This window comes from Schistocerca nitens, chromosome 7 (genome assembly GCF_023898315.1).
Source record: "Schistocerca nitens isolate TAMUIC-IGC-003100 chromosome 7, iqSchNite1.1, whole genome shotgun sequence".
Taxonomy (NCBI): Eukaryota; Metazoa; Arthropoda; class Insecta; order Orthoptera; family Acrididae; genus Schistocerca; species Schistocerca nitens.
In genome coordinates, this window is record NC_064620.1 from 121,449,370 (window position 1) to 121,521,458 (window position 72,089).

The window sequence follows — 72,089 nt, forward strand, 5'->3', positions numbered from 1 at the left end:
ATGCTTCCATTCTCTTCTGTTGCAGTCTTCCCACAGCCCATGTTTCACCAACGTATAATGTCGTGCTCCAGACGTACATTCTCAGAAATTTCTTCCTCAAATTAAGGCCTATGTTTGATAATAGTAGACTTGTCTTGGCGAGGAATGTCCTTTTTTCCAGTGCTAGTCTACTTTTTATGTCCTCCCAGATCCATCCGTCACGGTTATTTTGCTGCCTAGGTAGCAGAATTCCTTAACTTCATCTACTTCGTGATCACCAATCCTGATGTTAAGTTTCTCGTTGTTTCCACTTCTGCTACTTCTCATTGCTTTCGTCTTTGTTCGATTTACTCTCAGGCCACATTCTCTACTCATTAGACAGTTCATTCTATTCAGAAAATCATGTAATTCTTCTTCACTTTCACTGAGAATAGCAGTGTCATCAGCTAACTTTATCACTGATATTCTTTCACCTTCTATTTTAATTACAATCTTCATTCTTTTATTTCCGTCATTGCTTCTTCGATGAATAGATTGAACAGCAAGGGCAAAAGACTATATGTCTGTCTTGCTCTGTTTTTAATCCGTACACTTCGTTCTTGGTCGTCCATTCTTATTACTCCCTCTTGCTTCTTGTACATATTGTATATTACCTGCAGTTTCCTAAAGCTTACCCAATTTTTCTCAGAATTTCGAACATCTCGCACCATTTGACATTGTGAAACGCTTTTTCCAGGCCGTCAAATCCTATGGACGTGTCTTCATTTTTCTTGTCACGCTTCCATTATCAACTGCAACGTCATAATTACCTCTCGCCGGCTGCTGTGGCCGAGCGGTTCTAGGCGCTTACGTCCGGAACCGCGCTGCTGCTACGGTGTGATGTCCTTAGGTTAGTTAGGTTTAATTAGTTCTAAGTCTAGCGGACTGATGACCTCAGATGTTAATTCCCATAGTGCTTAGAGACATTTTAACCATTTGAATTTGAATTACCTCTCTGGTGCCTTTCACTTTCCTAAAGCCTAACTTATCGTCATCTAACACACCCTCAATTTTCTTTTTAATTCTTCTGTATTTCATCCTCGTCAGCAACTTGGATGCGTGAGCTGTTAAACTGATTGTGAGATAATTCTCGCACTTGTCGCCTTTTACAATCTTCAAAATAGTGTGGATGATGTTTTTCCGAAAGTCAGATGGTATATCGCCAGACACTACAGTAATTCGCCCATAAATTCTTTATGGAGCGGGATTGTGACGTGTTGGTTGAGGCGTTAACCGTATCCCCAAGATGCTACAAAAAAATGGTGCAAATTGCTCTAAGCACTATGGGACTTAACATCTGAGGTCATCAGTCCCCTAAACTTATAGCTACTTAAACCTAACTAACCTAAGGACATCACACACATCCATAGCCGAGGCAGGATTCGAACCTGCGACCGTAGCTGCAGCTCGGTTCCTGACTGAAGCGCCCAGAACCGCTCGGCCACAGCGTAAGATGCTACAACTCCAATCCCCGGTGACCTGCAGGGAAGAAAAGCTCCTCACAAGATCATGCAAACTTAAGATACACTCCTGGAAATGGAAAAAAGAACACACTGACACCGGTGTGTCAGACCCACCATACTTGCTCCGGACACTGCGAGAGGGCTGTACAAGCAATGATCACACGCACGGCACAGCGGACATACCAGGAACCGCGGTGTTGGCCGTCGAATGGCGCTAGCTGCGCAGCATTTGTGCACCGCCGCCGTCAGTGTCAGCCAGTTTGCCGTGGCATACGGAGCTCCATCGCAGTCTTTAACACTGGTAGCATGCCGCGACAGCGTGGACGTGAACCGTATGTGCAGTTGACGGACTTTGAGCGAGGGCGTATAGTGGGCATGCGGGAGGCCGGGTGGACGTACCGCCGAATTGCTCAACACGTGGGGCGTGAGGTCTCCACAGTACATCGATGTTGTCGCCAGTGGTCGGCGGAAGGTGCACGTGCCCGTCGACCTGGGACCGGACCGCAGCGACGCACGGATGCACGCCAAGACCGTAGGATCCTACGCAGTGCCGTAGGGGACCGCACCGCCACTTCCCAGCAAATTAGGGACACCGTTGCTCCTGGGGTATCGGCGAGGACCATTCGCAACCGTCTCCATGAAGCTGGGCTACGGTCCCGCACACCGTTAGGCCGTCTTCCGCTCACGCCCCAACATCGTGCAGCCCGCCTCCAGTGGTGTCGCGACAGGCGTGAATGGAGGGACGAATGGAGACGTGTCGTCTTCAGCGATGAGAGTCGCTTCTGCCTTGGTGCCAATGATGGTCGTATGCGTGTTTGGCGCCGTGCAGGTGAGCGCCACAATCAGGACTGCATACGACCGAGGCACACAGGGCCAACACCCGGCATCATGGTGTGGGGAGCGATCTCCTACAGTGGCCGTACACCACTGGTGATCGTCGAGGGGACACTGAATAGTGCACGGTACATCCAAACCGTCATCGAACCCATCGTTCTACCATTCCTAGACCGGCAAGGGAACTTGCTGTTCCAACAGGACAATGCACGTCCGCATGTATCCCGTGCCACCCAACGTGCTCTAGAAGGTGTAAGTCAACTACCCTGGCCAGCAAGAGCTCCGGATCTGTCCCCCATTGAGCATGTTTGGGACTGGATGAAGCGTCGTCTCACGCGGTCTGCACGTCCAGCACGAACGCTGGTCCAACTGAGGCGCCAGGTGGAAATGGCATGGCAAGCCGTTCCACAGGACTACATCCAGCATCTCTACGATCGTCTCCATGGGAGAATAGCAGCCTGCATTGCTGCGAAAGGTGGATATACACTGTACTAGTGCCGACATTGTGCATGCTCTGTTGCCTGTGTCTATGTGCCTGTGGTTCTGTCAGTGTGATCATGTGATGTATCTGACCCCAGGAATGTGTCAATAAAGTTTCCCCTTCCTGGGACAATGAATTCACGGTGTTCTTATTTCAATATCCAGGAGTGTATAAAGCTTACTAGTGTGGCCCATTTAAGCACCTCACACATATACATTATTGAAGGGATCCATCAAATTTCAAAAGGAAAGTAGTGGTCTCTATAACAGCTTAGTTAAATGCCGTGAGATAAAATAAGTTACTCGCTGAATCAAGCATACAAACACTTAAAAGTGGACAAAAGAGTGGAGATAATAGCTATATCCTTGGCATAGGCGCGTAGATACATGGAGGCACAGTGTGAAAGTATATCGTGGATACAGCCAATTACTGCAAAAAAAGGTTAGTGATTTAGGGAAAGATCCTTAGAAAAGCATGAATGAACACAAATACATTTGCCAAAGAGCATGCGAGGTGCAACTAGCTGGCTGTGAATATTAGATCTGCACAATGCAACTGTGACGCAAGCTGACCAATTTCACGTCCCCCTCGTATTGATGACTTCATCGGCGGTGTATACTTGCCCTCCTTAAGTAGTGCAAGTGTGGAAGCGGCTGCAGTAGTGGCTGGAAATTCTGAGTCCAGATGGGCTTCTGTACTTCGCTCTAAGTCGGTTGCCTAGAGCGACCTAGAGCAAGTGTCTTTCTCGATCTCTCTACCACAAGTGCGTTCTCACGTTACGAAAGAAGCTGGTTCTCTCAGCGTTGGAATCTTGCCAGCCAGTTGCAGCAGATCTTACAAGTTCTGGCCAATACTAATTTTATAAAAAATTTTAACAATTTCCCGCTCTCATTTTGTCGTGGTTAACCAATGTTGTATAACGCGGACAAGAAGGTAGAAAATCTCTCCCACTACATAACAGATTTCCAGCCATGGCCAACTAAAAGCCTTTTATGAGTGGGAACTCGCCCCTTCTTCCGAAATTATTACTGTGAGCCAATCGCGGAACGCCTTACTAGGATTTGAACAAACGTTCTCACGCGACATGACAGCAGTCAACGGCTGATACCATGCTCTGAAGCTCTGTTTTCACACGGCCTTCAGACATCACCTAGCATAGAAGGGTTCCTTTTAGCTTCTCATACAATGCAGGTTTACAGTACGCAACTTCACCTCTCTTACGCTCCTGCTGTGTAACATGGCAGACGACCGTGTGAATATTGGTAGCAGTTTTCAAGCAGCGTTAAAGTGATTATTCTACATCTACATCTACACTCCGCAAGCGACCCAACGGTGTGTGGTGGAGGGCACTTTACGTGCCACTGTCATTACCTCCCTTTCCTGTTCCAGTCGCGTATGGTTCGCGGGAAGAACGACTGCCGGAAAACCTAATTTGACATTCGTGATCTCCTCGGGAGGTATAAGTAGGGGAAAGCAATATATTCGATACCTCATCCAGAAACGCACCCTCTCGAAACCTGGACAGCAAGCTACACCGCGATGCAGAGCGCCTCTCTTGCACAGTCTGCCACTTGAGTTTGCTAAACATCTCCGTAACGCTATCACGCTTACCAAATAACCCTGCGACGCAACGCGCCGCTCTTCTTTGGATCTTCTCTATCTCCTCTGTCAACCCGACCTGGTACGGATCCCACACTGATGAGCAAAACTCAAGTATAGGTCGAACGAGTGTTTTGTAAGCCACCTCCTTTGTTGATGGACTACATTTTCTAAGGACTCTCCCAATGAATCTCAACCTGGTACCCGCCTTACCAACAATTAATTTTATATGATCATTCCAATTCAAATCGTTCCGCACGCATACTCCCAGATATTCTGCAGAAGTAACTGCTACCAGTGTTTGTTCCGCTATCATATAATCATACAATAAAGGATCCTTCTTTCTATGTATTCGCAATAAATTACATTTGTCTATGTTAAGGGTCAGTTGCCACTCCCTGCACCAAGTGCCTATCCGCTGCAGATCTTCCTGCATTTCGCTACAATTTTCTAATGCGGCAACTTCTCTGTATACTACAGCATCATCCGCGAAAAGCCGCATGGAACTTCGACACTATCTACTATTCTATCGGCATCTGCACATTACATTATAAAATTAGTTTCAGTGATAGTCTGGGCATAACTGCCAGGTAGCAGAGTGTTTAATTCTAAACAAATAGGCGATGTTTGGAAGTAATGGAACTCTTATAAATGAAACTGCTAAGGAAAATTTAGGGATCATTTAGAAATCAAAATCAATACAGAAAACGTCATAATAGTGGACTTTACATACGTACTGAAAAATTTACAGGCATGATTAGGAAAAAGAAGAACAGTTTTCAATGGTCATATCGAAAAGATGAGGCTTACCAGATTGGCAAAAGACTGTTCACTTATTTCAGTAAATTGAAAATGGGTAACATCCGGTACAAATAAATTTCAAGGGACATGGACGAACGCCAAATCACTCCACAAGATGCCTACTGCCGCTCAGAGAGAAACTAGTAAGTCCTCAAACCCTGATTCTATAATGGATCGAACTCCCACGTATAAAACGTCATACCTTACGAACCACGTGTCGTACGTTGACATAACTACGCAGGTACATCGAATGTTATATGTGTATACTGTCTACAAAACGTGTTGGGAATCAAGTTAGTAGTAAAGAAGTAATAAATTAAAACGTCATTTCTGCTGCTGCACTCTTTTTTACAGCATGAAAAGTGAAAATGTAGTCATCGTTTTGTTGGAGCGGTCAGCGAAAAAATGTTTTGTGAAGATTTCAGATTATGTTGAAAGTTAGTTGGAAGTTGCTAAGAGCTCTAATTCTTAAGTACTGGAGGAATATAGAATGAGATTTTCACTCTGCAGCGGAGTGTGCGATGATATGAAACTTCCTGGCAGATTAAAACTGTCTGCCGGACTGAGACTCGAACTCGGGACGAATATAGTCTGGGTACACTGCCCATCGCCGGCCGCGGTGGTCTCGCGGTTCTAGGCGCGCAGTCCGGAACCGTGCGACTGCTACGGTCGCAGGTTCGAATCCTGCCTCGGGCATGGATGTGTGTGATGTCCTTAGGTTAGTTAGGTTTAAGTAGTTCTAAGTTCTAGGGGACTTATGACCACAGCAGTTGAGTCCCATAGTGCTCAGAGCCATTTGAACCATTTGAACAATGCCCATCGTGTATTACATTGCCTCAAGACATATACACCGTTTCTAACTGTAATACTAGGCTTATTGTGTTAAACATTGCGTATACAATTATAACTCTTAATTAGTAGATCATGACAGCCTTTCAAATTTTTAAATTCGATCAATAACTGCATAAGATATTGAAAATCAAACATTTGTTGCCTCTGGAGGACAGATAACCAGCAACTGAAACAATGCCTAAGGTTAGCTGCCAGTAATACAAATTGCAAGATTCGGAACGTTTGCACGAAAAACCCAAGAAGAATACTGGAGCCACTTGGACACAAGAAGGAAGAGAGAAGCATCAAGAAAGTATGAGAGAAAGGAAAGCAGTTGAAATAAAGAGTGGATAGTGGCTCATACGAAGAGAAAGAGAAGAAATAAGACGACATGTTGATGACAATTTCGAGTTTTAGGAATGTGGAACTTATTGGCCATTAGAGCAACGAGAAAATTTCTCGGGTTTTGTATAGAGAGCAGTGGTGTCAAGGACAATCTTCTGAGCATGATACGTTTGGTCGAGCTGCTTTCACTGAGTATGGAAGATTATTTCATTCATGTACATTGACAATGTAAATTTTGCTGGATACAGATATTGTCTGACACCATGTCAAGACCGACAGTTTAGAAATAAGCTACATGTGGAAGCAAAAAGAAAACAACGTACACCCATACCAGCTTTTATGAACTTCTCTGTGGTCGTGGAGAGATTGACTGTGCTAATTTATGACGAGTTGTTAAGACACAGCAGCTCGTGTTAATGATCCGGTAAGTGACTAAATACGTAGTTTCGAGATTTCATGAAAAGTGGCTCTTACTACTTCTCAGTAAAATGTACATATTCCTGCTTTCTTCATACCGATTGACCTGTGTTGGGTGGTACAGAATGTGGATCCCATCTGTAACAGTCGTTCCTGGTTGCTCTTAAACATCTAATCGAGCGTCAAGTATAATAAACCATACTAGCAGTCAGGCGAAGTTTTGTCACTATTTTCACTTAGATCTCGTACGTAGTTATAGGCTATGTGCAGATCTAAATGATGAATGGCATAAAAACTATTAATTCTGTAATATATTTGGTTTGAAAAGTTCATTTATATTAGTGTTTGTTCTGTACACTGTTCATGGTGTCTGCACTTGCTATAATGTGTGCCCAAATGGAAAGGAGACTACAGTTATATATAAAGAAATTGTGATAACAATCCTATAATTAGAGCTCATGTGGAAAATACAACAATGCAGAACTGCAATTGACATTGATACACCGATCCCACACTGTAGGAAGGGAGTCAATGGCTTCAGTGTAGAAACTCCTGGGTCGCATATGGATCCCGTTTTCCGCAGTGTCCCGCACTTGCTTGTCGCAGGCGAACTTCTAATCTTTCAAAGGTGGTTTAAAGAGGCCCAATATATGAGGGTCACATGAGGAGATATTGGGGCAGCACAGTGGATGTTCCAGACCTCCCATCAAAATTTTTGAAGGAGCTGGAGTGTGTTCATGGTCATACGTGGCCTAGCGTTGTCCTTGAGAAGCACTATAACATCCGAAACACTTGTACCTTACGCTGGTTCGTGATGCCCTCAGAAACGCGTTGAAATACCGATCAGAGTTAACTGTTGCGTTTCGTAGATGAGTAGAGGCCTTGGCATCCATCACTTTTCCGACTTTTAGCGCAGAGTGGGCCTTTTTTGGACGAGGTGAGCCGGGATGCCGCCACTCCACGCCCATCCATTTGGCGGCAGAGTCAATGTTTCATACCATGCCACTAAATGAGGCAGTAAAGTCCATTGCCTGCACCGAATATCTCACCCGTTGGGTCAGGGAAACATCCATTCTCGGCGTCTCCTTATTCCCTGAAAGATGCTTGGAGACCCACTGTACACAAATGTTGCCATAAAGATGCTTCTCATGGCTAATGTGATGCACGGTTCCTTTGCCTATCATCAGTTCAACAGCAACGTCACGTGTGGTGATCCGACTAATCGTCTATACGAGCTCCCCCAAAGACGACATCATGGCACCGACGGCGTGTTATGCCCTCGATGTCTACGCATCCCGCCACTTAGCGCTGACACCACCAGACTATTGTGCACCATGCGAGCCACTGCTATCTGTATATCTCTTTCAACATGCGATAAATCTGTGAAGCATTCTCCCCTCCTGCAACAAGAAATTGAATAACCTCTCTTCGTGCTGATCAGGAGGCACCCATCATGCAACGAACTGCAGAAACAACTCTCCAGAAAATTGCTGCGAAGTCGTTAAACCCACTTGTGTAACTGGGATTACCACCAAGTCATCCCTCAGCCAACACATTCATCCGCTGCGATCACAGAAAACGCCGGTACAGCGGAAGTCTCCTGTTCAGTTGTGGTTTCCTTGCAGTTTGGCCACCACGAGGCCGCCAATGTTTTGGTCGTCCCCCGTACCCCACCCCAAGGTTTCCTGCGTATCGGCGAGTCGGGCCAGAGTTTTGTGGCTCTGCAGAAAGTTTCAACTGAGGCATAAAAGAGATAACATTGATTCTGAATAACTTCATAAACTGTTAATTGTACAAATGATTAACAATTTCCGGTGCGTTCAGGGCCACTTGAACTACGTCAGAGGTAGGAGAGTGAGTTAGTTTGCGTCACGGATGCTGCTACAGCGGCAGCTACCCAGTAGATCCTGGGGCCGGCTCACTGTGTAAGTGGGCCGTCACTCGGCAAACACTGTGACGCCGGCAGTCAGCCGCTGGCCTCTGTCGTGTGCAGTTTGGCCGTTGTGTTCGGGACGGCTGTTTGCTGACCCCTCGTGCTTCAGATTCAGATAAAAAACTCCCCCAATCCACGGGTTATCATGGAACTCTTTCCCTCTCCCACTCTGTCTTCTCTCAGCGATCACAAGCCCTGTAGACCACGCGCAGCATCAACAATCAGCTTTCACCGCCTTCTATCTCTCGTAGCCTCTCTCCACTCTGTGGAAGTTCTTAATGCTGCGATGTCCTTCTCTTTGTCATCTTTCCATCTTGTACAGGGTCGGGCCAATGGTCTAGTTGCCTGGAGAGTTCCTTCAAATGCTTTCTTGGTGATTCTGTTGGTTTCCATTCTAGCCACATGTCCAGCCCATTGCAGTCTCCTACTTTTTAATATATGGAAGATAGTGGGTTGCTTCATTAACTGATAAATTTCATTGTTCTTTCGAATTCTCCATACACCATTCTCGAACTCAGGTTCCCAGATTTTTTCAAGGCTTTTCTTTCGAAAACATTCAGGTGTTCTCTTTCATTCTTTGTAAGCGTCCGGTTTTCTGAACCGTACAGTACTATAGGGAAGATGATACTGTTGTATATCTTCATCTTTGTGGTGATTGACAAAGCTTTACTTTTGAGTGGATTGCTTAGTGAGTACAGACAACTTGACTCTGAGGCTATTCTTTCATTTATATCCATTTTTATGATATTTTTACTGTTGAAACGTGATCCAAGGTATTTACACTGGAGAACTTTTCTGAATTTAGAGTGCTGGTCAATTTCAAAGTAAGGATATGGGTTTATGACTCGACCTATTTCCCTATTTTCTTTCAATTCTTCTTCAGTTTCACTCAGCAACACTACATCATCTGCATAAGCCAGAAGTTTTACTTCACTGTGTTCGAATCAGAGACCATTGTATAGATGTAAATTACTCTACCGAACCAATTTCTCTAATGCAAGGTTGAAGAGGACACATGAAAGAGCGTCTCCCTGTCGTAAGCCTGTCTTAATTGGAAAGGTGGGGGATATGGATCCTCTGAATTTCACTGCTGCCTGGGAGCCATCCATGCACAGGTGTATCATCCTAATGATTTTACTGGGTATACTAAATTATCGTAATGTGTTGTAGAGGCTACTTCTGTGGATGCTGTCTTAGGCTCGCTGGAAGTCAATGAGGAGACAGTGGATGGTTTTGTTAAATTCCTAGTATCATGGAACTAACATCTCATTTTCCTTCTCCAAGTGAACAATTCGTTTTCCCTTCCATTTTTCACGTGGGACTACGACCTCGATTAGAATCGTCACGATTGGCCGACTTCGTGATATATGTCATTCTAACAAGAGCGGCCCTCCACATCTTTTCTCCTTCCCATTTTCAATTTTTGCCTCAGTTTTCGTTGCCAAAGTGCCATGGAAGCGTCCCACCTGCCGTGTACTTTAGAACTAACATTCCATTCCAGGGTCTCCAGTCGTCGGCATAACGAATTTTGCAGCCACCACTACATAGCTCTCCTCATGTCGCACAAACCTGTTCGGCTGAAAGTACAAGCGAAATCATTAAGGCGTGACCAGGTGTTAGTCCGCTTCCTTCCCAAGATATGTCACTCTGTGCGCGTCAGCTGCCAGTGTAATGAACTGAATGTGGTAACATTTCTGAAAATTCCGACTTTGCGAGCAGGGACCAAGCAAATTCTGGTCCATATAAAGTGCTCTTACGAACGATGAATAATAAACAATAACATAAACATTTTTCTAACAAACATTCACAAAACGCCAAGAATCATTGTGTGTCGAAAATTTAATATGTATTTTATTCATTAAAAATTATTTTCGTTATTAATGTAGTAATTAAAATATACCGATATGTTAGAAACGATGTATCTGAGAGTTGCATTATAAGAATACCTGAGGTCATCTTAATTTTTCGTCACTAAAAGAGCGCCATAGATTGCGCTCTCTCTTCTGTTTGCTTTCGATGTTAATGGTCGAACTGTATCTGTTTGAGTAATCAGTGTGTGTGTGTGTGTGTGTGTATCTGTGTGTGTGCAAAAACGTTAAATATTTAATTTGTTGGAATTATTTAAGTGCTGTACATACCCTTACATGTCAAATTCAGTAAGATTAAGCATTTAGCATTTCTAGCTGTTCGAGCATTATCGCTGACGAACTACGGCCGCTGCCATTACGCGGCAAATATGAATTTAAACTGACAGTGGAAAGCGCGACTTGCAACGATTTAAATTAAGTTGCTTCATTTTCAGAGCAGCAGAGAAGCTGAGCAGTACAAATTCTAAACATATTCTTACTAAATTTTGACTTAAAGCCCAAATTGCTACTTGCCTGGATTAGCGCAGACACAATATTTTTGTTAACAGCGAAAAGTTTTGCTGTATAAAGTCAATGAAAGCATTAACAGGGTATTCATTATCTTTTTGTGAATAATGAAGGGTGTAGTTATCTTCAATCAACGGAATTGTCAGTCACTGTAATAGTGATGAAGAGATTTGTTATCTAATGTTAACAGAAGCATTAATTAATAGAATAATGAATTACTTCTCTCGCAGTCAGTGTTACTACGGATGGTAAATAACTTCTACGCAGACCAATACTCTACTACAAGGCTGAATGATTTCAGATTTCATTTTGTAAAGAAAATAACATTTGAACTAAAAGACAGCATATTCTCTTCTGAAGGCTGCGTCCCGGCGCACACTGTCGTGGCCCGATATGGGCCGCAACACAATTACTTTGAATGTTATAATCACTAGAATGTTATAATCACATTGGATGTGGCGTCGGATTTGAGGTCAATCGTCTGTGACACATATGCGGCTATGTGCATCGGTGAAATGGCAACGGGGGTCAAGCTGAGATTTTTTTTTACATCTCTGTACAACAAGGCTGAATGATTTCAGATTTCATTTTGTAAAGAAAATAACATTTGAACTAAAAGACAGCATATTCTCTTCTGAAGGCTGCGTCCCGGCGCACACTGTCGTGGCCCGATATGGGCCGCAACACAATTACTTTGAATGTTATAATCACTAGAATGTTATAATCACATTGGATGTGGCGTCGGATTTGAGGTCAATCGTCTGTGACACATATGCGGCTATGTGCATCGGTGAAATGGCAACGGGGGTCAAGCTGAGATTTTTTTTTACATCTCTGTGGTTGGAGACGTATAAAATCACTTGAATACCAGGCTAGGGAGGTAGATATGGTGTCAATAAGGAACTGAGACCCTTGGTTCACTTTTGGTCTGCTTTTAATGCTTCATCACGAGTTCACATGAACATGCCTAGGAGAACAGACAGTTTTGTGGGCCGCAACACAATTACTTTGAATGTTATAATCACTAGAATGTTATAATCACATTGGATGTGGCGTCGGATTTGAGGTCAATCGTCTGTGACACATATGCTGCTATGTGCATCGGTGAAATGGCAACGGGGGTCAAGCTGAGATTTTTTTTACATCTCTGTGGTTGGAGACGTATAAAATCACTCGAATGCCAGGCTAGGGAGGTAGATATGGTGTCAATAAGGAACTGAGACCCTTGGTTCACTTTTGGTCTGCTTTTAATGCTTCATCACGAGTTCACATAAACATGCCTAGGAGAACAGACAGTTGTTGTTCAGTTAAGTCGAAACCCTTTTAACGAAGTGTAAAACATAGAAAAGACTTGCAACCTTACTCTATTATTAGACGCTTCAACTAACTACTAGAGTAAACGGCCATAGCGGCCTAACACTCTGTTAGCAATAGGTTTCACACAGTAACGTCTAACGAGGACATTTCAGGTCACGAATGATGAAGGAGACAGTTACTAGAGCTCTTACTAAATAATTAGCTTCAGTTACACGTCACAACAGGAGTTACAACCAGGTATAGGTACATATAGGCAAATGTACCAAGGAAACTACTAACCGCATTCAGAGATACAAGATAGATCACTCGCATACACTGAACAGTCAAAGAAACTGCTACACCTGCCTAATATCGTGTAGGGGCCTTCCGCGAGCACGCAGAAGAGCCGCAACGCGATGTGGCATGGATTCGACTAATGTCTGAAGTAGTAATGGAGGGAACTGACACCATGAATCCTGCAGGGTTGTCCGTAAACCCGTAAGAGTGTGAGGAAGTGGAGATCTCTTCTGGACAGCACGTCGCAAGACATCCCAGATATGCTCAATAATGTTCATGTCTGGGGAGTTTGCTGGCCAGCGGAAGTGTTTAAACTGAGAACTGTGCTCCTGGAGCCACTCTGTAGCAATTGTGAACGTGTAGGGTGTCGCATTGTCCTGCTGGAATTGTCCAAGTCGGTCGGAATGCACAATGGACATTAATGGATACAGGTTATCAGACAGGATGCTTACGTACGTGACACCTGTCAGAGTCGTATCTAGCCGTATCAGGGGTCCCATATCACTCAAACTGCACACGTCCCACACCATTACAGAGACTCCACCAGTTTAAACAGTATCCTGATGGCATGCAGAGTCCATGGATTCATGAGGTTGTCTCCATACCGAACACGTCCATCCGCTCGATACAATTTGAAACGAGACTCGTCCGACCAGGCAACATGTTTCCAAAACATGTCCCGGATTCGAGTCTCGGTCTGGCACACAGATTTAATCTGCCAGGAAGTTTCATATCAGCGCACACTCCGCTGTAGAGTGAAAATTTCATTCTAGAAACATGTTTCGAGTCATCAACAATCGATTGTCAGTGTTGATGGGCCCAATCGAGGCGTAGAGCTTTGTGTCGTGCAGTCATCAAGGGTACACTAGTGGGCCTTCGGCTCCGAAAGCCCATATCGATGATGTTTCGTTGAATGGTTCGCATGCTGACACTTATTGATGGTCCAGCACTGAAATCTGTAGAAATATGCGGAACGGTTGCACTTTTGTCATGTTGAACGAGTGTGAGTCGTCGTTGGTCCCGTTCTTGCACGATCTTTCTCAGGCCGCAGCGATGTCAGAGATCTGATGTTTTACCGGATTCCTGATATTCAAGGTACACTCGTGAAACAGCCGCACGGGAAAATCCCCATTTCATCTCTACCTCAGAGATACTGTGTCCCATCGCTGGTGCGTCGACTATAAAACCACGTTCAAACCCACTTAAATCTTGATAACCTGCCATTGCAGCAGCAGTAACCGATCTAACAATTTGCGCCAGACACTTGTTGTTCTATATGGGCGTTGCTAAACGCAGCGCCGTATTTTGCCTGTTTACATATATCTGTATTACTAGTTTCACTATATATATAAATGACCTAGTAGTTTCGGAAGTTCCATGCGGCTTTTCGCGGATGATGCTGTAGTATACAGAGAAGTTGCAGCATTAGAAAGTTGCAGCGAAATGCAGGAAGATCTGCAGCGGATAGGCACTTGGTGCACGGAGTGGCAACTGACCCTTAACATAGACAAATGTAATTTATTGCGAATACATAGAAAGAAGCATCCTTTATTGTATGATTATATGATAGCGGAACAAACACTGGTAGCAGTTACTTCTGCAAAATATCTGGGAGTATGCGTGCGGAACGATTTGAATTGGAATGATCATATAAAATTAATTGTTGGTAAGGCGGGTACCAGGTTGAGATTCATTGGGAGAATCCTTAGAAAATGTAGTCCATCAACAAAGGGGGTGGCTTACAAAACACTCGTTCGACCTATACTTGAGTTTTGCTCATCAGTGTGGGATCCGTACCAGGTCGGGTTGACGGAGGAGATAGAGAAGATCCAAAGAAGAGCGGCGCGTTTCGTCACAGGGTTATTTGGTAAGCGTGATAGCGTTACGGAGATGTTTAGCAAACTCAAGTGGCAGACTCTGCAAGAGAGGCGCTCTGCATCGCGGTGTAGCTTGCTGTCCAGGTTTCGAGAGGGTGCGTTTCTGGAAGAGGTATCAAATGTATTGCTTCCCCCTACTTATACCTCCTGAGGAGATCACGAATGTAAAATTAGAGAGATTCGAGCGCGCACCTTGGCTTCCCGGCAGTCGGTCTTCCCGCGAACCATACGCGACTGGAATAGGGAAGGGAGGTAATGACAGTGGCACGTAAAGTGCCCTCCGCCACACACCGTTGGGTGTATTTGAATATGCATTCCTTTACCAATTACTTTGGCGCTTCGGTGTATATGGTCATCTACAGTCACCCTTAAAAGATGACGTGTTGCGAAAACTGTCAACATTGCTAGACACTGGCACTGACCGGTCTTGGAAGTTTCCAAATTACGCTTCTCACACATTTGCATACTGAGTTTGGTTCGCTGCCAGAGGCTGCGAGAACGTAAGGTATGTGGTCGTGGCTGCAGCGCTGACGCTAGCTGGCTAGCTAGGTGCTCAGCTTCCCGCCTGCAGCGAGACACAACGTGACCGGAAGACGGGGCGCCGGCCGGGCTCCGGTATTGGCATCTGCCAGTCCTGAGAGTACTCCATCCCCACCCCCGCACCCAACCACACGGCCAGGCCTTCTATTTCAGTACAGAAGGCCGCGCCGGTGGTCGGCGGTTGCGGACGATTTCCGGGCTGGGATCTGAGGCGAAAGAATAAGAGTGTCCGAACGACGGGGCGCAACACACACACACGCACATGTATCGAGCCAGGGAGGAGGAAATAGCGGACAAAGAGTGGACCAACCAGCCGGCTGTAACAACAACTTGAAATCCATCTGTGGCGTCCATCAATAAAGGGTATCTTTACTGTCTCCACACAAAACGGTATGATTTTTTATCCTTTTCCAATTCTAAAATGTCTATTAAGATATTCATACAGTGGTGGGCCTTGCGAAAGATATTCATCTTCCTGATGCATGTTTTCGGGGTTTAAATTTCTGCTTTGTGCAGAATTCGCCACTGCTGAAGACATCGTCAGAGGTGAAACGTACCTACAACAAATAAAGCCAACGTTCGTCTGTGAAAATGGACTCGATAAGCAACCTGAGCTGTTAATAAACCGAATGTAACCTTCATAACGCCGTGTGCGTGTTGTATGAGTGTCAGTTTCACTGTCATTTAAGCCCTCAACGGATAGTTACATGAAAAACTTGAAACTAACATTTAGATAAGCTATCTGACTGCGAATTTGAATATGGAAAACTACAGGAACAAATGCACCTGAAACAATGAATTCCTAAGCTATCTGAATGCGTATTTCAACAAGAATTTACAAGTGATACAGAATCTTGCTTGTGCAAAGGAATTTACTGGATTAGCGTACATGACACGTTGTGGTGTGACATTGTGTCTGTTTTGGCACAAGTTTTGTAATCACCTTTTTAGATGACTGCGTTTTTCCAAGTGGTTTACAGCAATTTGCAGCAGCAGCGGCTAAAGCTTATTGTTACTAAGAATGACTTTAATAAAAAGGTGTTTGCTTGGATCCTGTTAACTACTAAATAACTTGCAAGAAGGCATTTCATAAATTAAGTCTGTTTAATATCTTCAAAAACGACCATGACCAAAGACAGTTTGACAAGTATTAACAACAGCGAAATGCCTGACAATGACCTCATAAGTATCAGTAATGGCTGAGTGCCAGATTAACAAATTATTTTAATGTTACATTAACATTTAATAACCACAGCATATTTATGAATTAGATGGGAGAATAATTGTTATTGTTTGGAGGATAAAGAGGCTTCTTTAACTGACAAGCAAAACATGGGGTTATTGCAAACTCGGTCTAACAATCACGAGCCTAACCCTGCAATTGTGCTTTGCGCTATGCTTGAGAATTTTACCTATTATTCCATCTTCAAGCGTAGTTAACCCATTTAAATATCTCCTGACCATATAAATGAAATCAGGCCTTGAATGTGATAAGATCTGCCGGTCGGTATGGCCGGGCGGTTCTAGGCGCTACAGTCTGGAACCGAGCGACCGCTACGGTCGCAGGTTCGAATCCAGCCTCGGGCATGGATGTGTGTGATGTTGTTAGGTTAGTTAGGTTTAAGTAGTTCTAAGTTCTAGGCTACGGATGACCTTAGAAGTTAAGTCCCATAGTGCTCAGAGCCATTTGATAAGATCTGCCATCACCGACGTGAGGGCAGCGTGACGCGTCTTCAGTCTCCGAGCTCTCGACCAAAACTACTGAAGTTTTACCCTCGCAGACAGACCTCATCGGTCGGCCGCGGTGGCCGAGCGGTTCTAGGCGCTTCAGTTCGGAACTGCGCGACCGCTACGCTTGCAGGTTCGAATCCTGCCTCGGGCATGGATGTGTGTGATGTCCTTAGGTTAGTTAGGTTTAAGTATTTCTAGGGGACTGAAGACCTCAGATGTTAAGTCCCATAATGCTCAGAGCCATTTGAACCATTTGAACACACCTTATCTCACAACAATGCCTAGAATCGCGCTCCCATGCTTCATCCTCAGATTGTTAATATCAATATCTGAGTGCTTATTTATTTCCATAGAGAATCGCAGAATCGTACTCTACGCAAAAATTGCCCTAAGTTGGCTATACTGTTTCGATATTATATATATATATATATATATATATATATATATATATATATATATATATATAAAATCAATGCAATGGAGAGTTCTGACACACAGAGGTTATATTGGCAAGTCTTTAAATTCTTTGACATTAATTGCTAAATTAATAATAAATGGTACTGATCCTCCATGGTACACAGAACGGGTAATAGCACTGTTTAGAAGCAGCGAAAAATCCATATCAACTTTAAAACAACGTAAAATCCCCGATTTTGCAGTTTTACTGAAGTTCGAAATTTATCACGATCTTAAATGCTAGATGGTTTTAATAGTTTCCATAACGAATCGCTGCCTCGACTTCTGGCGGGAAACAAAAAGAGATTCTGCGAGTATTTACACTGAAGTGACAAAAGTCGTAGGACACCTCCTTATATCGTGTCGAATTTCCTTTCACCCGGCGTAGTGCAGAAATTCGACGTCCGCATGAACTCAGCATGTCGTTGGAAGCCCCCTCCTCCACGTAACTGAACATAACCATTGCTAGTCAATGATCGGTTCAGTTGGACCAGAGGACCCAGTACATTACGTATAAGCACTCCACCACCAGCTTGCATAGTGCCTGGTTGACAACTTGGGCCCATGGCTTAGTGGAGTCTGTATCACAATCGAACCCTACCACCAGCTCTTACCAAATAAAATCGGAATTCGTCTGACAGCACCACGGTTTTTCATTCGTCTGGGGTCCAACCGGTACGCTCACGACCCCAGGAGATGCACTGCAGGCTGTTAGCAAAGACACTCGCGTAGGCCGTCTGCTGCCATTGCTCATTAACGCCCGATTTTGCCCCACTGTTCTAACGGATATGTTCGTTGTATGGCCCTATTGATTTCTGCTGTTGTTTCATGCAATGTTGCTTGCCTGTTAGTACGGGCAGCGCTATGAAAACGCCGCTGCTCTTGGTCGTTAAGTGAAGCCAGACAGCCATTGTTTTGTCCATGGTCATAGGTAATGCCTGAAATATGGTATTCTCGACACTCTCTTGACACTGTGGATCTCGGAATACTGAATTCCCTAACAACTTCCGAAAAGAAATGTCCCATGCGTCTTGCTCCGTCTACCATTCCGCGTTCAGAGTGTGTTAATCCCCGTCGCGGGGCCATGATCACGTCGGACACCTTTTCACATGAATCACGTGAGTACGAATCACAGTTCCGCCAAAGCACTCTCCTTTTAATCCTTGTGTACGCGATACTACTACAAAAATGGGGCTTAACTTCTGAGGTCAGCAGTCCCCTAGAATTTAGAACTACTTAAACCTAACTAACCTAACGACATCACACACATCCATGCCCGAGGCAGGATTCGAACCTGCGATCGTAGCGGCCGCTCGCGTCCGGACTGAAGCGCCTAGAACCGCTCGGCCACTCCGGCGATACTACTACAGTCTGTATATGTGCATCTGCTGTCGCAGGACTTTTCCACCTCAGGGTAAAGTATACCAGTGGGAAAGTGCAATAAACACCTTCACTGCGCCATAGCGATGGTAATGTTATCGATGACAGTGCGGCTAAAGCGAAGTTACCAAACACGATTTTCAGAAATTCCTTCAACAAAGGAGACGAAATAAATATTCCAGAATTCGAATATCTGCCAATATGAGGAACTAAGAAATAGATATCTTCAGTATAATGAAGCAGTTTAAATTACTTAATAAAGGCGAGACTTTCGGTTCCGATTGTATACCAGTTACGTTACTTTTAGAGTGTACTGATATAATAGCTGCACACTTGGCAATCTCACATAACCACTCGCTCGTAGGAAGATTCGTACCAAAAGATTGGAAAGTTGTGCAGGTCACACCAGTACTCAAGGAATATAATGGGAGTAATCTGCAGAATTACAGACACCTCGTGTCTCTGATGTCGATTAGCAGTAGAATTTTGGACATTATTAACTGCCTCGAAGAAAATGATTTATTGACACGTAGTTAGTTCAGATTCGGAAAATATCGTTCTGTTCACTTAAAGCGATGGGCTATCACATTGGATCACAAATTGATTCCGTATTTCTAGATTTCGTTCCTGAAGGCCTCGGGTACCATTCCTCACCTGCGTCTTCTGATCGCATTGCGTGCCTGTGGAGTTTGGTCTCAGCTGCGTGAACTGGATTCGTGATTTCCTGCCAGAAATGTCCCAGGTCGTAATAACTGGCAGTAAGTCATCGAGTAAACCAGAAGTGAAGAGGTATGGAGCTGTTTGGGTAGTGGAAAGTACTGGGACCACAAAACAGAGTGTACTAGAACAGAAATTTATTCATAAAAAATTAAATATTTTACATTCAGAAAATACAGGGTTAAGTAAAATCCTTGAAACGCATGAGAGTGAAGGTGATGATTAAAAAATAACAACGGTCGCCCGCGTTGGAGGGCCAAAATGAAATTATTAATTAATTCAAGTAGTAAGCAGTTGCTACCAAGCTGTTAACAACCCCATGGCATTGCTCGTTACTCATACTTCTAGATCATCAATTAACTGTACTTAGCAACTGCACAAACGGCTTATGACCTAATGATAAGTGTCTTTCAGGGCGGGCCCAAAATAATTCAAAGTTTCATGTAGTTGCAGTACAAGTGGTTAACAAAAGAGTTACAGGTCAAGACGAATCAGATAATTATTCTTAGCAATTGCGCAAATGTCTTAAGACCCAATGATAAATAGCTGCCATGGTAAAGGCATTTCAAGTACTACAATTTTATATGCAATTTTCATTCAGGAACACGATGCCTCAGCCATAACACCAGTTTGCTGGTAACACCGACCAAACTGGACAGAATTACACTATAAGGAACCTTAACAGCTTTTGCTACAGATAGAGTATAACTGGATTAACGACAGTCGGTCATGCAACAATTTCACAATTGGTGAAGGTGCTTCAGGAATTATAGAAATTAGTAACTCCTTTGGAGACTCTTTAGCTTGATTCAGACGGGATTTATGAGCAATCAGGTGCGTTAAATCAAATACAGATGAAACTTAAAAACCAAAGAAAGACAAGTGCTTGACTTTAGAAGTAATAAGAAAACGAACAACGGCGGTATCCGACCAAAAATGCAACTAAGCCCGCTGGGTAGATGAGCAACTTACAAGACAATTATTACACAGGTGGCTAATACGGAAAATATAAAACGATGAGTAATGTGAACTTGCTATTGTCAACTGGCTAGCTAGCTAGTTAGTTTGTTAATTAGTTACAAGTCCCATGGATCATTTTGCACGATGGATCGTAATGACGTAGAACGAGTCATTTTACATTCACGTAACAAGTTAATTTGTACATACAGTTACATTCTGAACGTCTCAAAGATTTTTTCCCTTCCAAAACATACACCTTTCCCATATATGTGTGAGGCATTTACAAAATCGTTCGGTAAATGACACCAGACTGACCAAAATGAGGTCTCTGATAAATAATGCATTAAATTAAGACTAATCTGTCCAGTAGCACATACGTATACAGAAAGAACTAAAGATTAGTCTAATTACATATAAAACGCCCATGTATAAAATAAGCTTGACACGCACTGAAACCGTCGAATAGTTTCGAAAGCAATAAGCGCTGAACACTCTTCTAATGGTATCTATACCAAAACGTCGATGAATAAAATGGCTGGTGAGAATTAAATAAACGTTATTTTCATAAAATTAACGACACTAGATAATATGTCAGGCTGGTAGTTAACGGTTATCCTTAACAGTAAGTACGTTAAACACTACTTTAATAAAATCCAACACATTGTAAAGAAGGCTGTCAAGCATTGCATAAGTTATAAACCAGGCAGGCAGCCTGCAGAACAACACCAGACATCCCACTCACTACCGACATAAATCGTGTGGGTTTCCCTAGCAGCCGGTCGGAGTGGCCATGCGGTTCTAGGCGCTACAGTCTGGAACCGAGCGATCGCTACGGTCGCAGGTTCGAATCCAGCCTCGGGCATGGATGTGTGTGATGTCCTTAGGTTAGTTAGGTTTAATTAGTTCTAAGTTCTAGGCGACTGATGACCTCATACGTTAAGTCGCATAGTGCTCAGAGCCATTTGAACCATTTTTTTTCCCCTAGCAACTCACAAATAATTTATCGTAATGCTCGCCACCACAGTCGCGTTCGATATCTATCGATTGGAGCCCGTGGCTTCGATAGGCAAACATTCTTGGAAATTACCTCATTCTTCAGTGACCCAGAAATATCAGATATTCCCAAAAGGAACCAGGATACAATAGCTCACACGTAGACTGAGAACAAAATTACTGCTCATTACAAAAAAAGGGCTCACAATGTAGTCCACAACATGGTCACGCAACGGTCCCCGAGCATGCTCTCTCCCTTCAACAGTCGAGTGGCTGCCAGTTTGTAACCTCCCCACAGAAATATTAATAATGCATGTGATTCTAATTTAATGTAACCTCTGAACAAAATTGGTTCCCATCTATAATCTCCGTGCAGAAATGCATTCACATTTGATGTACCCACAAAATTCTTTTCTCATTTAATGTTAAGTTCGAAACAAAAAAAATTCCTAAACCCCGAAGTAAAAAAAATTCAGTAACCTGGTAAATTTTAGGACGACAGCAGCGCTGCGCCACGGCCCTGTATTCTGTATAAAAAGCAAAAATTCTTACCTCAATAAAAACGGTGAATATATCTGCTCTTACCTAAAAAATTTTCGGCACAGCTCCGTGCAATGCTGGCCTATACATTTGTGATTCGTGAAAGGAATGATCATGCATTGGATAAATTCTTTAAATTGAAATGAATGCTTTTTTTAAAAAAAATTACTTTATATTATAAAAATTATTATTAGGGCATTTTTTAAAAAAATTGGATGACAGTTGACATACATTACTAGATATGCGCGAGGCTGCTTCTTTACCTTATATAATAATACTCAGCCTCCAGAATCCCGACCACAGCAGACTGCAGACAAGCGCAGACACGCGCAGACTAGCCGCAGAGTACTGCAGACTACTGCAGACTACCGCAGACTACCGACAAGCGACAACAGCATACGGCTCTCTGGTCAGAGACTCTCCTATGCCTTGCCTATTGCAGGCAGCGCATACCTCTTACAAGTTCAACTCCAACCGGCGTGATGGCGCCAATAACACTCCACACGCCACGTCACCACAACGCCGTCCAGCTACGTGCGGTCCAGCAGAGCGCTCACAAGTCCTCGGTTAACCCTGGCCTCCAGCTGCCCACTGCTGCCACCAAATTACCTCCTCGTAGCTAGCCGAGCGTGCCTCTATATCCCAGTCTGCCGCTGCTTACGCGACGTCCCGCGGCCAGGCGTCATCTCGTTGCCCAGCAACGGACCAGAGAGAAGCACAGGGCAGAGAAACAATCGATAGCAGGCCGCTAAGGAAGTCACACGCGCCTGGCACAAGAAGTGGGTGGATAACTAACACTGCCCAAGGAAATGTTGTTGTCCTTCTGTTGTTCCTAATCTGTTTATCATCTAATTAAGTCATCAGAATATCAAAAACAATTGTGAAATAACGTAAATACGATATGTGTATGGTGCGAAAATAGGAAATTGATTCTAAATTATGAAATGTGTGAGTTCATCCCTACATGAGTCCTAAATTTCGATTACGCTATAACTCATACAAATTTAAAGGCTATCAATTCACCTAATTACTTAGGAATGACGATTGCGAACAACTAAAACTGGAATGATCGCACCGATACAGTTGTGGTGAAGGCAAACCAAAGACTTCCTATCGTTGGCAGAATACTTATAAGGTACGAGAGCTCTGTTAAAGAGACTGCCTATCCTACTCTTTTCCAATCTCTTCTAGAGTACTGCTGCACATTATGTCTACATCTACACCTACATGGGTACTCTGCAAATCACATTTAAGTGCCTGGCAGAGGGTTCATCGAATCACCTTCACAATTCTCTATTATTCCAATCTCGTATAGCACGCGGAAAGAATGAACACCTATATCTTGCCGTACGAGCTCTGATTTCCCTTATTTTATCGTGGTCATCGTTCCTCCCTATGTACGCCGGTGTCAACAAAATATTTTCACATTCGTAGGAGAAAATTGGTGTTTGGAATTTCGTGAGAAGATTCCGTCGCAACGAAAAATGCCTTTCTTTTAATGATGTCCAACCCATATCCTGTATCATTTCTGTGACATTCTCTCCCATATTTCGCGATAATACAAAACGTGCTGCCTTTCTTTGAACTTTTTCGATGTACTCCGTAAGTCCTATCTGGTAAGGATCCCACACCGCTTAGCAGTATTCTAAAAGAGGACGGACAAGCATAGTGTAGGTAGTCTCATTAGTACGTCTGTTACATTTTCTATGTGTCCTGCCTTAAAACGCAGTCTTTGGTTAGCCTTACCCACTACATTTTCCATGTGTTCCTTCCAATTTAAGTTGTTCGTAATTGTAATACCTAGGTATTTAGTTGAATTTTCAGCCTTTGCATTAGACTGATTTATTGTGTAACCGAAGTTTAACGAATTCCTTTTAGCACTCATGTGGATGACCTCACACTTTTCGTTATTTAGGGTCAACTGTCACATTTCGCCCATTCAGATATCTTTTCTAAATCGTTTTGCAGTTTGTTTTGATCTTCTGATGACTTTATTGCCGGCCGGTGTGGCCGTGTGGTTCTAGGCGCTTCAGTTTGGAACCGCGTGACCGCTGCGGTCGCAGGTTCGAATCCTGCCTCGGGCATGGATGTGTGTGATGTCCTTAGGTTATTCAGGTTTAGGCAGATCTAAGTTCTAGGGGACTGATGACCACAGATGTTAAGTCCCATAGTGCTCAGAGCCATTTTAACCATTTTGAACCATGACTTTATTAGTCGATAAACGACAGCGTCATCTGCAAAAAACCGAAGATGGCTGCTCAGATTGTCTCCCAAATCGTTTATATAGATAACGAACAGCAAAAGGACTATAACACTACCTTGGGGAACGCCAGAAATCACTTCTTTTGTGGGATCCTTACCAGATGGAATTGACAGAGAGCGTCGAAGTTCACCAAGGGCAGCTCATTTTGTACTATCGCAAAATAGGGGAGAGAGTGTCGCGAATGACACACGAGTTGGGATGGCAAATACTTTTTTCAGAGGCGAAATATTTTAACGAAACTTCAATCACCAACTTTCCCCTCCGAATATGAAAATATTTTGCTAACTGCTCTCTACACAGGGAGAATTGATCATCAGAATAAAATAGCTCAGAGCTCGCGCAGAAAGAGTTAAGTGTTCTTTTATCCCGCGCACTGTTCGTGGATGGAACGATTACAAATAGTCTGGAAGTGGTTCGATGAACCTCTTACCAGGCACTTAAGGGCGAAGTGCTGAGTAGCCATGGAGATACAGAGATGGATGTACCTAGTAGCTATAGCGAGAACAACTGTACAGTTCATTCATATCACCACAACAAAGTCACATATCTACGAGGCCTGTTCAGAAAGTAAGCTCCGATTGATTGCCAAATTGAAACCACAGTGAACATCAGAAATGTTTTACTTGTAACAATTAGCTACACCTTTCAGCTACTTCTCTACGTAGTCGCCGTTCTGACTTAGACTTTTGTCATAGCGTTGTACCAACTTTTCAATAGCCTCATCATAGAAGGCAGCCGCCAGTGCTTTCCGCCAATTCTCCACGCTGGCCTACACCTCGTTGTCTGTGTCAAAATGTTGTCTTCAAAGACAGCGGTTCATGTGACCAGAGATGAAACTCAGGGGGAGACAATTGCGGACTGTATTGTGGGTAATCTCACATTTCCATTTGAAAACGATGCAGGAGCATCTTCATTGCCCCTGCAGAATGCGGCTGTGAATTGTCTTGAAGAAGAAACAGCACGACAGTTATGTAATGTTAGCTGCATAGCTTCAGGCGAAATTTCTCACCAGGCCCTCGTACTTGGCGGCAGACACTATTTTCTAGACATCTTTACGCACTCACTGCGAGCTCAGAAATGAGAAGAGCGACGTGATGCTAACTGGGGTTATACTAGAGACACTACCCAACACATCTGTGCAAAGCTTTATCGGATTTTCATAGTCGTTTCCATTTCGCAACCGATCGGAGCTTACTTTCTGAACGCCCCTCGTAATTCGACAACCTCTTCTCTCTTATTCAAACTACAAGCTGACCATCGGAAACCTTCACAGTAACGCCAAATTTTTATTAATTCAAAAATAACTAGAATTTTTCTTTAGATAAATAAATAGTTAAATTAGCTCTGAACTCAGCCCCAATCTTATGTGGAAGTATGTTAAGAAAAAGCACCGGTAAGAGACGGATATGTTCGGAAAAATATTGTACTCATCAGCAAATAGCTGAAACCATGTGGTGAAATTAGTGGAAAGCATAGCGTGCGACGCAAGGATGGTCGTTGAAGTAGCACGGAAGGTGGGACGGCGTTAGACGTGGCGAGTGGCGGAGGGAAGAGAGAACGGCAGCGAATATTGTGGAGTGCTGTAGAAATAGTGAGATAACTAACAATTTTAGACTGAATTCTGAGGGCATAAGCTCGGGCTGACTACTGATTCAGGAAATTATCGAAAAAGTTTTATTTTAACAAAGAGTGAACACAGTGAAATAACTTGGTGCAGTCATGAATCACTGGTGATTTTGTGATAACGGCTCGTGCCAAAATACGAGTATAAACTGGAAATTGTAAGTGATACTCCAAAAGAATAACTGTAGATCTATTATTCCATCTAATGTTTTACCCAGAAATCAACGTCAAGAAAAGATCAACGAGCTCAGGAGGAGCTCACTATCATATACACGGCCGATTATACTCATGTGTAGCAGAAAACTTCGTCAGAGAAGAAGATACATCAGAACACTGTTTCAAGATAAAGACTAGTTTGCGTGTTGCAAGTTCTCTCACTAACATGTCACTGTATTCAGATTGCATCAAAGGAATGGAAGCTGCCGGCAGTAACCGAAGAAAAATAGCGACTGGCAGCATCAAATGTTATTCTAACACACGATTAATATAATACAACATAACGATACAGTACATGGCGGCTGAGGTCCCAATACGGCAGCGCCATAACCGGTCTAAGAAGGGACACTGTTGACCCGGAACGCTCAGAACCACACGAAACCATGCTTAGAGTAACACACGATCATAAAAAAAAGCAGTGGTCTGTGACATTTCCATGCAAACCGTTGCATTCTATCACAAGTGACATTTTAATAGAGGGAAACAAAGTAACAAGATATCAATACCATCTAATTTAATGACGTAGGTGTATCTTTACATTTTTAATCAACAGTGCCAAAAAACCTATGCTTAAAGTAATTATAAGAACCCAAAATAAACATCTCCTACACTCCTGAAAGTGCTTATATCAATCCTCATAGCGCTAATGCGGGATTTCGACGAAGTGGTTAAAACAAAGTGGAAGAGAACAACATGCACACGTCACTAAAGTCATGTTTTCACATTCAAAATCACTTTCACATTCGAGAAATCCAGTATCAAATGCCACGCTAATTACATTTTCAAATGATGATATGGACATGCCATTATCATCATCTGCCTTTCGCCAAGTATTCTGCATCATAGGCTCGTACTTTGGTGCAGAAAACTGATTCTCAATCACAGAGTCAAGTTTGATGATGAAATAACGAAAATGAATCTTCACTTGTGATTTGGTACATTATTGTCTTACAAAATCAGCGAACCTTCTGATATACAGCTTATATTGCCAAAAGAAACATCAATGCGTTGGCAATATTTTGTAGTTTTAAGTGGCAATATCTTCAACATTACATCTTTGTTTAGAAAACTTGCATCTCGAAGGGTACGATCTGTGTGACTCAGCCAGGAAGCACACAGCAACAGACTCTTTCCACTTGTTACATGTTATCGAAGGACAGAAGTCAGAAAAAGTTTCATGTGTTCTTTAGTCATTTCTCCACTTTTGCTCGCCTCCACATGAATGAGATATTGAGCATCTTAGGTCGGAATTTAAAGGTGTTGTCCACCACGTGCTAGAGAAATATGTGCCTAGTAAAAATATAGGGGAGGGAAAGGATCCACCTTGGTTCAACAAACATATTAGGAAGTTACTGAGAAAGCAGAGAATGTTGCGCAGTCGTTTTAAACGTAGTCACTGCCCCGCTGACAAACAGAAATTATGCGAAATTAAAGCGGCTGCCAAAAGGTCAATGAGAGATCCTTTTAACGAATTTGAAAGCAATATTTTATCTGCAGATTCTAAAAATAGCCCCCAAAATTTTTGGTCGTACCTAAAATCTATGAACGCTACAGTTAATTCAATACCTTCTCTTGCTGACAGTACGGCTAATGTAACGGATTATGATAAACAGAAGGCCGAAATTCTAAACCTAGCTTTCAAAAACTAGTTTACGGTATAGGACTGCAGCATCATTCCCTCTTTCAATAATCGAACAAGCGCAAGGATGGCTGACATAGTGTTTAGTGTATCTGGGATTGTAAAACAGTTAAGATTCTTAGACTCCAGGAAGGCATCTGGCCAAGACGGTACCCCCGTAAGATTTTATGTTAACTTTGCTAGAAATATAGCACCATTCTTATCCATCATCTATCAGGGATAATTGAAACAGCGGAAAGTTCCACCGGACTGGAAGAAGGCCCAGGTCATAGCAATCTATAAAAGGGGTAGAAAACCGGATGCACATAATTACGGGCCAATTTCACTGAGATCGATTTGTTGTAGGATCATCGAACATATTTTGTGTTCGGACATAATGACCTTTCTAGACTCTGAGAAGCTCATCTGCAGAAATCAGCACGGTTTTAGGAAACAGCGGTAATGAGAGACACAGCTGGTCCTCTTTGTGCATGATATACAACGGGCTCTAGATACCGGCTCTCAGGTTGATGCCATATTTCTCGACTTCCGAAAGGCGTTCGACTCAGTTCCGTCTGCTCCAAAAATTACGCGCTTACGACCTATCCGATGACATATGCGCTTGGATAGATAGTTTTCTAACAGACAGGGAGCAGTATGTCGTCCTGAACGGGGTGACTGCAACAGAAACATTCGTAAATTCAGGTGTGCCCCAGGGCAGTGTAATAGGTCCGCTGCTTTTTACGATTTACATAAACGATCTCGTTGATGGTATTGACAGCGGCATTAGATGATGCTGTGTCTACAGGAAAGTAGTATCAAATGAAAGTTGTGAACAAATCAATGAGGATTTGCAGAAAATAAATGCGTGGTGTAATGACTGGCAGTCATCTCTCAATATTAGTAAGTGTAACCTACTGTGTATAACAAGGTAAAAATCCCCAATAATGTACGAGTACAAAATATATGCACAGTCTTTGGAAGCGGTAACATCCGTCAAGTATCTGGATGTGACTATTCGAAGTGATCTCAAATGGAACGATCAGATTACACAAGTAACGGGTAAAACGAACTCTAGATTGCAGTTTATTGGTAGAATCCTGAAGCGATGCAGTCCTTCAACAAAGGAAATTGCTTACAATACTTTAGTTCGTCCAGTCGTAGTGTATTGTTCGTTTGTATGGACCCTTACCAGTTGGGTCTGATTTAAGAGATTGAGAAGGTCCAAAGAAGAGCGGCAAGATTCGTGACTGGTACACTTAGCTATCGCGAGAGTGTTACAAATCTTATAGAAAGTTTGAAGTGGGACACACTTGCAGATAGATGACGCAGTAAACGGAAGAGACTGCTCACTAAATTCCAAAATCCGATCTTCGCCGAGGATGTAGAGCATATATTATTATCACCAACTTTCAAATCGCGGAATGATCACCATTAAAAAATAAAGGAATTTAGAGGTCGTACTTAGGAGTTCAGACAGTCATTTTTCCCTTGCGCGATCCACGAGTAGAACAGAGGGGTGGGGAGGGGGGGGGGCGAAGGGAATACGACTTTGGCGCGAATAGTGCCCTCCGCCACACACCGTTTGGTGGATAGCGGAGTATATATGTAGATGTTTCGTGGTCAGGTTATTTCAAGTTTCTTTGAAGTGTCAGGCCCGAAAGTGCCTTGAGCCTCTTGAAAACAGATGTACGACTTGTTTGCTAGTCTGCCTGTCAGTGATAAAGCCACATCGACTGTGGAGCTGTGGGTAGAGCAACGGACAGACTGCGACACACCAGCTGAAGTTTCGTCTCCTCCGTGACTCTGTTCACTGATCCAGACACTTCATTTCTCCTCACCCTGCTCTGTCATTAACATGTTCACTTCCTCCACGAACTGTTATGTCTTCTGAGGTATACTATTATCGTAGTATATGTCGTTACATGTAATATGCCTGGATGAAACGCCATATTGAGCCTTAATATTGCCGATAAAACAAATCGAAGCTTTGAAAATATCCAAGCCAAGCATTTTAGACGCTTCTGGTGGCCACATTTGAAGATGTCAAAAGAGAACTGTAGATCCACCCGACCTTGGGCTATCAAACTGCAATATTACATGATTTTTTTATAGTTTGCAGTTGCGACCATCTGTTTCCTTTGAAATGAGCTTCTGCTCGCCTTTTGCTAGATGCACAATTTAGAATTAATCTGCAATTTGATTTACTTTTAATGCACTTATAACGCCTTATTAGTTTGTTGTACGAATTGGGGCCATGGTTGTATTTGTCTTCATAAATGTTCCTTGGTGCGCTGTCATCTGTATGGTCTTGTGGCAAGTTGAGAAAGAGAGAGTGAGGGAGAAGTGATATGTACGTGCGTATGATAAACCCATTCCCTCAAAAATATTTCTCTATTTCATATCTTCTCCGTGTTACCACAGATGATGTGACACTGATGTCATTTGGACAGGGCTATTACAAATAATTGAAGCGATTTCATAAATTCACTGTAGCTCCATTCATTGACATATGGTCATGACACAATACAGATACGTAGAAAAACTCATAAAGTTTTGTTCGGCTGAAGCCGCACTTCAGGTTTCTGCCGCCAGAGCGCTCGAGAGCGCAGTGAGACAAAATGGCGACAGGAGCCGAGAAAGCGAATGTCGTGCTTGAAATGCACTCACATCAGTCAGTCATAACAGTGCAACGACACTTCAGGACGAAGTTCAACAAAGATCCACCAACTGCTAACTCCATTCGGCGATGGTATGCGCAGTTTAAAGCTTCTGGATGCCTCTGTAAGGGGAAATCAACGGGTCGGCCTGCAGTGAACGAAGAAACGGTTGAACGCGTGCGGGCAAGTTTCACGCGTAGCCCGCGGAAGTCGACGAATAAAGCAAGCAGGGAGCTAAACGTACCACAGCCGACGGTTTGGAAAATCTTACGGAAAAGGCTAAAGCAGAAGCCTTACCGTTTACAATTGCTAAAAGCCCTGACACCCGATGACAAAGTCAAACGCTTTGAATTTTCGGCGCGGTTGCAACAGCTCATGGAAGAGGATGCGTTCAGTGCGAAACTTGTTTTCAGTGATGAAGCAACATTTTTTCTTAATGGTGAAGTTAACAGACACAATGTGCGAATCTGGGCGGTAGAGAATCCTCTCGCATTCGTGCAGCAAATTCGCAATTCACCAAAAGTTAACGTGTTTTGTGCAGTCTCACGGTTTAAAGATTACGGCCCCTTTTTCTTCTGCGAAAAAAACGTTACAGGACACGTGTATCTGGACATGCTGGAAAATTGGCTCATGCCACAACTGGAGACCGACAGCGCCGACTTCATCTTTCAACAGGATGGTGCTCCACCGCACTTCCATCATGATGTTCGGCATTTCTTAAACAGGAGATTGGAAAACCGATGGATCGGTCGTGGTGGAGATCATGATCAGCAATTCATGTCATGGCCTCCACGCTCTCCCGACTTAACCCCATGCTATTTCTTTCTGTGGGGTTATGTGAAAGATTCAGTGTTTAAACCTCCTCTACCAAGAAACGTGCCAGAACTGCGAGCTCGCATCAACGATGCTTTCGAACTCATTGATGGGGACATGCTGCGCCGAGTGTGGGAGGAACTTGACTATCGGCTTGATGTCTGCCGAATCACTAAAGGGGCACATATCGAACATTTGTGAATGCCTAAAAAAAACTTTTTGAGTTTTTGTATGTGTGTGCAAAGCATTGTGAAAATATCTCAAATAATAAAGTTATTGTAGAGCTGTGAAATCGCTTCAATCATTTGTAATAACCCTGTACTAAGATTGCAGTACACGCGAGGTGCCTATTTGTTTCCACCGCCCTGAGTGGAATGCAGGAAGTTCTAGTAAACGTTCACCAACCTGCAGTCTTCTACAATTGTTGCCCTCTGCGCAGAAAACGACACGATCGTGAATCCACAATCTTGAGGCTGTATGAAGCTCTTTGCGAGGATCTGTTGTTTTAGAAATGATCAAATTTCCAATAAGTTTGTTTATACGGAATGCCAGTAGGTTTTTATTGACAGAACACGAGAAACTGCACAATTACGTTCCTTTTTAGAGTCAGAAATGATTTCTGATCTTCAAAAAATTAATGAACTGCATATTTCCGTAATTAGTATCGCACTGTTCTCAACTATATGTCCAAATAACGAGGCATTGCTAGTAAAATCTTAACTAACACCGACCGCGGCCGACAACATGTCTGTCCTCCGAGGTTTCCCAACCAGCTCTCAAAGTTACAAACTGGACAAGGCAAATTAAGTCTTAAGTGATACCGTGGCGGACAACATGTCCGTCCTCCGGAACTGCCGTACCAGCTCTGATCTTAAAGCTGAAATATTTCGCCTGCCATCCAAACTAGGCGCGATCCGAAGATCACCGAAGTACTTCGTCTGCCTTTTCGTTTTGCAGTTGTTTATTATTCTGTTGGTTATTAATACTTGTGAAATAATGGAATGACAGCACGCTATTGACAGATGCTTTATATTGAAATTCAAGTAAATATGCTGTTTAATTTTTCAAATATTGATAACAGAAGATTACCATTTTGGCGTGCAACTTCCGAACGTAGCAGCCAATCGCGGAGAAGGACCACAATTTAGCCGGTCTTTCTTACGATACCGGTACCGAACAAACCATCTGTCGACAGTACCTCATATCACATTACGTCATCTTGCGACAACTGTCTTCTCAAATGCTCTAAAAAGAGCTTCTTGCAGCCGAATATGATGGTTGCAAAGCCAGAAACACGAGGGTTGTCCAGAAAGTAATTTCCGATGGGTCGCTAAATGGAAACCATAGTGAAAATCAAAATCATTTTATTTGCTAGAGTTAGCTACACTTTCCAGATACTTCTCTTCATAGTCGCCGCTCCGACTTGGACATTTGTCGGAGCGTTATACCAAATTTCCAATACCATCGTCATAGAAGGCAGCCGCCTGTGCTTTCCGATAATTCTCTACGCTGGTCAATAGCGCGTAGCCTGTGCCCAAGTGTGGTCTTCGTATCCAGCGTTTCTTGTGAACAGAGATGATACTCAGGACGAGCCAATCAGAGCTGTGTTGTGGGTGGTCGAAACTTCCCATGGAAAAGGCTGCAGGAGCGTCTTCACTGCCCCTGCGGAGTGCGGCTGAGAATTGCCATGAAGAAGGAAGTGTGTGGCAGTTGTGTTAGGTGGGCTGCATTCATTAAGGCGAAGCCTCTCAGCGGGCCCTCCTACTTGGCGGGAGACATTGTTGTTCTAGGCACCTTTACTCGCTCACAGTGCGCTCACAACTGAAAAGAGCATCTTGATGCGATCGACGGTCATACTACAGACACTACCCATCACATCTGTGCAAAGCTTCATCGGGTTTTCATTGTGGTGTCCATTTCGCGACCGATCGAAACTTACTTTCTGGACAAGCCTCGTATTACAGTCTCCTACGCTGGTCCTCGAAAGTTAGGCTGTAGATAGTTCGTACTCGCTTTGACTGAGCTGTTAATGTTGTTCAGGAGAACAACGTCGTGTAGTGCTTGAACAGCCACCTTCTCACGTTCTTTCTGTCCTTCAAAATCAGTATATCTGTCCAGCGAAGCATCATGTATTTCTGCGTCATCTCCGTTATATTTCGGAGTTATTATTTTATGTAATATATCTGTGAATTTCTATCCTCGACCCCGATTTCATTTCCATATTCAGCACGTGACAACTTTGTCCGTAATATTTGGACCACATTCGTAGGTAAATTCTCTTCACGATATCACTGTACACCGTTTTCACAGTAACCCACATGCGAACACTCCAAGAGACACTTTCGTACTGCAGCTACATCATTCACGCAAGTTGGGCATTTGTTAGTGCAGCTACAACATGGTACCATCTGATGGCATGTTTTGCATGAAAGTGACACACAGCACTGTCGGCTTTTCGATCGAGTGTTAGTACGAGGGTGAGTCAAATGAAAACCTTAAATATTTTTTTAATATTATTTATTGTGCAGAAGTCGTACAAAACTGTATCACTTTTCAACATAATCCCCCCCACGCTCAATGAAAGTCCTTCAGCGCTTACAAAGTGCATTAATTCCTTTAGAAAAAAATTCTTTTGGTAGTCCGCGCAACCACTCATGCACCGCGTGGCGTACCTTTTCATCAGAACGGAACTTCTTTCCATCCATTGCGTCTTTGAGTGGTCCAAACATACTTGGGGCAAGGTCTGGTGAGTATGGTGGATGAGGAAGACACTCAAAATGCAGGCCTGTGATTTTTGCCACTGTTGTACTGGCAGTGAGGGACCCTGCTTTGTCATGTTCCAAAAGGACATCTGCTGACAGCAATCAACGTCGCTTTGTTTTGATTCCAGGCCGCAGATGATTTTTTAGGAGGTCTGTGTATGATGCACTGGTGACAGTGGTCCCTCTAGGCATGTAGGCATGTAATGCTCCAAAATGACGCCTTTTTCCTCCCAAAAGAGAGTCAGCTTAACTTTTCCTGCTGATTGTTCTATTCAAAATTTCTTTGGTTTTGGTGATGAGGAATGGCGCCATTCCTTGCTGGCTCTCTTCGTTTCCGGTTGGTGGAAGTAAACCCAGGTTTTGTCCCCAGTAACGATTATTGCAAGGAAGCCATCACCTTCTCGTTCAAAGCGCCGAAGAAGTTCTTCAGAAGCATCAACACGTCGTTCTCTCATTTCAGGAGTCAACTGCCGTGGCACCCATCTTGCAGACACTTTTTGAAACTGTAGCAATTCATGTACAATGTGGTGTGCTGACCCATGACTAATCTGTAAACATGCTGCAATGTCATTCAGTGCCACTCGGCGGTTTTCCTTCACTATGGCTTCAACATCTGCAATGTTCTGTGGAGTCACAACTCGTTGTGCATGACCTGGACGACGAGCATCTTCCACTGAAGTTACACCATTTGCGAACTTCCTACTCCATTCGTAGACTTGCTGCTGTGACAAACATGCATCACTGTACTGAACCTTCACTCGTTGATGAATTTCAATAGGTTTCACACCTTCACTGTGCAAAAACCGAATAACAGAACGATGTTCTTCCCTGGTGGAAATCACAAGTTGGGCGGCCATCATTTTACTGATACTGCGACGGTATGTGTCTTCGACCATAAATATAATAGACTGGCCCTGACGTCATTTTCGTGGCTCCAACATCTCTGGGCTAAAGTCACGTGAATGTTGGCAAAATATGGTTGTTTCGTGTTGCGCTTATGGCTGTACTCGGCGTTTTGTCGGGGGAAATGGCATTGCATTTCACGTGTAAGTGTTTCTATGATAGTGCAGATGCGTTTATTGAAATCTACTGACGTGACTTTTATATGTTTTTTACGCTTTAAATAGAGTATCACGTAAATTAAAGTGTTGAAAGTGATGGCTGTAAAGTCAGACTCATATTACATTTTGCAAAGTATCTGTGCTAATTCGGTTACAGAAGTAAGTATAACTCTTTCTCGTTCCTACTCATAGGTTCCCTAAGGATGAAAACCGAAGGCAGCTTTGGATACAGGCCCTGAAACGGAAAAACTTTAAGCCATCTGCACATACGCGCCTTTTTTGTATATACAAGTAAGATTATAATAAGGTAAGAGCACCTATAGTCGACAGATGAAGAGAATTTTTTTCTAACTTCTAATACTATTAAATAAATGTAGGCTCCAAAATTATTTTCTGAAACTTCAAAGTCTCACCTTTCATCTAAAATATCATTTTTTTAACCTGATAGTTTAAACTTTTGTAAAAATAGTAAGAACTGAACCTTTGGAGTGCACCTAAAATTGATACTCTAAAATGGACCTGCTCGTAAAGTCGACAATTTTGGCACCTATAGTTGACATAATTCCCATATCCCACTTTCTTTTTAAGTGACTAGAGCTCAAAATGCGGCGAATCCCATGTTTAAAGTTTTGACACGAGCCCACTCTTACTGTTTAAACGAATTTTAACGAAATTTTACATTAATTGATAGTTTATAGTAATTTCGTCCTGCTGTCCACCAGAGGGGCGTTCGATGTATTTGTTAGATTTTATAAATGGGACTGTGAACAAATCCAGTTCAAATGTAGTTCTGACATAATTTTTCGCAAATAAAAAAGTAAGTTTTGTTGGAGGTGTTTGGCAGTCAATTGAGAAATGTGGGTAAAATACGATACAAACATAGCAGAGCGCTGATTTGAAATCCCGCAACGTTTTGCCAACAGTCACGTGGTTTATGTTGGAGCCACACCAGCCCTATAGCTTCTGCACAGCAAGGCCAGTCTACTAGTATCTATGGTCGAAGGTATGTGTGCATCTGCACTATGCTGCCACCTACAGGCCATTCTGCACGCTGTTTGTAGCACGCTTACCAACTTACAGGTCAACGGCGCGAAATTTCGATTTGTTATTACAAATTTAAGGTTTTCATATGACTCACACTCGTATATACGTGGTTTCGTGCGGTTTCGAACATTCGAGGGCAAAGGTATCCCTTGTAAGTTGTTTACAGTGGTCGCTGATTTCGGCAGTGGGCAGCAGGAGTGATACCTGTGTCTGGTGGCGTTGTCTGTGACATTTCTGCCAGACCGCCAGCCGTCTCCCACACCCACATTCAAACCACAACCTCCCCCACCCCGTCCCCTTCCCTGCCTTGGTCACGGTCCCCTGCCCCTGATTCGTTTACCACAGACTTTATTACGTAGAGAGCACCCGCCACAAGCGGACCAGCGTCGGCGGGCCCATTGGGAGCGCATCTGTCTTCATTAGTCTGCGGCCCGTCCTCCGTCAGAATCCGCCCTGCGCCATAATTAACCGGTGGTGCGCCAGAGCGGGGAGGAGTGGCGAGGGGGATGCTAGCTGCACGCGGCGGCTGGCCCTCTATGAGAGCTCCGCCAAACACCACCCCCTGTGGTGCAGGTTACGGCTTCCCACTGCTGCAGCAGCCAAGAAAATAGTCCGTATTCCTGATTGCAACAGGTGTAAAATGTGAACTTTCACGGTCGTGCTCAGATTACTTTCTTTTTGAAACGTGACGTTTCGTCCCGTCTATGGAGGACATCTTCAAGGGAACTTGTAGCTTTTTCGAAGGCCCATAGGACACCCTCGCTCCCTAGTGACTGAAGTAAAATTCCATTTTCGTGTGCTCCTGTGCAGAGGTCTGATGTCACTTCGTATTTCTGAACATCTGACGCCTGAGTACGCATGTCACTGTTATAATTTCCAACAAGACATCTTCTACTACCTCAATGAATCTTTCTTCCTTTCTTCTTTCTTTCGCTTACGCCATAGTCCCGCAGCGACCGCAAGGTTGGCGTGGTTACAACGGATTTGGCAGTGTTAGTGTTAGGGATGGCCGGATGCCCTTCCTGCCGCCACCCCACACCCCCCAGGACGGAATCAGTGTACCCCAACTGTCTGCGTCTAGTGTAGATCGTGAAATAGTGCGGACGTGTTTGAAATGTCTGCGACGCATGTAACAGAAACGGAACGTGGGGACCAGCCCGGTATTCACCTAGCGGGATGTGGAAAACCGCCTAAAAACCACATCCAGGCTGGCCGGCACACTGGCCCTCGTCGTTAATCCGCCAGGCGGATTCGATCTGGGGCCGGCGCGCCTACCCGAGTCCAGGAAGCAGCGCATTAGCCCGCTCGGCTACCCTGGCGGGACTACCTCAATGAATCTACTAGGATGAAAAAGGGATTTTGAGATTATTGAGCAATACAGGTCAACAAATTCACACTTTGCAATAGTTTTCTTAAGCATTTTAACTGAAACTAATTTTTTTATATCTACCAGGTAGTAATAATTAAACTTTCCCTATTCAAAACGTTATAACACGGTAACTAATTACCGTACGAGTGCCAAACTTGGTAAGATTAATGTCCAGAGTACGGGGTGAATGATTTCCAGGCTTCACAGTGCCACTGTATGGCCTCCAGGCGCCGCGATCAGTCATCGTGATTCATAGTCTCACACACCTGACCAGTCGCAGTGCACTTGTTGACGTGTCAACTTCAGCTTGGACAAAAGGAACAGGGCATTACTGGTGAAGCTCTATTATCAAATGTTCAAATGTATGTGAAATCTTATGGGACTTAACTGCTAAGGTCATCAGTCCCTAAGCTTACACACTACTTAACCTAAATTATCCTAAGTACAAACACACACACCCATGCCCGAGGGAGGACTCGAACCACCTCCGGGATCAGCCGCACAGCCTATGACTGCAGCGCCTTAGACCGCTCGGCTAATCCCACGCGGCTCTGTCATCGGTACCTCATACCACATTACGTCAAAAAAAAAAAAAAAATCACTTCGAGAATATCGCCGGCTGAAAGGATTACGGAAGGGTCTTATTGCTTCACTTGCTGTGCAGAGCATGATGAAGAAGTTCAAATCAGCCGGAGAACTGGGTGCCACTGCGGGAAAAGGCCGACGACTGGTTGCACCACAGGTGGCTGATGAAGTCGCTGTTGCTATGGCAGACAACGCTGCGCGCAATTCCCGATCGTCAGGCAGTGCGCGTGATGTGTCACGACAGTTGAACATCCCGTCGTCCAGTGAATGGAAGGTGCTTCGAACCATTTTCAAATGGTATCCCTACAAGATCCACACCGTACAGCAGCCTTCACCACAGGACACACAACGACGTGTACACTTCGCTCTCCACTTTCTCGCAAGGATTTATGCTGACGAGGGCTGGTCCTGGACCATCCTACAGACAGACGAAGCTCAGTTTTCTCTGACGTGTGAGGTGAACACACAGAATTGCCGAGTGTGGGGATCTTCACCACCAGTCACTGTGCATGAATTTCCTCTGTATGATGAACGTGTCAAAGTATGGTGTGGCTTCACTGCTACTTTCATCATTGGCCCATTCTGCTTTGAACAAGGTGGCGCTCAAAGGCATGCAGTGTTTCTGGCCAGCGTTTGTGAGATCTGCTGCGTCAGCTTGTCCTACCAGCCCTACGGGAAAGAGACGCATTGGACTCAACAGTTTTCATGCAAGATGGGGCCCCACCGCACATCGCTCGTGAAGTTCACCTGCTTATCCGAAACACATTTGGAAACGATCGAATCATCAGCCTATCGATTCCAAATGCTTGCCTGGCACGATCACCTGATCTCACCCCCGTGATTTCTGGTTGTGAGGCTAGCTGAACAGGGTTTGCCAGGGGACCATTCACATATGTGCTGCTCTGAAGCGCAGCGTATCAAGAGAGGTTGCCAGCATACCTATGGACATGCTTCGTTCTGTTGTGCAGAATGCAATACTGTGCTTTCAGACTCTTCTGGACATTGATGGGTGCGATATTGAACCCCCTTTGTAGCAGTAATGGTACCGGTATGTAATGGTGTGATGTACCGTAGCAGCACATTAAAAATGTTTCAATTGGATTGATTCTGTATTATTTCCCTTCCCAATATCCTTGACATTAATGCTACCAAGTTTGGTCCTCGTACGGTAACTAGTTTCCGTGTTAGAACGTGTTAAGTAGGGAAAGTTTAATTATAGCCACCCAGTATATATTCTAAGTTTAGGAATGCTAAGTGTTTCCTTCTATCATATACGGTCTTTCACGATGTAATGACGAAGATTCAGATGACTCATACAAAACAGATACATTAAAAATACGAAATTAGAAAAAACATGCTAAAATAAGGCGCACCTAAAAAATATTGTAATGAGATATTACTGTATGTTCTTCGGGGCTAATACAAAGTCATAAATTAATGACTCTTCTCTTTCCCCTGAAATATGAATAGTGTTTTCTTATGTGCAGTGTCTGTGAACACCCCATGTCCACCCTCAAGCAGTGGTCTGCTACCGTCCTGACATCCCAACGGTCCTTGTACTTCCGTTCTATTCCATTAATGTATTGGTGGAAGTTTCTCCTTTTTTTCGCCCACAGCATCTAGATTTACTGGAAAATTGCTGACTTCGAAGACAAGAAATTGCAAGTTCAATCTCACTTAGGCATTCAATACTTCTTAGTTATCGAGGTGTTTCTAGCTTTACTCTTGTAATCAAGGTCTTTGCATTTGCCATGACACTTGTAGTATCTAAGATTATATTCAAATTTCATACATTTTGTCCTCAAATATTTTGTTGTCATATATTTCTGAATGTCATGACAGACGTAAACCTCTTCTTTCATCTTAACTACTGATAACTGAAGTAACTTGCTTGCCATACACTTAAAAGTGTTTTTGGGTCCACTAAAGAAATGAACAATACTTCCAGTACTTCCCCCACCCCCGTCCCACCCCGCCAGAACTTTAGAGGTTTTGATTGACCAGATTTTCTGAGACCAGTGGTCGCTTTTTCACGACTGTCCCATATCCACAGGAAGCAAGGTTACTTCTTATAACCACACTTTTGACCAAGGATCTTGGACAGTACTTTCAAATCTCGGCAGATGATCCACTCGTATATTCTTTGTAATTAGGCTTGTCCAGAATAAAGGACAAAAATTCATCTCTTTCAAATTTGTGGAATGTGCAACAGGAATGGAAACACATTTATTCCCGTAGTGTAGAGGAACAGCTTCGGTACTTTCATCTGAAGAATTAATGAAGAATCTCCAATCATTTACCTCTTTCAGAATTCCAAACATTTGCATCAAACCATGAACGCCACATCAGTACACAAGGTCATTGTCATGAGAAAAGTATGGAATAAAATCTTTTTCTCCACGTCAGAACCAAGAAAAAGAAGCTGAAGAGGCCAACAAGTTCTTTTGCTGCGATTTAAAGGCTAACAGATGTGCAGCGTCTCTGGCGAGTGACAGGAGCCTAGTCAAATCGTCCAATTCCGATTGTGGCTCACGGCAGTCGTTGATTTCATAATCTTCATCAGGGCTGTCTTGCGTCTCGTTCCCTCAAAGTGAGAACCACATTATCTATATTAGATTAGATTAGATTCAGTTTTCGTTCCATGGACCCAAAAAATGAGATGATTCTCATGGATGTGAAACTTATCAGAAAGTATGACATAAAAACGTGAAACATTAGAATATAATACTTTCTACCCTGATCATTTGTCAGGAGATAGTCGAAAATAAGTTAATACAATGCAGTAAACTGGGACAGCTAATATTTACAGAATTAACACACTGTCAGAATGAAACACTGTTATACACTATTAATAAATTTTCCATACGCAAAATACCAAATCTTGACTGTTGTGACCAAGTGTTGTCAAAACTGAAATCTAACAGATATTTTAACTTATGCTGACTTAACAGTCTCTCTTAAGATTTTCATGTATGGAGTAGAAGGAGTTGCCTATCAAAAAGTCTTTCAAACTCTGTTTAACCCATGCTTTAACTGAAACCAAGTTTTTGATGGTTGCTGGCAATTTATTAAAAATGTGTGTTCCTGAATATTGGACCCCTTTTTGGACCAAGGTAAGTGATTTTAGGCCTTTATGTAGATTCTTCTTATTCCTAGTATCGATACCTTGTACTGAGATGTTCGTTGGAAATAGAGATGTATTACTTGCAACAAATTTCATTAAGGAATAAATATACTGGTTAGAATACAAAGTTCCTTGAACAGGTTTCTACAAGATATTCTCGAATTTACACCACAAATGATACTTATCACACGCTTTTGCACCCTAAAACTTTTTCTCGGTTTGATGGGTTGCCCCAGGATATGAGTTGTTGTGTCCTACACGACCAAATTATCAGTCGTCACTGTTATTTCGAGACTTCCTCCGTAACATTCGCACCCCAAAATGGAAACATTTCATCTTAGGCTTGGACCACGTGGGGAGCCCTTGTCCTGGCCACCAGCCTTTACGACAAAGTGAGCAAAATACACTTTTTTGCAAAGACTAAGATTGTCTGCTGCTAATTTTCCACTACAAGCTTACGACAGATGTAGCAAAAGCGGTCAGGAGAAATGCAGTAACGGAAAAAAATCCCAACGTCAAGCAACAATTAATGTAGAGTAGTGAAATTCTGGGAATACATTTGTCTTGGTAACATACACTCCTGGAAATTGAAATAAGAACACCGTGAATTCATTGTCCCAGGAAGGGGAAACTTTATTGACACATTCCTGGGGTCAGATACATCACATGATCACACTGACAGAACCACAGGCACATAAACACAGGCAACAGAGTATGCACAATGTCGGCACTAGTACAGTGTATATCCACCTTTCGCAGCAATGCAGGCTGCTATTCTCCCATGGAGACGATCGTAGAGATGCTGGATGTAGTCCAGTGGAACGGCTTGCCATGCCATTTCCACCTGGCGCCTCAGTTGGACCAGCGTTCGTGCTGGACGTGCAGACCGCGTGAGACGACGCTTCATCCAGTCCCAAACATGCTCAATGGGGGACAGATCCGGAGATCTTGCTGGCCAGGGTAGTTGACTTACACCTTCTAGAGCACGTTGGGTGGCACGGGATACATGCGGACGTGCATTGTCCTGTTGGAACAGCAAGTTCCCTTGCCGGTCTAGAAATGGTAGAACGATGGGTTCGATGACGGTTTGGATGTACCGTGCACTATTCAGTGTCCCCTCGACGATCACCAGTGGTGTACGGCCAGTGTAGGAGATCGCTCCCCACACCATGATGCCGGGTGTTGGCCCTGTGTGCCTCGGTCGTATGCAGTCCTGATTGTGGCGCTCACCTGCACGGCGCCAAACACGCATACGACCATCATTGGCACCAAGGCAGAAGCGACTCTCATCGCTGAAGACGACACGTCTCCATTCGTCCCTCCATTCACGCCTGTCGCGACACCACTGGAGGCGGGCTGCACGATGTTGGGGCGTGAGCGGAAGACGGCCTAACGGTGTGCGGGACCGTAGCCCAGCTTCATGGAGACGGTTGCGAATGGTCCTCGCCGATACCCCAGGAGCAACAGTGTCCCTAATTTGCTGGGAAGTGGCGGTGCGGTCCCCTACGGCACTGCGTAGGATCCTACGGTGTTGGCGTGCATCCGTGCGTCGCTGCGGTCCGGTCCCAGGTCGACGGGCACGTGCACCTTCCGCCGACCACTGGCGACAACATCGATGTACTGTGGAGACCTCACGCCCCACGTGTTGAGCAATTCGGCGGTACGTCCACCCGGCCTCCCGCATGCCCACTATACGCCCTCGCTCAAAGTCCGTCAACTGCACATACGGTTCACGTCCACGCTGTCGCGGCATGCTACCAGTGTTAAAGACTGCGATGGAGCTCCGTATGCCACGGCAAACTGGCTGACACTGACGGCGGCGGTGCACAAATGCTGCGCAGCTAGCGCCATTCGACGGCCAACACCGCGGTTCCTGGTGTGTCCGCTGTGCCGTGCGTGTGATCATTGCTTGTACAGCCCTCTCGCAGTGTCCGGAGCAAGTATGGTGGGTCTGACACACCGGTGTCAATGTGTTCTTTTTTCCATTTCCAGGAGTGTATTTAAGTGATTAATATTGCAAGATCACAGGTTAACGTGTGAGATTAGCTATTGCAAATGTGAAATACTGATTCATTAATAACCGGTGTGACTGCCGTAATGCTGAATACAAGTCTTCTAAGGTGCGTACATTGTGTTGTACAGGTGCCGGTTGTCAGTTTATGGGCTGGAGTTCCATGCCTGTTACATTTGGTGTGGCAATACAGGTGCGATATGCCTGCCCTATAATTTGCTCTTGAACTTGAGCGTGTGACACCAGACTTCAGGACAGAAGCATATGCGTGTAATGGCTGAACGGTATTGTTACTAATGCTCAGCATTCACATGGTAATTTATAAATGATAACAATTTAATGGACTATAATGTGAACTGACGGTGAATTAAAGCTTGAATAGACACTTTGAAACCGGCCTTGGTGGTCTCGCGGTTCTAGGCGCTCAGTCCGGAACAGCGCGACTGCTACGGTCGCAGGTTCGAATCCTGCCTCGGGCATGGATGTGTGTGATGTCCTTAGGTTAGTTAGGTTTAAGTAATTCTAAGTTCTAGGGGACTGATGACCACAGATGTTAAGTCCCATAGTGCTCAGAGCCATTTTTTAGACACTTTGAAATGACGAAACAATGGGAGTAATCTCTGCGGGTTTATCACACGCAAATAAATTTTGTAAGTCAACAGTCATGATAACACCAAAACATAAAACTTCTAATACACAGAATAATATTGCAGGAAATACTGATAAATACTGTAATGTCAATAAAGTTTGAAACTGTATTTGGTATGTTGTGTGCTGAAGGCATAAGAACAGGTCATAGTTTTACTATTCATGAAAGTGTTACTGAATGAATTTAGGTGAGCTGAGTGCTGCGAGTGCAAGAGTCAAACTAAATGAAAAAGTAATTAATTACCCTTCAATGCGTTGAAGACACAACGCGCAATGTGTTGGGTGTAAATTATACGAATAGAATGTAACATTTTATTTTATAATCTGTTTCCAATTGTAAAAATGCAGTCGCTAAACATTATAATTATTGTCATTGCAGTGACAGTACGGTCTGTTTAACAGTTGGCTGAATCAACTGGAAAGCCACAGTGTCAGTTCTGAATAGTGTACGATGTGGCACAGTACCTGTAGTCTTCACTATGCAGCGATGCTGTCAGTTTGTGCATGTTCTCGTTGGCAGGGCTAGATTTGTTACGCAGAATTTATGGTATTGACTTGTTTTACGTTTCATGTTTGCTTCCATAGCATGGATAGACATTAGTAACACTGTAAACTGGGTACACGATAGTGCATTTGTATGACACAAGAACAGTATACAGGGTGGTCCATTGAGCGTGACTGGGCCAAATATTTCACAAAATAAGAGTCAAACGAAAAAACTACAAAGAACGAAACTTGTCTAGCTTGAAGGGGGAAACCAGATGGCGCTATGTTTGGCCCGCTAGATGGCGCTGCCATAGGTCAAACGGATATCAACAGCGTTTTTTAAAATAGGAACTCCCATTTTTTATTACATATTCGTGTAGTACGTAAAGAAATATGAAAGTTTTAGTTGGACCACTCTTTTCGCTTTGTGATAGATGGCGCTGTAATAGTCACAAACATATTGCTCACAATTTTAGACGAACAGTTGGTAAAAGGTAGGTTTTTTAAATTAAAATACAGAACACAGGTACGTTTGAACATTTTATTTCGGTTGTTCCAATGTGATACATGTACCTTTGTGATCTTATCATTTTTGAGAACTCATGCTGTTACAACGTGATTACTTGTAAATACCACATTAATGCAATAAATGCTCAAAATGATGTCCGTCAACCTCAAAGCATTTGGCAATACGTGTAACGACATTCCTCTCTACAGCGAGTAGTTCGCCTTCCGTAATGTTCGCACATCCATTGACAATGCGCTGACGCATGTTGTCAGGCGTTGTCGGTGGATCACGATAGCAAATATCCTTCAACTTTCCCCACAGAAAGAAATCCAGAGACGTCAGATCCGGTGAACGTGCGGGCCATGGTATGGTGCTTCGACGACCAATCCACCTGTCATGAAATATGCTATTCAATACCGCTTCAACCGCACGCGAGCTATGTGCCGGACATCCATCGTGTTGGAAGTACATCGCCATTCTGCCATGCAGTGAAACATCTTGTAGTAACATTACGTAGGAAATCAGCATACATTGTATCATTTAGATTGCCATCGATAAAATGGGGGCCAATTATCCTTCCTCCCATAATGCCGCACCACACATTAACCCGACAAGGTCGCTGATGTTCCACTTGTCGTAGCCATCGTGGATTTTCCGTTGCCGAATAGTGCATACATGCCGGTTTACGTTACCGCTGTTGGTGAATGACGCTTCGTCGCTAAGTAGAACGTGTGCAAAAAATCTGTCATCGTCCCGTAATTTCTCTTGTGTCCAGTAGCAGAACTGTACACGACGTTCTAAGTCGTCGCCATACAATTACTGGTACGGGTGCAATCGATGTTGATGTAGCACTCTCAACACCGACGTTTTTCAGACTCACGATTCTCGCACGATTTGTCTGCTACTGATGTGTGGATTAGCCGCGACAGTGGCTAAAACACCTATTCGGGCGTCATTATTTGTTGCAGGTCGTGGTTGACATTGACATGTGGCTGAACACTTCCTGTTTCCTTAAATAACGTAACTATCCGGCGAACGGTCCAGACACTTGGATGATGTCGTCCAGGATACCTAGCAGCATACATGGTATACCCCCCCCCCCCCCCATTGGGCATTTTGATCACAATAGCCATACATCAACACGATATCGACCTTTTCCGCAATTGGTAAACGGTCCATTTTAACACGGGTAATGTATCACGAAGCAAATACCGCCCGCACTGGCGGAATGTTACGTGATACCACGTACTTATACGTTTGTGACTATTACAGCTCCATCTATCACAAAGCGAGAAAAGTGGTCCAACTAAAATATTCATATTTCTTTACGTACTACACGAATATTTAATAAAAAATGGGGGTTCCTATTTAAAAAAAAACGCAGTTGATATCCGTTTGACCTATGGCAGTGCCATCTAGGGGGCCAACCACAGCGCCATCTGGTTTCCCCCTTCAAGCTAGACGAGTTTCGTTCTTTGTAGTTTTTTCGTTTGATGCTTATTTCGTGAGATTTTTGGCCCAGTCAGTATCAATGGACCACCCTGTAGACTCACTTTGTATGAAATGATAAGATGACGTTAATTCCTCTTTCATGAACAAATTATTATTCAATATGGTAAATAACACGAAAACTGGAGAAAACTTGGCTGCACAATTTTAAATAATACTTTCCCAAATTATCTTGTACGTAATGGAGTCGCAGTCACGTCCGTTACTTTCATAAACACTACTGAAAGTAATATTTTAGTCTGTTGCTGTTTCCATGAGCATTAGTGTTCACCTAACTGAAGATTGCTACACTCTTCCAAAGCTTTAATATGTAGTTGGTTCACATACATAACTTGCCGTAATCACAGGCAGTTTATCATCCACAAAAGCAAAACTCACACGGAAATCATGTTGCATGACGGCGCGGAAACGGCACCGTTGATTGAGGATGAACCCAGCATTATTTTTCGACGAAACACAGCTTTTCTGAATCGTGGATAGTTACTAGCAGCAATAACAATCATGTGATCAGAGGCACATCGGTATATGCAGTCGCTACAACTGAACTCGTAATTTGTTTCGCTTTGTGCCACTAGATGACAGTTGCTTACTACAGTGCAATTAATATAGTTGCTCCAGGTAGATTTCAGCAAGTAATTATGCGCTCTCTTTCCTGTCATGTATTTGCAAATCGGTATGAGCTGAGAATTTGTGAAATCATAATTATCTTTCGCGTAGTAATTACCATAATCGACCTTGTGGAGTTACACAGGGACGAATAATGCTGGTTGTGGATGACGCTGGAGTTGTCGTACGATGATGTCCCATAGGTGCTCGGTTGGAGACAGATCTGAAGATGGAGTAGGCCAAGACAACACGTCGACATTGTAGAGCATGTTGGATTACAACAGCGGTACGTGGGCGACCCTTAATCAGTTGGTAAACACCCCCTGGAATCCTGTTGATGAATGGCGCTACATCAAAAAATGTTCAAATGCGTGTGAAATCTTATGGGACTTAACTGCTAAGGTCATCAGTCCCTAAGCTTATACACTACTTAGCCTAAACTATCCTAAGAACAAACATACACACCCATGCCCGAGGGAGGACTCGAACCTACGCCTGGACCAGCCGCCCAGTCCATGACTGCAGCGCCTTAGACCGCTCGGGCGGTACATCAGGTCGACTACAAATTTGTAGTCAGTGTGCCTGGGGTAAGGACGAGAGTGCTTCTGCTATCATACGAAATCCCATCCGAGACAATAACTCCAGGTGTAGGTCCAGTGTGTCTAGCACACAAATGGTTCAAATGGCTCTGAGCACTATGGGACTCAACTGCTGTGGTCATAAGTCCCCTAGAACTTAGAACTACTTAAACCTAACTAACCTAAGGACATCACACACATCCATGCCCGAGGCAGGATTCGAACCTGCGACCGTAGCGGTCGCACGGTTCCGGACTGCGCGCCTAGAACCACGAGACCACCGCGGCCGGCGTCTAGCACACAGCCAGGTTGGTTACAGGCCCTCTACTGGCCTCCTCCTAACCAATACACAGCCATCACTGGCACCGAGGCAGAACCAGAAAACATAATATACCTCCACCATGCCCTCCAACGACCTCTCGCTTGACGCCACTGAAGTCACAAGTAGAGGTGTGCGGTCATTGGAATGCAGGGCGTCTGGCTCGGAGCTGTCCTTGAAGTAACCGATTTTGTAACAGTTCGTTGTGTCATTGTCGTACCAATTCCTGCTCAAATTGCCGCTCTGCAGTACTATACGCAAAAGCCGTACGCCGAACACGATGGTCTTTCTTCTCGGTAGTGCCACGTGGCCTTCCGGAGGCTGGTCTTCTCGCGACTGTACATTCTCGTGACCACCTCTGCCAGCAATCATGCACAGTAGCTTCATTCCTGTCATGCATTTCTGCAGTATCTCGGTAGGAACATCAAGCTTCTCATAGCCGTATTACACGATCTCGTTCACTTAGTGAGGAATTGATAACGGCGTCTTTGTAGCCTTAATGCATTTGTGACTAACAAGTCTATTCTTAAAAGTAACTAACTCTCACGACTGTTACAACATGTTATTTAAAACGAACCTGATTTGCATCCTCGTAGCGGCGCTACCAGCGCAAGTCTTATAGCACTGGCACGAAATTAGAATACACATCGTCTTCAGTGGTAGAAACACGCCTACCAACTTTCGTGTACGTCGCACTAGTGGTCTTGTTGTCCCGACTTTATTTCCATCTGTCTAATACACACATCAAAAAAAGTTTTACATCACCCTGTTTCCCAAAACTCCTGAAGACAGACGTTGACTGTGGATATTGTCTCACAGACACAGTCCCTTTGATTGTTCAAAGATGTCACTAAACCCGTCCAAAGATGTAAACAACCATGCATGAGCAGCGCCTGTTAAACGGAGCGGGTACGACAGCCGACCAGTTCCAGTCACTCCACTAACAAGGAGGTACACGACTCCTGTTGTCTGTAGTTCAACCATGCACAGACGGTCAATACCGCGGTTCGATCACGTCTGCATTGTTACTTTGTGCCAGGAAGGGCTCCCAACGAGGGAAGTGTCCAGGCGTCTCGGAGGGAACCAAAGCGATGTCGTTCGAACATGGAGGCGATACAGAGTGACAGGAACTGTAGATGACATGCCTCGCTCAGGCCGCCCAAAGGCTGCTACTGCAGTCGATGACCACTACCTACGGATTATGGCTCGGAGGAACCCTAACAGCTACGTCACCATCTTGAATAATGCTTTTCGTGCAGCCACAGGACGTCGTGTTACGCCTCAAACCGTGCGCAATAGGCTGCATGATGCGAAATTTGCCGGCCGTAGTGGCCGAGTGGTTCCACGCGCTTCAGTCTGGAACAGCGCGACCGCTACGATCGCAGGTTCGAATCCTACCTCGGGCATGGATGTGTGTGATGTCCTTAGTTAGGTTTAGGTAGTTCTGCGTTCTAGGGGACTGATGACCTCAGATGTTAAGTCTCATAGTGCTCAGAGCCATTTAAACCATTTGATGCGAAACTTCACTCCCGACGTCCATGACGAGGTCCATCTTTGCAACCACATCTACATCTACATCTACATCTATACTCCGCGAGCCACCTTACGGTGTGTGGCGGAGGGTACTTATTGTACCACTATCTGATCCCCCCTTCCCTTTCCATTCACGAATTGTGCGTGGGAAGAACGACTGCTTGTAAGTCTCCGTATTTCTCTAATTTCTCGGATCTTTTCGTTGTGATCATTACGCGAGATATATGTGGGCGGTAGTAATATGTTGCCCATCTCTTCCCGGAATGTGCTCTCTCGTAATTTCGATAATAAACCTCTCCGTATTGCGTAACGCCTTTCTTGAAGTGTCCGCCACTGGAGCTTGTTCAGCATCTCCGTAACGCTCTCGCGCTGACTAAATGTCCCCATGACGAATCGCGCTGCTTTTCGCTGGATCATGTCTATCTCTTCTATTAATCCAACCTGGTAAGGGTCCCATACTGATGAGCAATACTCAAGAATCGGACGAACAAGCGTTTTGTAAGCTACTTCTTTCGTCGATGAGTCACATTTTCTTAGAATTCTTCCTATGAATCTCAACCTGGCGCCTGCTTTTCCCACTATTTGTTTTATGTGATCATTCCACTTCACATCGCTCCGGATAGTAACTCCTAAGTATTTTACGGTCGTTACCGCTTCCAATGATTTACCACCTATGGCATAATCGTACTGGAATGGATTTCTGCCCCTATGTATGCGCATTATATTACATTTATCTACGTTTAGGGAAAGCTGCCAGCTGTCGCACCATTCATTAATCCTCTGCAGGTCTTCCTGGAGTACGTACGAGTCTTCTGATGTTGCTACTTTCTTGTAGACAACCGTGTCATCTGCAAATAGCCTCACGGAGCTACCGATGTTGTCAACTAAGTCATTTATGTATATTGTAAACAATAAAGGTCCTATCACGCTTCCTTGCGGTACTCCCGAAATTACCTCTACATCTGCAGATTTTGAACCGTTAAGAATGACATGTTGTGTTCTTTCTTCTAGGAAATCCTGAATCCAATCACAAACCTGGTCCGATATTCCGTAAGCTCGTATTTTTTTTCACTAAACGTAAGTGCGGAACCGTATCAAATGCCTTCCTGAAGTCCAGGAATACGGCATCAATCTGCTCGCCAGTGTCTACGGCACTGTGAATTTCTTGGACAAATAGGGCGAGCTGAGTTTCACATGATCTCTGTTTGCGGAATCCATGTTGGTTATGATGAAGGAGATTTGTATTATCTAAGAACGTCATAATACGAGAACATAAAACATGTTCCATTATTCTACAACAGATTGACGTAAGCGAAATAGGCCTATAATTATTCGCATCTGATTTATGACCCTTCTTGAAAATGGGAACGACCTGCGCTTTCTTCCAGTCGCTAGGTACTTTACGTTCTTCCAGAGATCTACGATAAATTGCTGATAGAAAGGGGGCAAGTTCTTTAGCATAATCACTGTAGAATCTTACGGGTATCTCGTCTGGTCCGGATGCTTTTCCGCTACTAAGTGATAGCAGTTGTTTTTCAATTCCGATATCGTTTATTTCAATATTTTCCATTTTGGCGTCCGTGCGACGGCTGAAGTCAGGGACCGTGTTACGATTTTCCGCAGTGAAACAGTTTCGGAACACTGAATTCAGTATTTCTGCCTTTCTTCGGTCGTCCTCTGTTTCGGTGCCATCGTGGTCAACGAGTGACTGAATAGGGGATTTAGATCCGCTTACCGATTTTACATATGACCAAAACTTTTTAGGGTTCTTGTTTAGATTGTTTGCCAATGTTTTATGTTCGAATTCGTTGAGTGCTTCTCTCATTGCTCTCTTTACGCTCTTTTTCGCTTCGTTCAGCTTTTCCTTATCAGCTATGATTCGACTACTCTTAAACCTATGATGAAGCTTTCTTTGTTTCCGTAGTACCTTTCGTACATGATTGTTATACCACGGTGGATCTTTCCCCTCGCTTTGGACCTTAGTCGGTACGAACTTATCTAAGGCGTACTGGACGATGTTTCTGAATTTTTTCCATTTTTGTTCCACATCCTCTTCCTCAGAAATGAACGTTTGATGGTGGTCACTCAGATATTCTGCGATTTGTGCCCTATCACTCTTGTTAAGCAAATATATTTTCCTTCCTTTCTTGGCATTTCTTATTACACTTGTAGTCATTGATGCAACCACTGACTTATGATCACTGATACCCTCTTCTACATTCACGGAGTCGAAAAGTTCCGGTCTATTTGTTGCTATGAGGTCTAAAACGTTAGCGTCACGAGTTGGTTCTCTAACTATCTGCTCGAAGTAATTCTCGGACAAGGCAGTCAGGATAATGTCACGCCGGCCGAAGTGGCCGTGCGGTTAAAGGCGCTGCAGTCTGGGACCGCAAGACCGCTACGGTCGCAGGTTCGAATCCTGCCTCGGGCATGGATGTTTGTGATGTCCTTAGGTTAGTTAGGTTTAAGTAGTTCTAAGTTCTAGGGGACTAATGACCTCAGCAGTTGAGTCCCATAGTGCTCAGAGCCATTTGAACCATTTGATAATGTCACAAGAGTCTCTGTTCCTGGCTCCAGTTCTGATTGTGTGACTATCCCATTCTATACCTGGTAGATTGAAGTCTCCCCCTATTACAATAGTATGATCACGAAACTTCTTCACGACGTTCTGCAGGTTCTCTCTGAGGCGCTCAACTACTACGGTTGCTGATGCAGGTGGTCTATAGAAGCATCCGACTATCATATCTGACCCACCTTTGATACTTAACTTAACCCATATTATTTCACATTCGCATTCGCTAATAACTTCACTGGATATTATTGAATTCTTTACTGCTATAAATACTCCTCCACCATTGGCGTTTATCCTATCCTTGCGGTATATATTCCATTCTGTGTCTAGGATTTCGTTACTGTTCACTTCCGGTTTTAACCAACTTTCCGTTCCTAATACTATATGCGCACTATTTCCTTCAATAAGCGATACTAATTCAGGAACCTTGCCCTGGATACTCCTGCAGTTTACCAATATTACGTTAACTTTTCCTGGTTTTGGTCTCTGAGGACGGACGTTCTTTATCAACGATGCTGATGCTCTCTCTGGTAAGCCGTCAGGTATTTTATCGTTTCGCCCAAGGGGGGGTCCCTCTAACCTAAAAAACCTCCGTGTGCACGCCACACGTACTCTGCTACCCTAGTAGCTGCTTCCGGTGTGTAGTGCACGCCTGACCTGTCTAGGGGGGCCCTACAGTTCTCCACCCAATAACGGAGGTCGATGAATTTGCAACCATTATAGTCGCAGAGTCGTCTGAGCCTCTGGTTTAGACCCTCCACACGGCTCCAAACCAGAGGACCGCGATCGACTCTGGGCACTATGCTGCAGATATTAAGCTCAGCTTGCACTCCGCGTGCGATGCTGGTTGTCTTCACCAAATCAGCCAGCCGCCGGAAGGAACCAAGGATGGCCTCAGAACCCAAGCGGCAGGCGTCATTCGTTCCGACATGTGCTACTATCTGCAGCCGGTCACACCCAGTGCGTTCAATAGCTGCCGGAAGGGCCTCCTCCACATTACGGACGAGACCCCCCGGCAAGCACACCGAGTGCACACTGGCATTTTTCCCCGACCTACCCGCTATTTTCCTGAGGGGCTCCATAACCCGCCTAACGTTGGAGCTCCCTATAACTAATAGGCCCGCCCTCTGTGACTGTCGGGACCTTGCCGGAGAATCGGCCACTGGCCCAACAGGCGAGGCATCCTGTGGTGGCTCGGAAACGATGTCATCACCACTAGGAAGCACCCCGTACCTGTTGGAAAGGGGTAAGGCAGCTGCCACGCGGCCAGATCCCACCTTCGCCTTTCGGCCAGGCACGCGCGAGCCCACCACTGTCCGCCATTCACCCTGGAGTGATGGCTGACACGACACCATGCAACGCGGTAGAGATTGGCCCATCAACATACCGAAAGGACCGCTCAGAATTGGCACCACGCTGTCTTCACCGATGAGTGTCGCATAAGCCTTCAACCAGACAATCGTCGTCACCGATGAGTGTCGCATAAGCCTTCAACCAGACAATCGTCGCAGAAGTGTTTGGAGGCAAACAGGTCAGGCTGAACGCCTTAAACACACTGCCCAACGATTTCAGGTTCCCTGATGTTTTGGGGTGGCATTATGCGGGGACGACCTATGCCACTGGTGGTCATGGAAGGCGCCGTAACGGCTGTACTATACGTGAATGCCATCCTACGACCGATAGTGCAACCATATCAGCAGCATATTGGCGAGGCATTCGTCTTCATGGACGACAATTCCCGCCCCATCGTGCACATTTTGTGAATGACATCCTTCAAGATAAGTACATCGCTCGACTAGAGAGGCCAACATGTTGTCCAGACATGAACACTATCGAACATGTCTGGGATAGATTGAAAAGGGATGTTCATGGATGACGTGGCCCACCAAACACTCTGAGGGATCTGTGCCGAATCGCCGTTGAGGAGAGGGGCCGATCTGGACCAACAGTTCATTGATGGACTTGTGAATAGTATTCCACGACGAATACAGGTATGCATCAATGCAAGAGGACGTGGTACTGGATATTACAGGTAACGGTGTGTACAGCAATCTGGACCACCACCTCTGCAATGCAATGTGTGGTTTTCATGAACAATAAAAAGGGCGGAAATGATGTTTATGCTGATCCATATTTCAATTTTCTGTACAGGTTCCGCAACTCTCGGAACAGAGGTGATGCAATACTTGTCTTGATGTGTGTATAACATCTTGAACCATGAAATTCGTAAAATCAGACACTAGTCGATTTATCACCCATTCCTGAATATTGCACGCAAAAGAATATACAAACCAACATATAGGCCTCGACATTACAATATCACAGAAATACATTGGTAGCTATATTGTAGACTACAAAATAAAACACTTTTTTGCAGTAGGTTACAGACATTCACAAAACTATTTTGGCGTTATTATAACAATTAAATAGCTACGTTTCGCATACCTCACAGCAATTGTCAGTTTGTGTAAAAACTGCGTGTGACTCAACATTCTAAATACTTTACCGCAAATTAGCATCCAAAAACACACCAGCGAAGCCCTGTACTTTGAGAAAATAATGTCAATTTCAAGCAGTGTGTACTGAGTGAGGTGACGCAGTGATCAGCACAGTGGACTCGCATTCGGGAGGATGACGGCTCAAACGCGCGTCCGACCATCCTGATTTAGGTTTTCCGTAATTTCCCTAAATCGCTTCAGACAATCCTGCCTCGGGCATGGATGGGTGTCATGTCCTTAGGTTAGTTAGGTTTAAGTAGTTCTAAGTCTAGGGGACTGAGGACCTCAGATGTTAAGTCCCACAGTACTTAGAGCCATTTGAACCACTTTTTTAGACTGTGTTCGGTCGCAGTAAAGAAAAATACACTGATTCGATTCGTACTGCGCAATATTAACTTATAATGGATACTTGGCGCTGCTATTCACGCCAACGGGAGGCGCGGCCCGACTTCTTCGCCCCCTGAGGCGATCACGCCAGTTCTGTAGGCGCCGTCCCCAAGCTGTCGGTTCACCATAGCGCCACCTGTGACTGTGAGTCCATCTGAGATTGGATTCCGTTACACCATACAATCATGCTATTGCGTGAAATCCACTGACATTCAAAAGTTAAGCACAGTTACGAAGAGCGGACATATTGTTCAAAATGGTTCAAATGGCTCTGAGCACTATGGGACTCAACTGCTGAGGTCATTAGTCCCCTAGAACTTAGAACTAGTTAAACCTAACTAACCTAAGGACATCACAAACATCCATGCCCGAAGCAGGATTCGAACCTGCGACCGTAGCGGTCTTGCGGTTCCAGGCTGCAGCGCCTTTAACCGCACGGCCACTTCGGCAGGCGGACATATTGTCTCATCACGATGTCGAAAGTTTTACTGTAAAGCTGTAGCTTAATCACAGAACACTGGGTATACATCACTGCCCCAAACGTAACACTAGAAAAGTTCTGGTAGTTAAGGTACACATTTGTGTAAAAAAAAAAAAAAAAAAAAAAAAAAAAAAAACTGTACAATTGAGAAATCTGTTCCACAGAAAAAGAAGCTATTAACAGAGGTTATGGCTACCCCTGACAGCCACACATGCTGCACAGAGACTGCCTAAGAGACGGTTCAAGATCTCTCTCGGCAGTCGATCCCACTGTTGAGCAAAAGCAGTGCGGAGGTCTAGAAGTGTCCTGGCTGGAGGCTGAGGGGATTCAGTTCGCCCCTTATCTTAGCATGTGCTGTGGGATTCAGATCCGATGACCTCGCTTGCCACTCCATGCAACGAGTATCTTGACCTTCAAGAAATTCGTCCACCGGAGCTGTTCGATGCGGACGGGCGTTATCGTCCATAAAGAGAAAGTCTGGACCAACTGCACCTCTGAAAGAGGTGAACATGTGGTCGCAGTACCTCGTCTATGTACCTGTGAGTGTTTACAATATTCCTCCGGCCACCAACAAAGACCTGCAGCTCCGTATGACAATTCAACATGACACCATGACCTCATCACCACCAAACGGGTCTTTTTCCACAACATTCCAGGGGATGTATCGGCTACCAGGTTCTCTCCAGGGCAATGGGCCACGACAGTCATTTTGCACACTGAAGTTGGATTCATCCGTGAAGATTTATTCGTGGTCCAGTTTTGATGTTACCGACTCCACAAGACACGGAGACGTCTCTGTGGTGAAGTGAGCGGGATGCACACGACGGGACGGCTGGCAAACTGCCTTGCTGTTCTGACCTTCCGATGCACAGATTGTCAGGAAAGAGCAACTGCTGCGGCAGCAGCAAGATCTGCAGTTGAATTCGATTTCGTCGGACTGCTACGGCCAGAGATCGGTCCTGCGCTGAGGTGAATATTCTTGGTCGATCTTGTACTGGTCTACGACGAAGATCTCGTGTGTTTCGGAACAGTTGCCAAAGCTTCGAAATAACACTTTGCGGCACATCCGAGGACACTGAGACTTCGATCTGTGTCTGGCGTGCTTCCAGGTGGCCGAGTGTTGTACCCTGCAAAACAGAGACCAAGTGGCGTCCTTGTGGCATTGTGTTGCCAGCTTCACCAAGAGACTGCACTCTGCTCACTATGAACGAAGAAACAAGACTGAGACGTGAGCGATCTCATGCATTGTTTGTGTTTGCCTTTTGGTTACTCCATTATTCACATCTACATCTACATCCATACTCCGCAAGGCACCTGACGGTGTGTGGCGGAGGATACTTTGAGTACCTCTATCGGTTCTCCCTTCTATTCCAGTCTCGTATTGTTCGTGGAAAGAAAGATTGTCGGTATGCCTCTGTGTGGGCTCTAATCTCTCTGATTTTACCCCCATAGTCTCTTCGCGAGATATACGTTATTTATTTATTTATTTATTTATTTATTTATTTATTGTTCTGTGGGACCAAATTAAGGGGAAGTCTCCATGGTCATGGAACGAGTCAATACATGAAATTATAACACGATAGTAGAAACAGATAAAATGAAATATAAGAAACATATTCAGGCAACAATTCGTAAGTTTAAATAAAGAAAATCAACAATGTAACACTGGAATTTGCTTAATTTTGCAGCTCTTCCAGGAGCTCCTCGACAGAATAGAAGGAGTGAGCCATGAGGAAACTCTTCAGTTTAGGCTTAAAAGTGTTTGGGCTACTGCTAAGATTTTTAAGTTCTTGTGGTAGCTTATTGAAAATGGATGCAGCAGAATAGTGCACTCCTTTCTGCACAAGAGTCAAGGAAGCGCATTCTACATGCAGATTTGATTTCTGCCTAGTATTAACTGAGTGAAAGCTGCTAACTCTTGGGAATAAGCTAATATTGCTAACAACAAACGACATTAAAGAAAATATATACTGTGAGGGTAATGTCAGAATTCCCAGACTGTTGAATAGGGGTCGACAAGAGGTTCTCGAACTTACACCACACATAGCTCGAACAGCCCGTTTTTGAGCCCAAAATAACCTTTTGAATCAGAAGAATTACCCCAAAAAATAATACCATATGACATAAGCGTATGAAAATATGCGAAGTAGACTACTTTTCGTGTTGAACTGTCACTTATTTCAGATACTGTTCTAATGGTAAATAAAGCAGCATTTATTTTCTGAACAAGATCATTGACATGGGCTTTCCACAACAGCTTACTATCTATCCGAACGCCTAGGAACTTGAACTGTTCCGTCTCGCTTATAAAATGCCCATTCTGTCTGATAAAAATATCGGTTCTTGTTGAATTTTGAGTTAGAAACTGTAAAAACTGAGTCTTAGAGTGATTTTGCATCAAATTATTTTCCACAAGCCACGAACTTATTTCATGAACTACATTATTTGATACTGTTTCAATATTACACACAAGATCCTTCACTACCAAGCTGGTGTCATCAGCAAACAGAAATATTTTTCAATCACCTGTAATACTAGAAGGCATATCATTTATATAAATAAGAAACAGCAGTGGCTCCAGCACCGACCCTTGGGGAACGCCCCATTGGGACTGAACATCACTACCACTCTCAATATTGCGGAGAATTACCTTCTGCTTTCTGTTCTTAAAGTAAGAGGCGAACCAATTGTAAGCTACTCCCCTTACTCCATAATGGTCCAACTTCTGCAATAATATTTTGTGGTCAACACAGTCAAAAGCCTTCGTTAAATCAAAGAAAATACCTAGCGTTCGCAACCTTTTATTTAATCCGTCCAAAAACTCACAGAGAAAAGAGAATATAGCATTTTCAGTTGTTAAACCATTTCTAAAACCAAACTGTACATTTGACAGCAAATTATGTGAATTTAAATGCTCCAGTAACCTTGTATATACAACCTTCTCGATAACTTTAGCAAGCACCGATGGCATAGAAATAGGTCTATAATTGTCAACATTATCCTTGTCTCTCTTTTTATAAAGTGGCTTGACTACCGAGTACTTTAATCGGCCAGGAAACCGACCACTCCTCACGAACCTACAGCAAAGCCCACACTTCTCACTCATGGTAAAATTTTACAGTTATTGAAACAAGAAAACCATTTTGTCTAAGTTCCGCTACTACAATAAGAAGGTGTTAAAACACTGACTACAGTAACCACAAACTTGCTCTACAAGGGAAGTAACTACTATTATTGACAGTATTAATCAACAACAAATGAGAATATAACAAAAGACTAACACAGAAAGAAAATCAAACGTCTAATGACACAGTAGCGAAATTGAAAGCAGTTCCCAAAAATTTCTTCTGAAATTATTTCACCAGAAAACACCAAGAACACCGGTTGAAGACTACTAAAGTTCCTAAATAAACCACTATACACAAACAATTAATTAGTACTTAGCTTTCGATGCGCCGCTACAGCTGCAACTGGTCAGCGCGGAATGTAAACACAGTAAGAGATTAAGTTGCTCGATACGAAACACTCACAAATATCAGGTCACAACACAAGAAAGGCAGAGGTGAATGAAGAAACCACTAATAAGTCACTTATATAGTAAATATTATCACAAAAACCGTTAAAATATATATCTGAAACCCAAAAATGTATGATGATAATGATGGCGTGTGACGAGGGCCTCCCGTCGGGTAGACCGCTCGCCTGGTGCAAGTCTTTCGATTTGACGCCACTTCGGCGACTTGCGCGTCGATGGGGATGAAATGATGTTGCTTAGGACAACACCCAGTCCCTGAGCGGAGAAAAATCTCCGACCCAACCGGGAATCGAGCCCGGGCCCTTAGTATATGAAAACATAGAGAGTGATCTCACACGCAGTCACGCGCTTATGACGTCACAAGCAATACTGATTGACTCCTCGGTGAAGGTATGTTCTCGAAACTTCAACAAAAGCCCGTACCGAGCTACTCAGCGTCTCCGTTGCAGAGTCCTCCCATGGAGTTTATCTATGATCTCCGTAACGCTTTCGCAATTACTAAATGATCCTGTAACGAAGCGCACTGCTCTCCGTTGGATCTTCTCTATCTCTTCTATAAACCCTATCTGGTACGGATCCCACACTGGTGAGAAATATTCAAGCAGTGAACGAACAAGTGTACTGTAACCTACTCCCTTCGTTTTCGGATTGCATTTCCTTAGGATTCTTCCAATGGATCTCAGTCTGGCATCTGCTCTACCGACGATCAACTTTGAATGATCATTCCATTTTAAATCACTCCTAATGCCTACTCCCAGATAGGTTATGGAATTAACTGCTTCCAGTTGCTGACCTGCTATATTGTAGCTAAATGATAAAGGATCTTTCTTTCTATGTATTCGCAGCAAATTACACTTGTCTACATCGAGATTCAATTGCCATTCCCTGCACCATGCGTCAATTCCTTGTAGATCCTCCTGCATTTCAGTACAATTTTTCATTGTTACAACCTCTCGATATACTACAGCATCATCCGCAAAAAGCCTCAGTGAACTTCCGATGTCATCCACAAGGTCATTTATGTATATTGTGAATAGCAACGGTCCTACGACACTCCCCTGCGGCACAGCTGAAATCACTCTTACTTCGGAACTCTCCATTGAGAATGACATGCTGCGTCTGCGTTCTGTTATCTAGGAACTCTTCAATCCAATCACACAATTGGTCTGATAGTCCATATGCTCTTACTTTGTTCATTAAACGACTGTGGGGAACTGTATCGAACGCCTTGCGGAAGTCAAGAAACACAGCATCTACCTGGGAACCCGTGTCTATAGCCCTCTGAGTCTCGTGGACGAATAGCGCGAGCTGGGTTCCACACGATCGTCTTTTTCGAAACCCATGCTGATTCCTACAGAGTAGATTTCTAGTCTCCAGAAAAGTCATTATACTCGAACATAATACGTGTTCCAAAATTCTACAACTGATCGACGTTAGAGATATAGGTCTATAGTTCTGCACATCTGTTCGACGTCCCTTCTTGAAAACGGGGATGACCTGTGCCCTTTTCCAATCTTTTGGTACGCTACGCTCTTCTAGAGACCTACGGTACACCGCTGCAAGAAGGGGGCCAAGTTCCTTCGCGTACTCTGTGTAAAAGCGAACTGGTATCCCATCAGGTCCACCGGCCTTTCCTCTTTTGAGCGATTTTAATTGTTTCTCTATCCCTCTGTCATCTATTTCGATATCTACCATTTTGTCATCTGTGCGACAATCTAGAGAAGGAACTACAGTGCAGTCTTCCTCTGTGAAACAGCCTTGAAAAACGACATTTAATATTTCCGCCTTTACTTTGTCACCCTCTGTTACAGTACCATTTTGGTCACAGAGTGTCTGGACATTTTGTTTTTATCCTCCTACCGCTTTGACATAAGACCAAAATTTCTTAGGATTTTCTGCCAAGTCAGTACATAGAACTTTACTTTCGAATTCATTGAACGCCTCTCGCATAGCCCTCTTCACACTACATTTCGCCTCGCGTAATTTTTGTCTGCAAGGCTTTGGCTACGTTTATGTTTGCTGTGAAGTTCCCTTTGCTTCCGCAGCAGTTTTCTAACTCGGTTGTTGTACTACGGTGCCTCTTTTCCATCTCTTACCATCTTGCTTGGCACATACTCATCTAATGCGTATTGTACGATGGTTTTGAATTTTGTCCACTGATCCTCAACACCATCTGTACTTGAGACAAAACTTTTGGGTTGAGGCGATGCAGTAACCGCTTTATGATCACTGATTCCCTGTTCTGCGTTAACTGTTTCAAATAGTTCGGGTCTGTTTGTCACCAGAAGGTCTAATATGTTATCGCCACGAGTCGGTTCTGTTTTTAACTGATCAAGGTAGTTTTCAGATAATGCACTTAAAAAAATTTCGCTGGATTCTTTGTCCCTGCCACCCGTTATAAACGTTTGACTCTCCCAGTCTATATCCGGCAAATTAAAATCTCCACCCAGAACTATAACATGGTCGGGAAATCTACACGAAATATTTTCCAAATTTTCCTTCAGGTGCTCTGCCACAACAGCTGCTGAGCCAGGGGGCCTATAGAGACATCCAATTACCATGTTTGAGCCTGACTTAACCGTGACCTTCACCCACGTTATTTCACATTTCGGACCTCTGTCAATTTCCTTCGATACTATTGCACTTTTTATCGCTATTAACACGCCTCCCCCTTCAATGTCCAGCCTGTCCCTGCGGTATACATTCCAATCTCAATTTAGAATGTCATTACTGTTTACATCTGGTTTCAGCCAACTTTCTGTCCTTAGTACTATGTGGGGATTGTGACCGCTCACTGCATGGAGTACTCCTTTCCTATAAGTAACAAACAAGTACGATTCGTTGGTAAATATTTACGGAGACGTTGAGTGACTGGCTCACCTTTTCTCCTTCCATTTCCCTGTTTTCGTGATTCTGCCTATTTAACGATATCGCATGTTAAACTGAGCAACCGTCAGTTTCGTTCATAATTTTCTTAGCTACTCATTCGTCTCAGTGCATTGAAATTTTATATGTATGTACACTGAAGAGCCAAGGAAACTGGTACGTTGCCTAATATCGTGTAGGGCGCCCGCGAGCACGCAGAAGTCCCGAAGCACGACGTGGCATGGACTCGACTAATGTCTGAAGCAGCGCTGGAGGGAATTGACACCGCGAATCCTGCAGGGCCGTCCATAAATCTGTTGTGAACAGCACATTGCAAGGCATCCCAGATATGCTCATTAATGTTCATGTTTGGGAAGTTTGGTGGCCAGCGGAAATGTTTAAACTCGGACGAGTGTTCCTGGAACCACTGTAACAATTCTCGACGTATGGGTTGTCGCATTGACCTGCTGGAATGCGCAATCGACATGAATGGATGCAGGTGACCAGACGGGATGGTTGCTTACGTGTCAGCTGCCAGAATTGTATCTAGATGTATCTGTGGTCCCGTATGACTCCAACTGCGCACGCCCCACACCATTACAGAGTCTCCACCAGGATGAACAGTCCCCTGCTGATATGCAGGGTCCATGGATTGATGACGTTGTCTACATACCCGTACACGTCCATCTGCTCGATACAATTTGAAACGAGACTCGTCCGACCAGGCAACATGTTTCCAGTCACCAATAGTCCAATGTCTGTGTTGAAGGGCCCAGGCGAGGCATAACACGTTTTGTCGTGCAGTCATCGAGGGTACACGAGTGGGCCTTCGGCTCCGAAAGCCCTTAGCGATGATGTTTCTTTGAATGGTTTGCACGCTGACACTTGTTGACAGCCCAGCCCTGGAATCTGCAGCAATTTGCGGAAGAGTTGCATTTCTGTCACGCTGAATGCTTCTCTTCAGTCGTCGTTGGTTCCGTCCTTTGAAGATCTTTTTCGGCCGCAGCGATGTCGGAGATTTGATGTTTTGCCGGATTCATGATATTCACGGTACACTCGTGAAATTGTCGTACGAGAAAATCGCCTTTTCATCGATACCTCGGAGGTGCTGTTTCTCGTCGCTCGGACGCCGACTATAACACCACATTCAAACTCATTTAAATGTTGATAACCTGCCACTGTAGCAGCAGTAAACGATCTATCAACTGCGCTAGGCACATGTTGTCTTCTACAGGCGTTTCCGAGCGCAGCGCCGTATTCTGTTTGCGTCTCTCTGTATTTGAATATGCATGCGTATACCAGATCTTTGGCGCTTCAGTGTACAGTGAGACGCAAGTGGTTGCAAACGCCTCGCGTTATTGGAATTGTGTTTTAAATGAATCTGTCGAAATCAGACTAACAAATAATATCATTAAGCGTGATAATCTATACCCGCTAAGTAAAACTTGAAATCCTGTTTTATCATATATGTAGTAAGAACGCATTAATTTTTAGCGATACATCATTTTTCGACAGTATTCACCACTGGAGGCGCTGCAACTCTTCTTGCGCCAGGGACACAGCTTCATGCGCTTTCGTATTTTCGCTGCCTATAAAGGTTCCGTCGTTGTGCGATATACCAACATGACGGGCGATGCTTCTATTACTCTGAGAATGATCCTCCTGGATGCGGTCCAGAATTCTTTCCTCAGCTTCCAATGTACGATCGGCGCGTTGTGGGCCTCTGCCTTCTGCGCGGGGCAGTAAAGAACTAGTATCTCTCAATCTAAGGAAATTAAATACGTACTCGTCAGTTGTATTCTGTCATGATGAAGAAAAACGGAAAGCAAATCAGAACAGAAGATACGTTTCGCATACGGACGAAAATTTACAAAGGCGAAGATAACTACTGTACTTTAAGATGTAAATGCATAATAATCGCATACAAGTAGAGAATTACAATGACACAAACCTTTGGTGCACAGCAGCAAATGTCTTTCGTGCAGGAAGTCGTCGTTGTGGGAAGCGTTCTCGACAAATTCGTACAGTTGCCCTCGCAACACCTTTTGCCTCGCCATAAATTAAATGCATATGGCATAGTTCAGCTATAGTAAATCTCCTTTCCATCCTAACAATTAACAGAATTGCAGTAACATCTGCACAGGTTACTCGCCTACTGTCGTCGCTCGGTGCATTACAATAACGCAGCCACTCAGGCCGCAGTTGCCTGTGTGTTTACGATTCACGCTCGCGATGTCAATACGCGCAGCGGGCAGTAACAGGAACCGATTGCTTACGTACGTGCACGGCCAGATATCTACTTTTCCAAAACCATTATCCTGAGACGAACTGTTTTTTTTCTGGGACAACCGTAGGAAATACGCAAACATGTTACTAGAATTTTTTGTCAAGCATATATATATATATATTGAAAGGTGGCTACACTGAGTCACAGCGTTGCGCCAAAGAGTATTATTCAGCCGCCTCCACTGGCAGTGCTTGCTGAGAAGTCGTAGTGGAGAGTGCTTGTTGAGATGTGGTAGTGGAGAGTGCTTGTCGAGAAGTCATCGTGGAGAGTGCTTATTGAGAAGTGGGCAGTAGGAGTTCCGATGTAGCCGTGACTAGTTGTGAGCATGTTGTATGCAGTTGTTCTGATGGGCTAGACAGTCGATGCTGTTCGATTGCGGATGTTGTAATGATCAGAGTGTATGTTTCGTCAATATATATGAAGGTAATAAATTTCTTTTTTTTATTATTTCAAATGTCCTAACTAACAATGTCTCATGGTCACAGGTTCAGTCAACAAAGCATCTGGCTTGTGTTCATGTATTAGAGTGTAATTCTGGTTTCTATGTGCAATTACAGTATTTCTGTTTTTTTTTACTACTTCAGTGTAAATGGTGCTTAAATTACCTTGTCTTATTGAGGAAGAACCGTGCCATGTGTGTACGTTGAATCACACTTCCACACACAGAACAGTTACACTTGTGTTTTGTTGTTTCGTAGGTTTTATGGTTGCTGGGGACTTAATTAATTAATTGTGTTAACGGAAGTTTTGTTTCATTCCTTGTTGTTATTCTATGCAGTCAGATTGCGGAGTAATACTAGTCAGGGCCAACCGGTTACGAGACTGCGTAACCGGACAGTCAGCTACTAAAAATTAAAATTATTTGCATTTTTATTTAATTAAGTCCCCATGCAATATATATAGATAGCCGCTGGAGGTCACGCCAGTGGCAAGCAGAGAGGTTGGAAGGCTCTGGGCGAGCAGTGTGGGGAGGGACGCTGTTTTTGGGTCGGAGGAGTGAGTGTGCCTCGTGGCTCTGCCGGGCTGTTGTGCTGAACTTGGCTGGCGAGTTCCGGCGGCGGCAGCCGCATGCAGTTATGTTAGTGTTCTCGGAACGTGTGGCACGTGAGGCTACTCACTAGTGCACTTGGGGAACTGGAAGGCTTCCGAGAAGCTCGCTTTTGGAATGCGCAGCTATCAAGCCCGTAGGATTTACTCGCCTTCTTTACTACCGGTGCCATAGTAGTGAGGATTGCCTAGAGTTAGTATGTCTGGCAGTGTAGCGGTTATTGTACCTTGCGATTTATACTGCTTGCGAGAATGTATGTTGTAAAATATCAAGTGTGGCTGTCGGCTGGACGGTTGATTTGGGGGAGGGGGCCATACAGTGAGATCATCGGTTACATCGGATTAGGAAAGGATGAGGAAGGAAGTCGACCGTGCCCTTTCAAGGGAACCATCCCGGCATTTGCGTGAAGCGATTTAGGGAAATCACGGAAAACCTAAGTCAGGATGGCGAGGTGCGTGCTTGAACAGTCGTCCTCCCGAATGGGAGTCCAGTGTGCAAACCACTGCGCCACCTGGATCGGTGTGTAAATGGTCATTATACGTTTCAGGTGACGTTTACTTACACTATGTGATCAAAAGTATCCGGACACCCCCAAAAACACGCGTTTTTCATATTAGGTGCATTGTGCTGCCACCTACTGCCAGGTACTCCATATCAGCGACCTCAATAGTCGTTAGGCATCGTAAGAGAGCAGAATGGGGCGCTCCACAGAACTCACGGACCTCGAACGTGGTCAGGTGATTGTCACTTGTGTCATACGTCTGTACGCGAGATTTTCACACTCCTACACATCCATAGGTCCACTGTTTCCGATGTGACAGTGAAGTGGAAATGTGAAGGGACACGTACAACACAAAAGCGTACAGGCCGACCTCGTCTATTGACTGACAGAGACCGCCGACAGCTGAAGAGGGTCGTAATGTGTAATAGGCAGACATCTATCGACACCATCACACAGGAATTCCAAACTGCATCAGGATCCACTACAAGTTCAAATGGCTCTGAGCACTATGGGACTTAACAACTGTGGTCATCAGTCCCCTAGAACTTAGAACTACTTAAACCTAACTAACCTAAGGACAGCACACACATTCATGCCCGAGGCAGGATTCGAACCTGCGACCGTAGCAGTCGCGCGGTTCCGGACTGCGCGCCTAGAACCGCGAGACCACCGCGGCCGGCCCACTACAAGTACTATGACAGTTTGGCGGGAGGTGAGAAAACTTGGATTTCATGGTCGAGCAGCTGTTCATAAGCCACACATCACGCCGGTAAATGCCAGACGACGCCTCGCTTGGTGTAAGGAGCGTAAACATTAGACGATTGAACAGTGGAGAAACGTTGTGTGGAGTGACGAATCACGGAACACAATGTTGCGATCCGACGGCAGTGTGTGGGTATAGGGAATGCCCAGTCAACTTCATCTGCCAGTGTATGTAGTGCCAAGGGTAAAATTCGGAAGCAGTGGTGTTATGGTGTGGTCGTTTTTTTGATGGAGTGGGCTTGTACCTCTTGTGGTTTTTTAGTGTGGTACTATCACACACGAGCCTACATTGATTTTTACGCACCTTCTTGCTTCCCACTGTTGAAGAGCAATTCGGGGATGGCAACTGAGCCTTGCTGCGGTTCGCTTTGGTGCTGTTTGTAGGTTTCCGCCCTCTGTTGGAGGACAGACGGTATCGTTTAGTTGGCATGATTGTGGTTGTTTGTCTTCTCCCGCTTACTGGCGCCACTCGGTTTGGCAAGCGTTGCCTGTCCGCCAGTGGCAGCAGCGGCGGTAATCGATATGCAGTAACTGTTGCGCTATCTTTTGGGGACGTGGTTGTTTTTACGGGTCGTGTGAGAGTGCCAGTTCGGTTGGGGACTCAGGAGGAGACAGGTCCGTGCAGTGCTACAACACGCCGGGACCGCTGGCGGCACGCATGGACTGCTGAATGGAAGGGCTGTGGTCACGAGGGTGCACGACCTCGTCGTAAACCGGATCCAGCAAGCTTTAAGATGAGCGCCTTTCAATTCAAGTACAGAAACATCCACCATTGTGATATGTCGCGATTCTCCAGTGGCTTGGGTTCGTGTCGCTGTTCGTAGTGTCGCCGAGGCAAGGAGCAGCGACTGGAGTGCTTGGGGAAATCGGATCTGATTAGCTTTCCTCCACTTCTTATTACTATTTAGTGCGTTCAGCTTGTTACAATTTGTTAAGTTCAACCAGCGGTATTTTTCCTGCCTGGTGGCCGCTAACGCCCCAGTTACCTGCCCTGGGGGTTAGTGTATGGAACGACAGTGTACGTTTCCTCGCTTTGCCGCTGCTGTTCAGTAAGGTGTGTAGTTTTGACAGCTTTCTTGATTGTAGGCCGTTTGTGATTCTTCTACTCTGGTGGTAGTGATTCCTTTCTCGTTCCAGGGGCTCTAAGCACAATATGCTGGGCCGCAGTGCAGTCCGCCGGTTCTGGCTTTGGCGTGTTGTTACATTCTAGCATTTGGTTTATTCGACGTCAGGTAGATTCAGGAAGATTATCATTAGTCATTCGTTAGACTGCCGCTCGTCTGAGTTACCATCTTGTGAAGTGAATGCAACTCTTGGCTGCCTATCTCATAGCTCGCAAAAATGTTTGTTGCCGGACCTTCTCAGAGATTGATTCCTGGAGCACTGTCTGTGATTGGTGCTTGTGTTTTATTATTGTATCATTTATTACCATACTTTGTAATGCCTACAGGAATTACTGTTAGAAAAATAAATTGTGTGTAACTGTAAAAGGCAACCAATAGTAACTGATTACGGGCCCGTCCACATTCGTAACCGAATCCTGCCTTCCCTTGACCACCAGGTTTCAGCAATTGCATCTTTCAACACTGTCGAACACCTGTTCGTAATGCACGGCCTGTGGCGGAGTGGTTACACGACAATAACATCCCTGTAATGGACTGGCCTGCACAGAGACCTGACCTGAATCCTACAGAACACATTTGGGATGTTTTGGAACGCCGACTTCGTGCCAGGCCTCTCCGACCGACATCGATACCTCTCCTCAGTGCATCACTCCGTGAAGAATGAGCTGCCATTCCCCAAGAAACCTTCCCGCACCTGATTAAACGTATGCCTGCGAGAGTGGAAGCTGTAATGCAGCCTAAGGGTGGGCCAAAACCATATTAAATTCCAACATTACCGATGGAGGGCGCCGCGAACTTGTAAGTCATTTTCAGCCAAGTGTCCGGATACTTTTGATCACATAGTGTAGTTTCGTCTGAAAGCGCACTACCCGCTGGTCTGTAGGGGATTTATGTATCCGTCATTTGCACGAAGTCTGTTAATGTTCAGATGCAATGGCAGTGACTGTAAATTCGAGCAGGACTGCTAAGGTGATTGTGTTCTGTGCTTTGTATTTTACTTAATTACTGTAATTTGTTGGGTACTCCAGTTTAAGTGCGGAAACAGACTTGTGAGTTACCGGCATGAGTCAGTTGAGGCTAGACGACACTGGTTGACCGCTCACTTTAAATATGTGCACCGCCCGCGACCTTGTGCCCTGTACAGCGGCGTGTTGTTCAAAAATGGTTCAAATGGCTCTGAGCACTATGGGACTTAACTTCTGAGGTCATCAGTCCCCTAGAACTTAGAACTACTTAAACCTAACTAACCTAAGGACATCACATACACCCATGCCCGAGGCAGGATTCGAACCTGCGACCGTAGCGGTCGCGCGGTCCCAGACTGTAGCGCCTAGAACCGCTCGGCCACTCCGGCTGGCCGCGGCGTGTTGTCCGGTCGCTGGTATTCATAACCGTAAGTTGACCCGGTGAATAATTTAGTTCTTTTGAAGTTTTAATATCTTGTTTTAAGGTTAACGCCACAATTTTAAACTTACGCCTTAATCAGAATGTGTTCTCTTTTAGTTGATTACAGCACAGAAGTAATTGATATTAAGCCTGTGTTGCTAAGGCTCCATTATGGAGCGGTGGGTATTGTAAAATTTTGATCGACTGCATTCATGTTTATCTTGTGTTTTACGGTTATTCTTACCGCAGCTTGGAGTCGCATGTTTAATCCTACTGAGGCACTGTCGGTGTTATATGATTTTCAACACCTGACACGTATGTAAATCCTTCAAGGGTCAAATAGTCCAACTAGTGTATAATTTATCAGTTTTAATTATCGATGTTCTGTTTCCTATATCCTTCCGTGACGTACGTAACGTCTAAGCTATATTATATCTTTGGATTCTGTTTATGTCTGTTTTCTTTTTGGAGCATACGTCAGATTTAGCCGTATTATGTCTTTTCTTCAATCTATGTTAAAGTCTTGGCGCTCTCCAAGGTGACATATGTCACGTTTTACTAAATTTTACCTTTTAATGGTGTTGGAGTGAATGCCCGTTTTATTTAAGATGACACATGCCACATCTGAACTTCGAAATATTCGTGTATGCTAATCTTTGACGGACTTGGAAGTCAGTGGACTGGACCTATAGTAAATTAGTAATTTTTCTACTGCCTAACATGGTTACTATTTATGGACCATACCTTACTAAACCCCCCCCCCCCCCCCAGTCACCAGCTATACTGCGCCACTACCCACTACTCTGTGCCACATCACTGTGATCGTGCTTGAAAAGACGAAGCTGACACAATTCGAGATGTACTGTCTTGCACAATGCTTAAGAAAACAGGATGTGTAGCATATAGATATTTTGTATCGAGGATCTGGTCACAAGTGTTGCTGCTTTGCTGTTACATTTCCTATTATATGAATTCAATAGGGCTCGTGTAAATACTTGACACACATCAATGTACAAATGAATATCACCACTGGGCGTGTCAGTTAAAATGTATTTGCAAATTTTTTGCTCTAGTGTATTAAACGACAGTGGATTAATTTTTACGGGGTCACACTATCGGTGAGTCTTATGTAAGTAGGCTGTTTAGGTTTTTTTATTGGTAACGCCACCTCTGTATGAAAATCACTGGCTGTGCTGTGTGCAGTCTGTGGCTGCTTTGCATTGTTGTAATACTCGCCATTGTAGTGTTAGGCAGCTGGCTGTGAACAGCGCGTAGCGTTGCGCAGTTGGAGGTGAGCCGCCAGCAGTGGTGGATGTGGGGAGAGAGATGGCGGAGTTTTGTAATTTGTCATGAACTGCTATATATATTATGCCTATTAAGGTAAATACATTGTTTGTTCTCTATTAATATCTTTCATTTGCTAACTATCCCTATCAGTAGTTAGTGCCTTCCATAGTTTGTATCTTTTATTTAGCTGGCAGTAGTGGCGCTCGCTGTATTGCAGTAGCTTGAGCAGCGAAGATTTTTGTGAGGTAAGTGATTTGTGAAAGGTATAGTTTAATGTTAGTCAGGGCCCATACTTTTGTAGGGATTATTGAAAGTCAGATTGCGTTGCGCTAACAAAATATTGTGTGTCAGGTTAAGCACAGTCTAGTAAAATTGATAAAAGGGGACGTTTCATATGGCGACCCTGCCAGGATACCTCACTGGAATCTTCTGATTTTTTCTTGTAGTTTGTGTAATTAGTGTAGATTTTGTTTATTGCTAGCGCGTAATTGTAGAGAGAATCTCCTTTGTAGTTGCAGTCTTTCATTGTTGTACAGTAAAACAGGTGTGGCACGCATGTAGATTTGCACCAAGTATTTCGCAGCTGCAATTAACTAGATATTATTTTCAGTGCTATGTTAATGTGTTCCCCTATTTTTGCTCTTCAAATTGTGTTTTTCTGTGTTGTCGTGTGAAATATTGTGACAATAATGGCGTGTGAAAAACGTAATACTAGGCTCCAAAGTAAACTGAGAAATGACAGTGAAGACGAAAGCAGTGTGTTAGCGCCGCAGAGTAATGAATTAACTAATGTTCAAAGTAATAATTTGGTAACTGTGCATAGGGAAATGGAGCGGGCGGCAAACAATGGCGTAGACAGTGAAACAATTAGTGAGCAGGGAAGCATTATCGATCGGTCGGTCGGCAACAGCTCGCCTCAGGAATCCGAAATGACAGGACACAATTTCGCAAATACTGTAGATTCAGGTTTTGGGTCATCACCGTTTTCTCAAATAAGTCAAAACACATTTTCTGCTTGTCAAAATGTGAATGTTGCCGGTGCAAATGCACTGCCGAAAAGCGTAGAGAAACAGATTCCAGACACTAATACATTATTATTGCAATTAATGCAACAAATGGAACAAAATCAGAAACAAATGGGACAAAAGCTTCAAAAGTTAGACATAATGGAACAAAATCTTCAAAAGTTAGACAGAGTGGAACAAAATCTTAAAAAGTTAGACACCACACTTGAACAAACACGTGAGGATTTAACTAATGAGTTACATCACATTGAATCGAAATGTCAAAAAGTCTGTAACGACGTAAAAACACAAATTTGTGAGCATTTCCAACCTATTTTTTCGCGTCATGAAAATGCACTACAGAATCACGAAGCAGCCATAAAAGAACTGCAAACTACTGTTCATGAAAATCATGAGACCTTACAAGCTAAATTTGACTCAGTTGCATCTACCGATTCGGTTACGCAACTTGCAAAAACTCAGGAAAACTTGAAGGACACAGTAGATTCGATTTCAACACAAATGGACAATCTGAAACTTGGTTCAGAAAAACACACTGAGGAAATGTGTTCACTATCGGAGAAAGTAGCCGAACTTTCGGATCAGTTCACTAACTTATCTACGAAGGTAGATGATAATCTGAACGACACAAAACCGGTAGTCTTTAATGACACAGAAGAGAGCGAACAAATTAGGAAACTGAAACAAAATCTGAATCAAATTAATACGCAACACCAAAGAGAAATCCGCGAAGTACAAGATCAGCTGACACAGGTAATACAAGAATTACGTATTTCAGAGGACACTCGCGCCCCAATACGGGAAGAGGGACATAGAAATACGGAACAACCACAAAATAATAACACAGGGCATTTCGGAAGTCATGAAAGAAATTGGCAAGGTGCACCGAATTTTGAGATAGAACCGCCGACACGACGTAACAATGACCGATATGCGACTCACCGACATGATGATTTTGACTATAAGCTGTTCATTACTACACGTAAATTCAAAACATTTAAGAATTCTGGAAACGACATTCATCCACAAGCATGGCTCCATCAATTCTCTCATTGTTTTCCTCCCAACTGGTCATTGGAGCACAGGTTAGAATTTATGTGTGGCTACTTG